Source organism: Cricetulus griseus (assembly GCF_003668045.3).
Source record: "Cricetulus griseus strain 17A/GY chromosome 1 unlocalized genomic scaffold, alternate assembly CriGri-PICRH-1.0 chr1_1, whole genome shotgun sequence".
NCBI classification, from domain to species: Eukaryota; Metazoa; Chordata; class Mammalia; order Rodentia; family Cricetidae; genus Cricetulus; species Cricetulus griseus.
In genome coordinates, this window is record NW_023276807.1 from 27,160,652 (window position 1) to 27,232,740 (window position 72,089).

A 72,089-nucleotide genomic window follows, 5' to 3' on the forward strand; every position below is an offset into this window, starting at 1 on the left:
ATGTTTGCATTTTCATAAGCTATTGTATATATAATTGATTGTCTTGTTTCTGGATCTGTTACCTGTAATTCTACTGCCCCAGTTAACCTTTGTAAGAAATCCTGGAACTGTTCTGTAGGTCCCTGTTCTATTCTGGTATAAGCTTCTAGGCATTCTCCTGGCTCACGAACCTTATCCCAGGCATTTAATGCTGCTTTCCTGCATAGAGACAGTATATCATCATCATATTCAGCCTGAACCTGTGGGTCAGCATAAATACCCTGACCAAGAAGCTTATCTAGAGGGGCTTCAAAACCTTCCTTTATGCCCTGACGCTCAAGGAGCTTTGCCTCTTCCCTTACTAATGCCTTCCACTGGATTTGGCATGAATTCTCAAGGACCAATCGTTCCCAGTCTGTGGGTGTCACCCTGTTAAAGGTTGCCCATGAATGTAATAACTGCTTTACGTATGGGCTATGGAGACCATATGAGACAACTGATTCTTTAATATTCTTAAGATCCTTAAGCTGTGTAGGTTGCCATTCATAAGCCATCCATCCATGAGGGTGTTTCTTAGAAGCTGGCTTTTCTACAATGGTAGCTGGGTAGACTAATGGTGTATGAGTAACAACTTTAGAAGAATAGTCACGATACCTAGGTGGAGTAGGTGCCTGGGATTGGAGTGATTCTGCTTCTGAGGCATCCCACTGATCTTTAAGCCTAGCAATAATATCCTTTTGAAAAGTTTCAATCTCTTTAGTCATAAAAGATTCTAAGCACGTTAATGAATCTGTAAATTGCTCTAACTGCTCATCTACATGTTTTTCTAGGTCTTTAATACGATCATCCTTAGGTAGCATCTGGATGGCATGGAAACTGCCTTCTAGTTATTGGAGTCTAGATTAGAGGTCATGATTTGCTGATTTTGAGTCCTCAGCAATTGACCATATGGACCTATGTAATCTGTAAGCCCTGTACTGTAAATTATCTTCCAAACATTCAAATCTAGACTCAAATTTCTGATCTGCTACCTTGGATGCTTCAATAACTGATTGAATGGCATTGTCCAATTCTTCAACCCTATGCTGGGTATTTTGCACCGTTGCATCTAGTTGATGAGTAACATTGCCTATCTGAGTTTCTAGCTGGCTACAGATATTCTTTAGCTGGTCATGGTCTTCTGACAGCCTAGCCTCTAAGGCCTCAGACATGGAGGATCTCTCTGTGTTTATCTTATCATAAATACGCTGCATCTCATCAGGCAGCTCTGTCTTTAGTGTATTGGACACAGAGCCAAGCTTATCATCCAATTTCTGTTCCACTTGCTGCACAATTGTGGTCTCACCTAATCTGTTCTCCAAAACCTCACTGCGTAAAGCTGTTATTTCCTATAAATAGGTGGTGAGGTTATCCTTATCCCTATTCCTGAATCCTCTGGCTAGTAATACTATTTGTACCAGCAAGCTAACTGCCATTATGGCATATAGGCCAGTAATTGGCACATTAACATCCTTCTCAAACAGTGAATTCATGTAATAAGCAAAAATATTACCAATTTTAGCAAATGATAAATATTCTGCCATAATTTTACCTGATTTCTACTCCAGATGTAGTAAATATATTTGACCAGCAGGTAGCACAGGCGTTCAGTTATTCTGAGGCATTTGGCAGCAGTCAGTCAGCGGTGGAGAGAGGTCACAAAAGCGGCTGCGCTTATCTGAGAGAGCATACGGCCTTGCGGCCACAACCACTGAAACAGATGCGGCTTTCCCACAGCAGCAGCCAGGGGAAGCCTCTGCTGAAAGCCGAGGCCTACCTCGACTCTAGGCAGCTAGAAACTGTCTCCAAGCTGGGTGGATGATTCTGAGCAGCTCAGCTGCAGCAGGTCGGCTGCTAGCCGGGAACACCTGTGGAGAGAGGGCTCTTTCTGGGCCTAGGCCGCGGGCCGGATAGAACCCACAGCCTGTCCCAAATGTGGTGTAGGTTTCCAATATCCTGCTTAGGGAGGCGTGGGTTCGAATCCCACTTCTGACACCAGATATAGTGGGAAATTACCAATACGGAGTCAGGTAGAAATATAAGGGTATTTAATAGGGAAAAGCCTTACTTACAGAGCGACCTAGCCAGCCGGCGTGGCAGCAGTCTTTACACAAGCCCCAAAAGAGAAACCAAAATTGAAAATGCAGTCACCCTACGTCCCATGACCACGCCCTCGAAAGCTTGCAAGGGCGTGGTCAGGCACACCTGTAGCCAGCCCCTAAGTAGGCATGGCTGCAGCTTCCCCTACAAGTAACTAAGCAAGAATTCTAGTAATGGTAAATTTGGAGCCTGAACTATCCATTTTCTGTAAGCAGGCAAGACTTCCAGTGGTGAACCTGGAACATCAACTCAGCCACATAAATTTCAACATACAATTGCCCCTGCCTGTATTGTGTGCTGTGTTAATAGTGGCACAGAACTTTTGGTAGTGGCCAACCAATGACTGTTCCAACTTCATGCCCACACTAGGAGAGGGTGCCCATGCCTTTCAATGCCCGGATGGCCAGGAACCAGAATCTGGATTGCCCAGAGACCTAAGATGGAACCAAACACTAATTACACATAAAAAATCAAGAAAATGATTCCTAGTGACATTCTGCTATACTCATAGATCTGTGGCTAGCCCAGTTGTCATCAGAGAGGTTTCATTCAGCAACTGTTGGGGGCATATACAGACAGAGTAGGGGAATTCTAAGGAAGAGAAGCAAGAAGTATTGTAGGAGCCAGAGAGCTCAAGGATATATCAAGAACATAGCCCACAGAGTACTGAACAGTCGTCATAGGTGCTCAGTGAGACTGAAGCAACAATCCAGGATTGGGTTGTTGTTGACCACTAACCATCAGATTGGGGCTTATCTCTGACCCTTTTGCCTGTTCTTGGGACCCTTTTCCTACCACTGTGTTGCCTTGTCCAGCCTTGCTGTGCTGTGTTTGGTTGATTTCCCTGGGAGGCCTGCTCATTTCTGAAAGGAACTAGAGGAGGATTGGACCTGGGGAAGAGGAGGATGTTAGGGGGAGAGAATGAGAGGTGTGGAGGGAGGGAAACTACAGTTGAAACCTAATATATGAGAGAAGAATAAATAAAGAAAAGACTAAATTTTATACAGTTTATAAAAGACTCATTTTACTTTTGGTGATACACATGTATTAAAAACAAAAATTACGGTGAGATATTCTATATAGTCAGGGACATAGTTCATTGGGCAGAATATAAGAGCTCTAAGTGCTCTTAATTGTTAATCCATTGGTCCAGCACCCTAAAACAGTATTTTATCATTCATCTTAAGTGTATTCCCTATTTCCTTTCGATCTACTTTTAAAATGCTATCAATTTAAAAGTTTATTGTTTAATTAACAGATGCCTATGACCTTTTAAATTTTCTTCATTGTTGATTTCTAACACACTTGATTGATTAGAAATACATAATTTTAATTTCAAAATTTGTTTGTACCTATTTGTGTCCTAGTATATTGGCTGCTTGAGAGATGTTCCATCACCTGTGGAGAAGAATATATATTTTAGTGTGTGTGTGTGTGTGTGTGTGTGTGTGTGTGTGTGTGTGTGTGTGTGTGTGTTTTGCTTTTTGATGGTTTGAAAATTCTTCTGATGTGTCAATATTGTTTCTTTACCAATTCAACTTACAGAATTCAATATTAAAAGTGGAGCATTGCTGCTCCTAGTATCATTATATTCATTACCTCTTCATTTCTTCATTCAGTTTTGCCACATTCAGTTCTACATTCAATGTATTTTAAGGATTGTATGTTAGTGTATACATGTATGTAGACATGCTATTGATGGACTAATACTTTATCATTACATGATGTCATAATTCTCATAGTAATTTTTTTCTTACAACCAAGTTTATCATAACATCTTAACATCACTCTAGTTCTATTTGGTTGATGGCTGTATGTGATTTCTTTGTAACTCTTTAAAATATTAACAATGGCAAGGGGATGGGTAAATGTCCTCCTGTTAGGTTTTTATTCATCTGCATTTTATATTCAAGCTACACCAGTACACTACTTTCCAAAGTATAAATGTTTTCATGGTATCCTATGTGTCCAGTAATTAATGTAATTAGAAATAAACTAGTGAATTTTAAATGTCAATACTCCATAATATCCATATATTAAATGCTACATGGTAAAACAGCAATGAACTTGTTTTCCAGTGAAAAAATAATTACTTCTCCATGCTTTATTCTTTCTCAGGAAGAAACTATTCTTCCATAGAACCTGAACCCCTTCTTTGACTTTTGGCTTTATATTCTAGTTTCCAATATAATTTTATAGTGTGAAGCATTTGTTACAAGTATTATCATCAGATTTGTAAGTTCAACTATTTTTGTTTCCCTTGTCTCACTTGTGGTTGGATAAATATCTCAAACCAGCTCCATAATCTTTATGAATCTGTTCTATTCTTTCTATCATATATTTATTATTTGTGTGGAATAATTGGATTAGATCTACCAGTGTTATGTACATCCCATTTTCATAACAATAATATTTCCTAGTCTTATTAGAAAAGCAAATTCTGAACCTCTATTTGCAACTACCAAATCAGACATGGAGCAAGTGGCCTGGAGGCTCTGAAATCTTGATTGAACTAGTCATCTTGATTGAACAACAGCCCCAGTATTTTACTTGAACTGACACTGTGGTAGGAGAATCCCTTTTTCCATTTCTCACAATATCATCTTCTGTAAGCTGGGTCAATTGCCAGCAATTTCATTTTACCATATGTAAAATAAAGATGTTAAAAGCATGTAGATTGAATCTGACATCACTTTCAGGTCCATAAAATGAATGATGAAAAGTATTAGATTTTGAAGGTTGAAATTGAATGGGTAGTGGTTAAAAAATTCATAAGCTATCATTAAAATGTGTGGAAGTCTTCCCCCAAATCAACAGTGAATACAGAATTCCTCTTCATCTTATATACAAATGATTGCATCTTATAATTCAAACAATCACTGGGTCTCAGGGCCTATAGTTGTTTTAAATAGTAAAACACAAGAATTCAATCATAATATCCAGTTCTAATGTCCTGAAACAACACTGAATGACTTAATAATAGGTACCTTTGAGTAGTTAGCAAACAAATACCATATAAGTAAGGGCCTTGTAGCTGTAATTTTCAACATTAGCATTTTCGCAATCATTTTAAACAAATATTCTTTATTAAAACAGTTCACAAAAAGTTGATTATTAGGAAGTTCCATTAAGACTAATCCAAGCTGGTTTTGCTCTCCTGAGGAAATTTACTAGTAATAATTTTATGAATATAATCTTTGAAAATGGCACAATTCTCCCAGGCATACAAATAGTTTTAGGTTTTACATGCTTCAGTAGTTAAACATCCTTTCCAGGAAGATCTATAAATAAAAGTGCTTATTGCTTCCTGATTGCAAAACAAACTGACTTTCAAAGGAAGATCAGTTTCAAAGATCAGTTGTCACTTCTTGCCTAAGAAACGGTACCATGAAGATTCATCTCTTTTTCTTTATTCTGCTCTTGTGGGTGACAATTTTAACAGGTAATATGCAAGCATTTTTCAGGGGCATTTTAGAAATGGGTTTATGAAGATATCAGTTGCTGTTTGTTAAAAATATTTTTTTTTATTTTTTATTTATTATTTATTATTTTTTGGTTTTTTGAGAAAGGGTTTCTCTGCATTGCTTTGGAGCCTATCCTGGAACTCACTCTGTAGACCAAGCTGACCTTGAACTCACAGAGATCTGCCTGCCTCTGCCTCCCGAGTGCTGGAATTAAAGGTGTGAGCCACCAACGCCCAGCCTAAAAATATTTTTTAAAGTAAGAAAGAGAATATTGTTTTTCCAGATTTACTATGGAATTTTTGAATTGCAACAGAAAATGGTTACTAGTGGAAAACCCAGTGAGATATGAAGAAAATGTAGTTTAGCCAATAATATTTTATTAACATTAATTTCTTTCTGTTTATGGATATTATCATTCATTTTCAAGATATGACACATGGTGGCATTGGACTGTACCATGTTTAGACTCCAATATGTTAAAATCTAAAATGATCACACAAAGTTTAAAATTAAAACAACCATATTCATCCTATTATGTTTATCTAGAAATATATATCAACTATTCATTCTTGATAGATTTATACCTCTTTGGGAAACTAGTATTGAGCATTATCAACTGTAAAGTATAAATAGCTCAGTGTTAGAATATTTAACTTATTTTTTGTACTCTACAATAATAGAGTATTAGTAAAGTGTTTTTTGGTATTCTTTTCTCAGAATTACAAGCCAATTACACCCCTTGATGGTTTTCTTTTAAGTATTTCTCATCATTACCACCTACTGTATTTTGGTGGAAAATTTCTCTGAAGGACTACCTTTTCCCAGCAGGTATACAGTAAAATATTGGTCTTCTTATGAAGTTATATGTATGTATTAACTGTAGCAAAGCAAACTAAGAATGCTGACTTCAATTTATTTATTTATTTTATATTAATAAATTAACTCATTTATTCATTTTAAACAGTCTAGCCTAGTAGCCATTACATAACACAGGCTTCATATGGACTCTAATACATAATAGGTCATTTGCCTATCTTTTCTGCAATAATTAATACAAGTAAATAATTATATAAATGTATTTCAAGCCTATATACAACATACCTCTTCAGGTGTCCTTACTAGTAACCCAAGTTACTTATCCATTCCTTGAACAAAATGAAAAATTTGCATGCAATACAAGCTAAGAAATTATAAGTCACTTAAATGATAGAGTAGCATAAATTATATTGTGGGTCAATAATCTTATGTAGTTTTCTTTTACTTTCAAAGAGTATGATTGTTTTCAAATTATACATGAACTAATCCTATAGAGAACTCTTATTATTACTAACAAAAATACTATGAAATACACAATTGTCACTGTCTGAATATTATTTTCTTTTCACTATCAGGAGACACATACTATAATTTTTTAAGAAAGGCAATTAATAGGCTTTCTTTTACTTTGTAGTTCACCAAATTATGGTAGGAGAAAGAAACTGAATAAAAAAACATATATCACTGGTGCTTACGAATGCTTCTCATTCATACAGAGGACCTGAGTTCAGTTCCTCGGTTCCAAGCACCCACATTGGGCAGCTCAAGACTACCTACAACCCCAAATCTAAGAGATCTATCTGGCCTCTATATTCACCTGATTCATATATGCGGTGCACATAAACTACTATTGCAGGGGCACACATACAAACACATAAGGAAAATATAACCCACTGAGTGAAATTTGTGATTTCTATGTACTCGGGTGTGGAGACTTCTACCAGAGTATAACCAACCAACCAGACACTCACTCTTAAAAAAACACTCCTCTCAGAAGCTGTGAACTGCCAATAGCTCCTCAGCCAATAGTTGGGCTCCATGCAGGGCCATTTGGCTTGAAATTGCCCAGGTTTGGGCAGATAATCACAAGTGTCCAGAGTGTTTTGATTTGATCCTCCCCAACCTCTGAGTCTTTAAACTTAAATATTATTTACATGAAAATTCTTATTCAAAGCTGAAATATCATTATACTACCATTTATTAATGTCCTTAAAACTTCTATGCAACACAAATTCCATTTGTGAAACTTTTTGTCTGCTTTTTTAGACACAATAAATGCATATAAACTCTAGAGATGTGATACTTTTTATTGTTCCACTATTTTCATTTTTCTGAAAAATTGGAAATTTTTTATTATCAATGCACATTTTTATTTAAAATTTGACATATGTTCTGAATACAGGACAGCATATTTTGTATCAAAGAGATCACATTGCCTTTTTTCCCTGATACCCCCAAACATTCATGGTAATCTGAAGAATAAAATAAACAAATAAAAATGAAAAGAAGTTGTAGGTGAAGAATTATTTGGAAAATAATTCTGTATAGATTTATCTTATAAATTAATTGAGATTCATGTACTTAAAGACATGCTCTATCATCTGAGGCTGTTAGAACAGTACAAATGATTCTCTCATGATAAAGAAATGCAAAGGGATTCTTCTGAAAGACATAAGCAGATGCTTCAGAGTGAGGACAATATGTGATTCATGCATTGAAGACAAAGGACTATTTATTTGTCTTTTCACAGTATTATTAAAACACTGATTGTCCATTAGCAGTGACATTGCACCAGAGAAGACATTAAGAAATGCTTGGAGAACATTTGTCATAGTCTGTACTACTGGCAACTGTTGGATAAAGTTCAGAAAGCCTGCTAAATCACCCACACTGCACAGAATAAGCCCCTCGAGACAAAGATTTGCTCAACCACAAATTCAACTTTACTTAGGATGAGAAGCCTACCCTAGGGCCTGCCAAAACTCCCAAGAGTTATTTCTATTTTATACAAACTAACCACCTCTTAGAGTAGCAAAATTGTATAAACTCAACACTGGGGAGGCAGCATCAAGGGGATCGGGAGTTCAAGTCCATCCCAGGCTATGTAGTAATTTTGAAGTCAGCCTGATTTTCATGAAATCCTGTCTGAAAAAAAAAAGAACTCTAATTTCAGTTTTGCAATTCTAGACAAAGACATGACAAAGTTCACCATGGCAGAATATCAACACTGGTAGAATCTGATCATAACTCCAGCTACAAATTTTTCAAACATTTCTTTTTTTACTGATTCAAAAGGAATTGAAAGCAAAACAGGAGTTAGTAAACATCTTTTTCCCTAGAATAAAGTAAGTAAATACTTCAGGTTTCATGCAGCCTATAAGCTCAACTCTCATTGAAATATGAAAGCATTTATAGAAAGTGTATAAGGAATTATGTGCCAATGGAACTGTACACCATAAAAGAGTGGCAGGGTGGATTTGGTGCCTAAGCACATTTCATTCCTTACCAAGTTTAACACAACAGACAGAAATCTGAAGAATGTCTTTTAAACAACTATTCTTTCAGAAGTGTTGTAATAATTTTAGAAATCATATAAGGGTGAAAATGAATGCATATTCTCTCTCTCTCTCTCTCTCTCTCTCTCTCTCTGTGTGTGTGTGTGTGTGTGTGTGTATGTATGTTGCTTTCTCCCCCTCCCCTCTTCCCTTTCCCTATTCTCCCCTTTTCTCTTTGACCAATGCTTTTGTTACATACAGATATAATTTAGTTCATATATTTGGGAAAGAAATTCACAAAGTGTCTGGAAAAGTTGTGAACATTTGAAAAAATGTATACCATTGCCTAATTCTAAATATTTTTGAAAGTTAAAATTAAGTTGCAATGAAGTTTGGTAATAGTTTTCAGTAAGGCCTTATAAGGTATAAGACTAGGGTTGATTAATTATGAGAGTAGAAAAGGGCATGGACAGCTGCAGAGAGAAAGCCAGACAGAACGTAAATCAGGACCCCATTCATCGTTGTCTTCAGGAACTTTACTTGAGCCATCACCCAGTCATTTGTGGACACCTACTTAGTTCCATGATACTTTCTGAAGTCTAGGATATCCTTCATATAAGGCAACAGTGAATTCACTTAAACATTCCCCAGCAGCTGAGAACAGTCACGCTATAATCTTTTGTTTCTAGAACTTTCTCCTTATGGGTATGTCATATATCATTTCCTAATTCCAGCCATTCTTTCCTTGTTACAGCCAAAAGGTGGCTTCCTGAGTATGGTAGCTTGGATTTGAGGACTGCGTGCAGACTGGGTAAAGGTCACTGTAAAACCCAGTGCACTGCAAATGAACATAGAATTGCTTTCTGCATAAGACCTGGAAGTCACTGCTGCATCTAGAATTAAAGATGGTGGATGAAAAGATACACATAACCCAAGAAGAAGAACAAGTCTAATCAATTCTTCCCAGGAAAACTCTCAAGATATGTGTGCCTTGATAAAGCAAAAAGAATGAAATAAAATTTAATCCTGAATCATTCATAGGTGGTTCTAGATTACATAGTAATTGGTATATTCAGAAAGAAGCTGAGTCAATATTGTGCACATTCTTCCAATCGTACTCAGAATTTTGTGTCTTGTGATAGTTAATATAGTAAGATGATGGCAAAGCCTAAGTCAAAGAAAGGACATTATCTCCAATAGATATGCACTGTTAATTTATTACCCCCACTGAAAATGTATGAACTAGTAGGCTTGGAGACTAGACACTGAGAACACAGATCATTCTCACAAGATACAAATGACTTAAGTAAGAGAATAACTAGGGCATAGAAACAAGGCAACAGAGAACATTCACATTTCCACTGGTGTCTGCTCATGTTTATTATTTAGTGGAGAGAAATGTGAATAAAAAGGATGAGGGGCATTTCAGATAGGCATATTATGTAGGCATAGTTATTTTGTATATATAAACTCTTCCCAATAGTTTAATTTGATCTTTATTCCAAAGAACTGATATTACATAAGGAAGAAACACTCATCTTCATTTTTCACCACTATTCAGTCTTAGTTTCTCTACTCCCTCTGAGTGCAACAAAATTCTGATGTGTAAATCTACACAAAAATCCATATAGCATCCACTCCAAATTCCTATTTTTTGTTATTGACATAGCAATACAATTTAGCAATTTGCATCAAATCAAAATTCTTGTGAAACATTCCCTCACCCAATAAAATAGAAAAGATTTTGGTAAATTAATTAAGGGAAAGGGACATTATTGAAGACATACATGTGGGTGAAAATTTGAATCAGAAAGAGATAGGAAATAATAATTTATTTTATTGTTACCTCTCTGTGAGTTCATTCCTGTATCCAAATACAGCAAATACAGATGACATATGTGAACAAATCCATGCTAAACAGTACTTACAACAGTGTCAAACACATGGTGGGAGTTAGGTGCCACTTCAGAGGTTAAACTGCAATATAAGGGTGTGTGTGTGTGTGTGTGTGTGTGTGTGTGTGTGTGTGTGAGAGAGAGAGAGAGAGAGAGAGAGAGAGAGAGAGAGATCAATTTTAAATATTTTAATTCACCAAATACATGTGTTTCATAATGAAGCAATTGTTTTCTAAGTACACATTGGAGCTTTTGTATATTTTCCTTTTTCAGATTTTAATATCTTTCAACTGCCAGATTATTACATGTGCTTTCTTGCAACATATACTCTGAAAAGATTTTAAATCTTGTGGTAGTCATTTGCTGCAGTCTCTCTCTGCCTTGACACTCTTGATATTGTGGTCTGGACACTTCTCTTTACAAAAGCTACTTGTTATATTGCATGTCAACTAGCAGGACATGTCACAGTATCTTGGCCTTCTACCCAATAGATGTCAACAGCACTTGTTCTTTTAAAGGCAAAAAAATCAATATGCCCACATACATTGATGAATATCTCCTTTGAGAAGTGAAACACATGTAGACACAAAGCACCCAATCTCACAGAAATCAAAATTTTAAATGGAAACAATTAACGACTAACATTGTCATGTGGTCAGAAATAACATTTTTTTGTGTGTAGTAAGAATAATTATCCATTCACAACTTTATTATATTTGCATATATTAGCTTGGGACATTTTGATAATTCTGGAAAATTTGAACTACATTTTCTGCAATGAATAGATGAATCACATTAAGTAAGAGATTAGAAAATTATGATTGTAAAATGAATAGTTGTGATTTTACCCAACTCATTACTACCACAAGCCTTCTGCTAGAGATGTAATATGCTATCAATATGGGGAACATCACAATTCAGCTTATTAGAGACTACCAAGAAGTTGAAGATGATTGGAAGTTGTCCAAACAACAAAGGAGCTATCTCTACATTTAAAGCAGACTGCATGCCCTACCCACCCTTTAGTGCTCCATTGGGAGAAATAAAATCCCTCTCAAATTCTGAACCATACTGTTTCATGTGTACATGGAAGCCACTGCCCAAGGTCTTTAGCTCAAGATGAGCAGGCTAGAAACTTGAAGGGGACATTGAGGAAATATTTTATGTATTTTCCATTTATATCAGAATTAAAAACTGAGCATGGCTATCTGTGCTTGTAAACGTAGGATTGTGAGGAGAGTGAGGCAGAGTCTGAGAGATTGCTGGCCTGCCGATTTGGAGAAAGGTGAGGTGCAGGTTCAGGTGAAGACTTTTCCTCAGGGAATAAGGAAACTACAGAGGAAGGCATCTCATGTTCTTCTTTAGCTCTGCCCATGTGCACACACCCACACATTCATGCAGGTACACATCATACGCACATGTGTACATGCACACACACACACACACACACACACACACACACACACACACACACACACACACACACACACATGCTAGATACGTTAGGTGGAAGTAGCTGGAGTTTATCAGAGATTGACAAAGTGGGGCACAAGGAATACCCCAAGATTTCTTGTCTGGGCACTCACAAAGTAAATTTTGTCATTTATTGAAAGGATAACAAATTTGAGTTGGATTACTCACATAGTTCTGTGTACCTGAACTTGGAAAGATAGAAGAGATTTTAGAAGTGGAGAAGACAGAAAACTTCTGGCTGTGTTAAATATGGTTACATTTTGAATTGGTGCAATAGGAGAGCAACTAGTTTCAGTCAATGTGTTCATGATTTCACAGAGCATGGGGACTGTGCCATTGTTAATTGGGAGTGGTAGAATGCACAGATATAGATGTTGGCAGCCAAGTTCATACAGTGCAAAAAGCCTTAGGATGTCTCTTGATTTATTTATCTATCTATTTATTTATTTTTGTTTTTTGTTTTTTGGAGACAGGATTTCTCTCTGTACCTTTGGAGCCTATCCTGGCAATCGCTCTGCAGACCAGGTTGACCTCAAATTCACAGAGATCCTCTTTGTGCCTCTGCCTCCTGAGTGCTGGGATCAAAGTTATGTGCCACCAATGCCCGGCAGGAAGTCTCTTTAAAATGTTCAATTGTGTTACTAAAACAAAAAAAAAGTGAGAATAGCTAGGACTGGAGATTTTATTTTAAAGGATCTGGAATTATAAACTAGATTAGATGCTGTGATGGAATTTTTAAAAGCACAGAAGTCAGTTAGATGTGATGTTATTCACAAAGTCCCTCTTTCACTTCCATTGTTCTTAATTCTCCTATTGATTCATGTAGCTTTTTACTGTGCATGACTCAAAATTAACTTGAAAATTCAGTCACATTATGTGATTTTTCTTGATTAGTCCAATTGTTCTTGACTCTCTTATCTAAAAAAGAATTAGACTGTCTCATCCTAATTTTTCATGGTATTCTCTAAAATGTGTAAATTCTATTCTTTACCAAACTCCTTGGTAACTTATTTAGACCTAGTCTCCATTTAACAACTTTTACGCACAGTTGCCCACCTGCATTCACCAACATTTGTTTTCTGTCCCCATCTAGTACAAGACCCAGCATAACCTAGTTACTAAAAAAAGGCATGTGAGTTTTTGTTTTTTTTTAAAGATGCTTTATATAAAACTACAAATGTAAATTTAAAAGATGAGTTTAACATGTCACAAACCTTACTTCTATAGTAAGAAAAATGAAAAACTTATTTGTGAAATATAAACTAGAATATATACATGGATATTATCATTTCATGTGATTGTACAAACTGTTGTGAAGCTGGAAATTATTATAAACTATACTGTGTAGTCCAGAAAAAAACCATAAAGAATACTTTATTTATATACACAGCAAATAACAAACAGTGAGCTGAAGATAGACTGTGAGTAGTTTCATTAAGTATAAAAATTCTGTCCTTTGTCTATTGTTTTCATACCTACTCACTTTTCCAGATGAACCTATATTGAATATACGTGTTTAAGCAATTTACTTGATGAGCACAGAGATAAAGACCATGCTGGGGAAACCCACAAAAACAACTGACCCAAGCATGTGGGAGCTCAAGGCACCTCTGTCTGACAGCTGGGGAATGAACATAGGACAGAATCAGGACCCCTGAATGTGGGTGTCAGTTGGGAGGCCTGGGCAGTCAATGGGGCCTCTGGCAGTGGAACCAGGATGTATCCCTAGTGAACAAATGGGCTTTGGGAGTCCATTCATTATGAATGGAAACTCTCTCAGCCAAGAACATGGGGGAGGGCCTAGGTCCTGCGCCAAATGATGTGACAGACATTGATGATCCCCCCTGGGAGGCCTAACCCTCCCTGGGGAGTGGATGGAGGGTGGGATGGGGGTTACTGGAGGGCATGAGAGAACAGGAGGGAGAGGGAACTGGAATTGGTATGTAAAATAAGATTCTTTTTAATTTAAATAAAATTTCTTTTAAAAAAATTTAAAAAAGAAATTGCCAAAAATTAAATAAAATAAATCCAGGATGGAGGGACATATTGTCAATACAGTTACCAAGGCATCATAATTAGAAGTTTGTGCTTATACTGTAGAGAAGACAGCACAGTTTAAAACTGCATCTGCACCTCCATTGCAAGGCTTAGACACTGACTAACAATGTTTCATTTAAAGTCAAAATTTACTGTGAATCCAAAAGTGAAATAAACACAAATGTATTTGAAGTACTCTAATTTTGATTTCTTAATAATTTTTATATTACACAAGTTGCTCACATGCTTTGTTACATAATACCTTTTAAAATTTCACAAAATGTGTCTAGTTTATTACAATAAATAGACTATATAGAGGTTTACCCCACAGTTATTTTATTTTGAAGGAGCATGTTATCCAAAGTCTACCTTCTCAATAAACTTTCTTCTGTCTTAAGTGTTAACACACACCTTACATAAGTACATTGTTTCTCAAACCTACCTCTACAAATTTTCAGTTCTGCCTCTGTTTTTTGAGGGAATCACAGACTAAGGGAAAAGTCATTAACAGGAAAGTAACTTGCTATCAAGTAGAAAGATATATTCATACGATATATGCACAAATTTTAAATTTATAATATATATATATGTGAGAGAGAGCAAGGCAGAGAGAGAGAAGAGAGAGAGAGAGAGAGAGAGGGGGGGGGGAAGAAAGGTGGCATTCCTCCTGAGAGAACAAAGAACCCAATCCCTGAGGAACACTAGAAACTAGTATTGAATCAGATATACTGGGTTTTTAATTCCTAATTGTCTACAAGGTGTTCCTGTGAAGGTTCAGACAGGACTCTCACTGACAAATGAAGGTTACTATAACCTTCGATCATATTTATGATAAAGACTTCTACAAAGCTTCTAAATATATCTTTCTGACAAAGATACCAAATCAGAATTTGAGGTTTCTCTCTTTTCATCAAAGTTAGTTATCATCAGCCCTCTTTCTCTAGTACTTTACAAGAAGTACTTCAGAATGAATGAGTGAAGGAATCCTATATGTACTTTTACCTGCCACCTCTTTTGATTTGATTTGATTTTTTAGACAATTTTCCTACAATTTTTTATTTAAATTAGAAACAAAATTGTTTTACATGTCAATCACCAGTTCCCTCTCCTCCGCCCCTGCCCCACCCCCAACTAACACCCTACCTATCCCATACTCTTTCTGCTCCCCAGGGAGGCTGAGGCCTTCCATAGGGGGTCTTCAGAGTCTGTCATATCCTTTGGGATAGGGCCTAGGCCCGCCTCCATGTGTCTAGGTTCAGGAAGTATCACTCTATGTGGAATATTATCCCAAAGTCCATTCCTACGCTAAGGACAAGTTCTAAGCTACTACAAGAGGCCCCATAGATGTCTGAGGTCTCCTCACGGACACCCACTTTCATGGGGTCTGGATCAGTCCCATGCTAGTTTCCCAGCTATCAGTCTGGGAAACAAGAGCTCCCCGTTGTTCAGCTCAGCTGTTTCTGTACGTTTCACATCCCTGTTCTTGACCCCTTTGCTGATCTCTCCTTCTTCTCTGCAACTGATTCCAGTTGAGTTCAGTATTTAGCTGTGGGTGTCTGCTTCTATGTCCACCAGCTGCTGGATGAAGGCAATAGGATGGCATATAACTTAGACATCAATATCATTATCAGGGGAGGCCATTTAAGGTAGCCTCTACTCTGCTGCTTAGATTGTTAGTTGCTGTCATCCTTGTAGATCTCCAGACATTTCCCTAGTACCTAAATTCTCTTTAAACCTATAATGGCTCCCTGTATTATGGCATTCTCTTATCTTTTTCTCCTCTATTCTTCCTCAACTCAACATTCCTGCTCCCTCATGTGTCCTCACCCCTCTTCTTTTCCACTTCTCATTCTCCTAGCCCCTTCTCTTCTCCCCCCATGATCCCAATTTGCTCAGGAGATCTTGTACCTTTCCCCTTCTCTGTGGGACCATGTATGTCTCTCTTAGAGTCCTCCTTGTTTCCTAGCTTCTCTGGCAGTGTGGATTGGAGACTGCTTCCTGAACATAACATGAGTAGCACCAACATTGTAATAAATGTGACCTCCTGAAACTGAGAAGCTTCTGTAAGGCAAAGGACACTGTCAGCAAGACAAATGCCAGCCCACAGAATGGAAAAAGGTATTCACCAACCCCACATCCAACAGAGAGCTGATCTCCAAAATTTACAAAGAACTCAAGAAGTTGGTTTTGAAAACACCAAATAACCCAATTAAAAAGTGGGGTACAGAGAATTCTCAATAGAGGAATCTAAAATGGCTGAAAGACACATAAGAAAGTTCTCAACATCCTTAACCATCAGGGAGATGCAAATCAAAAAGAAAAAAAAAAAACTCTGAGATACCATCTTACTCCTGTCAGAATGGCCAAAATCAAAAACACCAATGACAGTTTATGCTGGAGAGGATATGGAGACAGAGGAACACTCCTCCACCGCTGGTGGGAATGAAAACTCACACAGCCACTTTGGAAATCAGTATGGAGATTCCTCAAGAAAATGGGAATCAATCTACCACAAGATCCAGCAATTCCACTCTTAGGCATCTACCAAAATGATGCACACTCATACCACAAGGACATCTATCCGTTCAACAATGCTCATAGCAGCATTATTTGTAATAGCCTGAACCTAGAAGCAACCTAGATGTCCCTCAAATGAAGAATGGATAGAGAAAATGTGGTACATTTACACAATGTTAACTCAGCGGGGAAAAAAACAAAACAAAACAATGGAATCTTTAAATTCGAAGGCAAATAGATGGAACTAGAAGAAAGCATCCTGAGTGAGGTAACCCAGTCACAAAAAGACAAACATGGTGTGTACTCACTCATAAATAGATTTTAGACATAGAGCAAAGGATTACGAGCCTACAATCCACACCACCTGATTTTATTTTTTAATTTATTTGTATTTAAATTAGAAACAAGTCTGTTTCATATGTCAATCACAACTAACTCTCCCTCCCCTCCTCTCCTGCCCCTACCAACCCCCAACCCCAACCCTGCTCTCCTCTCCAGGGGGGGTAAGGCCCTCCATGGGGTATCCCCAAATTCTGTCATATCCAGGGCAAGGCGTAGGCCCTCCCCCATGTGTCCGGGCTGAGAGAGCATCCCTCCACGTGGAATGGGCTCCAAAAGTCCATTGGTATAATAGGGATAAATACTGATCTACTACCAGAGGCTCCAAAAATTGCTGAGGCCTCCTCACTGACACCCGCATTCAGGGGGTTCTGGATCAGTCCCCTGATGGAGTCCCAACCATCAGTCTAGGGTCCATGAGCTCCCCCTTGTCCAGGTCAGCTGTTTCCATGGTTTTAACCTGCCTGGTCTTAACCCCTTTGCTCATCACTCCTCCCTCTCTGCAACTGCATTGCAAGGATTAGCAATGTTTAGCTGTGGGTATCTGCTTCTGCTAACATCAACCGCTGGATGAAGGCTCTAGAATGGCATATAAGTTATTCATATAAGTTAATCTCATTATCAGGGGAAGGCATTTAAAGTAGCCTTTCCACTATTACTTAGATAGCCACTTGGTGTCATCCTTGTAGCTCTCTGTAAATCTCCCTAGTGCCAGATCTCTCCTCAAACCTATAATGGCTCCCGCTATTATGGTATCTCTCATCCCGCTCTCCTCTATTTTTGCCCCAAGTCAACCTTCTTGCTCCCCCAGAAAGATACAACATACCCAAACTTGTGGCATACTTTGAAAGCTGTTCTAAAAGGAAAATTCATAGCACTTGGTGCCCACATGAACAAACTGGAGAATAGTCACACTAGAGAATTAACAGCACAACTGAAAGCTCTAGAACAAAAAGAAGGAAACACCCTGGAGGAGTTGATGCCAGGAAATAATCAAATTGAGGGCTGAAATCAATGACGTAGAAACAAAGAAAACAATACAAAGAATCAATGAAACAAAGAGTTGGTTCTTGGAGAAAATCAATAAGATACATAAACCTTTATCCAAACTAACCAAAAGGCAGAGAGAGAGAGAGCGCATGCTAATTAAGAAAATCAGAATTGAAGAGGGGAACATAACAACGGACACCGAGGAAATCCAGAGAATCATCAGGTCATACTTTGAAAACCTGTACTCCACAATCCACTTTTTTGATTTTAATATTATAGGTGTCATTAATTCCAGTCACCTCACAGGAACATTCTTGTGTTCATGGATCCTGTTTATATAGCGTTATACATTTTTGCATGTATGTTAACTAATAAATATTCATAAGACTACTAAAGGCTCTCAATCTTTTCCCAAATGCATGTATGGTAAATTTGTAACTCTTCTGTGCTACATAATATGCAACTCAGAATTTAATTTTCAAAATGTGTCTTGGGGACGACTCAGTGATTAAATTGTTAAATCTTTTTGTTCAAATATAAGGACCAGAGTTTGATCCTCAACACCATATAAAGACTAGAGATGTGTGGCAGCATACCTATATTCCCAGAGCTTAGGCTAGATTAGCAGGGGATCCCTACCTTCATCTAGTTAGCTATAATAACCAGTGGTGTGCTCTGGATTCAGTGAGACTCTGCCTCAATAATGAAAGGTGGAAAAACACATGAATTTAGCCTCAGGCTTCCACACACATGCTCATACATGTATATATGCAGCTGCATATAAATGCACACAGGCACACACAGAGAGAAATAACAAAACTCATTTTTAACACACAGCATTTGTTTCCAGATCATATGACTTTATAGAATTTGATTGTTACTCTTTTTCTTTCAAATAATGATAAAACAAAATATCAATGAATTTATGTAATGATTAAGATAAGTCACTCTTTTGTGAGTTTATGGCATCTGAAAAAATTCTTTGCAGATTGGTGGCTGACAAGATAAAATGGCTCAGGAATGTTAGTTAATTTGTTAATTTATTAAAGTCCCAGCAATAGTTTTAAAGATAGTCTGAAATACAGTCATCAAGCATACTTTTCATTACCTTAAGTCTTACTAACCATAGTTCTGAAAAGTTTCAATTTCATTGAAATAAGCCAGTGGCCAGAACCTACCTTTAACACCTGTCTCTCTTGCCTGTCTTTTCTTTCATTTAACTTCCTGTTTTCCACCAAAACCATGCAGTGTGGTAAGGCTAGTTTAGTAGGGTTCCTTACACTTGGGCCTTTTCTCACCCAGAGCATATATGGAAGTCACAAAACCCCTGTCTTACCCAGTGGGAGCCAGATGAATTTCATTTAGATTCTGAACTGGCAGGGCCTTCTCTGAAGTTGCATAATTTAAGCCTATATATGGTTATGTTTATTTCCAAACACTGAGTGAATTGTTTTACATTGTCTTTTCTATTATGGGTATTAATTAATATATAGATCTTATTAGTATCATTTAAATGTCTTTCATAAGTGGAATGGTGGCCTCCAAATAAGTACACTGATAAAACTGGGAAAATACAAGTCTGACTATAAGGTAATTTTGTTTTAAAGGAAAAAGTTGCATTGTAGATTACTTTCTTAACAATAGAATCCTGAAATAACAGACCTTGCATACCTTTATCATAGTTTTCTGTATAAAAGCATTATATATATATATACATATATATATATATATATATATATATATATATATATAGTTTAACATACATAATAGTGATTTTGGTGTCTCAGAATGTCATTTTATTGCTTTAGACAGTCCATTAAAACCACACAATGTGAGTTTTCATCTGTAAATAAATGCACAACCAAGGAGCCTCATTAGCAATGTAGGTAGCACATCAATCTCATAAATGCACAGCTACATTTACATTTATTTATACATGGGAAGCACTTTAGTCTCCCCAGTAACTGACTTTGTCAGTAAGTCTTGCATGACCACTAGGCTGCTATTACTTGACTACATCAGTAAGGAGTCAAGATCATAACAAAGCAAATTATCATATAAGGGTTTTGGTTTAGGCTGGATGAATATAGGTTATATAGCACACATATTTTAAATATATATACAACTAAGTAGTAGGCCATAAATTTGAAAGAGAGCAAGGAAGGGTATGTAAAAGGGTTTAGAGTAAAGAAAGGGGAGGGAGAAAAAATGTAATTATTTTATAATCTCAAAAAAATAAAAAGTAATTTGTAAAATGGCAAGCAAAGGACATTCATGGGTCTGCACCAGGCCCTCTGTGTATATGTTATAGCTATTAACTTTGGAGTTCTTATGAGACTCCAAAAAGTAGGAATGGGTGTATCACTGACTCTTTTGCCTGCTCTTGAGACCCTTACCTCCTGTTGTGTTGCCTCATCCAGCCTCCACATGAGGGATTTTGTCTTGTAGTATTGTGCCTTGTTTTGTACTGTTTGGCTGTCCTCTCTTAGAGGTCTGCTCGTATCTGAAGAGGAAATGGGGAAGGGGTGGATCTGGGAGAAAAGGAAATGTGGGGAGCTCAGAGTTGTGGAGGGAGGGGAAATTATGGTTGTGAAGTATTATGTGAGAGAAGAATCTATTTTAAATAAAAATTCAATCTTAACATTAATAACAATGAACAACAAAGCCTTTTGGCACAGATATGAAAAGCAATGACATTTTCTTTAAAGTGGTAAAATGCAGTATTTACAAGCTTGTAAAAGTATAAATATTGGTTTAATAAGTGAGTGGACAAGTAGCTTGGTTTAGTAAATGGAGGATTTAAAAAAGTAGATCCAGGAGTTCCAGGATGGTGAGGGTCACACAAGATGCTTGTAGCTTTGTCCATTCCTCAAACAACCACTGAATTGTGAAAACAATGAACAGTTGCTCCTCTTCTCAGACCCTGTTATTTCATTATTATAATGTATCTTTTAACCCAAGTAAAAGAATATATCTATAATTTCATATGTATGTATGTTTTTTTTTAGAAATAGACATCAAAGAAATGTGGATTATCCATGGCAGTGGGCTTAATTGTGACCATATTCATCTCCAGCTTCCTCTTTAGTCTCCTCCCATTGATCTCCTTTCTCTTTCCAGAGAGTTTCCTTCCACTTTCATATCTTTTTCTTGGTTGCAGCCAGAAGTAACACGCCACCAAAGTACAGACTAGAGAGGTGTGAAAAGGTGAGAGGAATGTGTAAGACCTACCGTGACGGGGATGAGTATAACTATGGCTACTGCATCAGATGGAGGAACCAGTGCTGCAAACAAACTGCCTCACACAAGTGATAGTTAATGTGTAATCTGGAAAAGAGGTTCAGTCAAGCCTGACTCAAATGTTCATCCATGCTGCCGCTGGTATCCAGATGCCATTATGTTTGAGAACTAAGAAGTAAACCATTCTATGGCCACACTGGAGTATAAACTTTTGTGCATCCCTTGAAGAATAGCTAGATTATTTCTGCATATATTCTATTGCAATAAAAGTTCTGTGAACATTTCTATTAGGACTTTGTGTAGATGTGTGTTTGCTTTTATGGTTCTTAAGTAACTACTTGGAAAATAGCTGAGGCAGTGGTGATATGCAAGTAACTTTTCAAATAAACCACCTAACTGTTCTCTACAATTATATCACCTCTGTCTCTGACTCTCTGTGTCTCTGTCTCTCTCTATCTCTCTGTGTCTCTGTCTCTGTCTCTCTCTGTCTCTCTCTGTTTCTCTCTCTCTCTCTCTCTCTCTGTGTGTGTGTCTTTGTGTGTGTGTGTGTGTGTGTGTGTGTGTGTGTGTGTGTGTGTGTGTGTGCATGATGCACAAGTGGAGGTCCCAAGGATCATGGTTGGTGGCAAGAGCCTTTACAATCTGAGCCTTCTTGCCAGTCCTGTTTGCAAAGTTTAAATTTTTAAACCTAATAAGTATAAAGTTGTGTTTCCTCCATTATCTTGTGAAGGAAGTCCAGTCATTCCTCTCTTTTACACACTCTAGTAAGTATGATGCTGATATTCAACTTGACGACAAATAAATGATTACATTGAGCATTGTAAAGTGCTTCCTTGATAACATATATCTTTTAGAAAATATCAGGTAAATCTTTATACATCATAAATTCAGTGTTAGTTTTAAATTCCATTGGAATGTCTTTGCATTGTCTGTCAGGAAAACTCTGTTCTTTGCTCATCATTACAAGACACATAACATAAGGCTGACCTCAGCCTTTCATCTTTGTTTTTACTCAGTTGCTCTATTCTCTTGAAAATGCATATTCTGAAAATTCTCTGGGGCTAGATTCCAGTGTTCCATATTGTTTGGATGATTTCAGAATTTCTAAAACTGGTCTGTGTTTCATATATAATACCTACATAATCTATTAATTGTTGTTTTGGTACTTGAACATTGCTATTACTAATTTTAACTTGATATTATTTCTCTTGATAGTTGTAGTAGCTTTTTGTTCATATAGTTTGAATGCCTGTAAGTAGATGGATAAATGTTCAGAATTTTCACCTTCTCTTGATTTTAATGTTATTAATTCAAATAGAATGACATCACTTTGTCACTCATTTTCCTCCTTCAAGCTCCTCCCAGCTACCCTCCCTTGTGCTTTACCTCTGCCCCCCCCCCCCACCGCATTCAAGTTAACTGGCTTTTTTTCTTTTATTACATTTGTTACATACACACACATATGCATGTGTGTGTGTGAATATATATAAATACACATTGCTGGGTGTGTTTTGTCATTTGTGTGTATGTGCGGCATTCAATGCTGACTACTTGACTACTTTGCCTTTACTTTCTCTTAATAAGTAAGAGAATAATAATTTATTATTATTAATAAATTAATAATAATTTTATCATTTTGAAATGTCTTAAAGTTGTTAAAGTATTCTCTGCTTGTAATATTCTATGTTATACCTTAAAATGGGCCCTCTAAGCTTCTTTGAACTAATGATAGCACATGATATCATTTTACATCCCCTTAACAAAGATTTACTTTTCTTTTACTAGTTGTTGTGTGTTTTTCACGTCTAGTTGAGTGTTCATATCACTGGTTTAATTAAGCTTATTTAATAAGTACTCCACATAATTTTGCTTATATGTATGTCATCTGAGTTTTTATGACTATGTTTTAATTAATGGTATACTTTTAATAAATTTATTTTGTTTCTTTGATTGACTTATGAAATACATGCAACACATTTTGTTACCTTAGAGAATGTTCTGGTGTTTGATGATGTCATCTTTATCTTGTTTTCCTTTTTCCATTTCTCATTTCCTGACAGTTGAACTTTCGTTGGGGACAGGAGCAGCAGAATAGAAAAGAGAGGCAGAGAGAGGTGGGGAGAGACAGGCGGAGAAGCAGAGAGAGGGGGGTGATATGGGAGGAAGACACTGTCCTTTTAAAAGGTAATATTGACTGTTCACAGCTGGTGCTCTTAGTGGCTGTGGCTGAGGGCACAGCCTGTCAGAACCCCAAGGGCAGGCCAGTACAATATCTGAATACTAACACTCTGCTTTTCAAGTTGTGAAGATGACAAAGTCAAATTATCAAATATATCAGAACTCAATAATTAAAATATACCCTATTGTATTGGTTTTTTGATGTTATAGGTGATCTGAATATTTAAACAGTCTTCCTTTTCTTAAAAGACTAGGTCCGTCTTTGTAAACAAATTTCCTTTCCTTAATCTTGCTTGATGCTCATAGCCTTTTGAGTAATGAGACATTAAAGAAAATTACAGAAATTTCTCCTTATTCTATCCTGACAAGGAAGTAAGAGATGTCCTTTCACACTATGAACATAGATATTTAAAATAGAAAAAGCATTTATTTATTGGGTTGTGAACACTTGAATTGGGCAACACTACTTGCTAAATAAAAGATGAAACCAAAAGCAACAGTGAAGTGAGTGAAGAATAAATTGATTAAATATATGGTGGAAGTGAGGTGGGGAAAGTAAAATCAATCCACTCTAGGTTTTATATTCACAGTTCCTCACAAGAAATACCACTGGAAAACTCACTGTTTAAGTCTGGATATAAGTAGGTGGTAGAGTGCTTGCATAACATGTGTCAGACTCTAGGCTTAATGCCCAACACAACCAGAAAACAACAAACAAACAACGAAAAATACAACAACAGAAAGAAAGAACAAAATCTTAGTTTAAGATTCTGGCAAGTAAAATAAGACTACACAGACATACATTTTTTAAGTTAGAGAAATGAGACATTAAATCCATCAAGGAAAGGGCTGAGCTATCCCTCAAGGATGGGAACAGTGCCCCAGGTTTCCTGAGGTGCTGGGAAGTAACAGAAAAGTCAACAGCAGAGTTCTTACACAGTGGAGACTGCCTTTGCACTTCAAAGGAGTATACTCTGGGCATCAAAGACAAGAAAGAAGACATAACAAGATTCAAATGGGGACAGGGAGATCTGTGGGCTGGGTGCTCCAAATGGATTGTCCATGGCTCAGAAACAGATTGTCTGAAACCTTCACCCACAACATTTTATTTTAGTCCCACAGTTTACATGGTAACAGGAGCAATGCTTTAAAAACAAGATTAATGAACCATTTCAAGGGAACACTGGGGATTTAGACTTCTGGAAAATTCGCTATGTAACTACTCTTTTTTATTTAAAAAGTCAACTGCACATCCTTTAAGCTACAGAAACTTAAGTAATAGCCTATAAACATATTAATTCTTAAAGACATGTGGAAGTATTTGACTAACAATTTCTCTCAGTAAGTCACAGCCTCAGTGACCCTCATTGATTCATTGACATTAGAGATTTAGCTGAGTTGTAAGTCACTTGCTCAGCATGCATGAGATTCAGAGTGCAGTCCCCATCATGAGAAGAGAAAAGGCAAGGAGCTAGGAAATATAACTCTTCCAAAGTCAGGCAATCTTCCTCTATGCTTTTTTTCTTCACAAATCCTCATCAAAAGTAGAAATGGATAGTTTTCTAATATTAGTTTAGATAAGCATGCAATAGTTGTGATAGTTGTCATCTTGAAATCCTTAAGCAATGATCTTTCCAGGCACATTCCCATCAGTGGCCCACTTACTCCAATGAGGCACACCTCTTAGATCTATTTGGCCATGAGCTTATAAATGAATTAGCCCACCAGAAAATTTAGCATGCTAATGATTCACTCACCTTCCAATAATGTCATCACCTGCACCCCAGTGAGCCATTATACCTAAACTGAAAGTTCCCAAATAAATACCCTTGCTAGCCAATTTCTCTTATATAATATATTAGAAAAACATCCTGTGTCTTCTTGTATTAATTTTTGCCCTCTGAAATGACATTCTTATCACTAATTAGAAAAATAGATTCACTGCACAATTTCAGTCACCTAATCATCATCTAACAAACATGTATATTTTCATGTCTGATATTTATTTCAAATTTGAACACTGTGAAAATGTATACTGAAGACTGAAGGTTGCTTTAAAAATCACTTTCTTTATGCTAGTACACTCCTGGTGTATTTCTCATCACATCTTGGGTGATACTAATGAGGACCAGAAATGAGAGTGTAATAGAATAAGGATTTGCATAATGTGATGTGACCAAAGTCTGGATACTCAAAACATGATTCACATCCCTGGGCATTTAAAACACACAGAATTTGTACAAAATAGAAAACCTCAGTTTTAACCTCAAAGTGTATTGATATACTATTTATGATTTATTAAACCTTACCTGAGATTCAGAAAGCAAAGTCAGCCATAAGTCATAGAAGCCAGACACACACCTTAATCACAGCAGCCAGAAGCTAGGAGGTGGCAGTATACACCTTTAATTCTAGGACTCAGGATTAAGAGGTAAACAAATCTCTTTGAGTTCAAGGCCACCCAGGGATACACAAGATTGAATCAGTCTAAAAGAGTAACAAATCACATTCCTTTAATCCCAGAACTAGATGGGTGTAAAAGATAGAAGCAGTGTCTTCAGTATTCAATAGGAGACATTGATTCACCAACCACACTGAAGATGAGGCATTCATTCTCCAGCCAAATTGAAGATAAGCAATGATTCTCCAGTTCCACTGAAGATAGCAAGGCTCAGGATCAAGAAGGATAAGAAGATATTGAGTTCTCAGGATTCTCCAGCCATGCTGAGGAGAGGCAGCAGTTTGAGCCGTGGTGAAGTGCTCTTGTGTGTTTCAGCCCTTTCAGCCTGAGATTGAGGTGAGAGCTAGTGGCAGGTCTTTTAATTTATCATGTTACATCAAACAACTGAACTAGAATCTGCATTTTAATAACCTTGGCTATTCATGTACACACCAGCACCAAAGAAGCACTGCTTCACTAACTCAGGGATCCATCCAAACTCCTGTAATTCTCCCTCTTTTTTTCTATCTTCACATTCTATTGTTTTTCTTACTCCTCTTTTTCCCCTGTATCTTTTTTTCTCACTCTCTGTCTTTTCTCTAACACTTTTGCCACCAGCTTCTCATTTTGAATTTATTTATCTTTTAATTAACCTGAAGTACCCACCCTGGGAGTTCTATTTTTCTGTTTAAGTAGCCACATAGTTGGGGAATGTGAATGTTCTCTAAATTAAATGAGCATCCAGAGACACAAGGAAATTATACTGCTTTAACTTTCCATGTGTCAGTATTCTTCCAGAAACCAGAAAGAATCTAACATTAGCCTAGATAGAAAGTTGATTATAACAAATCATTATCAATATCTGTCATTGGGCAAGGAATCATAGTACCAGAGACAGGCTCTCCTCCACTCTGATCTGATTTGGGCAGTAAGAGAAACTTCAAAAAACCAGCTGAAGCCATAGGAAAAGGAAAGAGCAAAGAAGAATATGTTGTGTTAGTAAAGAATCACTTCTCTGTTGAGCCACCATCTTTTCAGTCACCGAATTCTGAGAGAAACTATGTAGTCGTCATCCTTTTTATTTCCATGCCACTCCAAAGAGTCTTCTGTCAACAAGCTAAAGGGGTCTTCAAATCCTCTGCTGCCATATACACCATTTGTCCAAGTTTCAGTTTTGGTTTTTTTTTTTGTTTGTTTGTTTGTTTTGCTATGACAAACACTGTGACCAAAAGTAACTTGGAGAAGAAAAGTGTCTTGTGTCTTATATTTCCAGGTCAAGTCCATCATTGAGGGAATTCAATGCTGGAACTGGAGCAGTAACTTGAAGCAGACTCAGGGAGGATCACTGTTGCTTGCCTTCCTCACAGTCTCAATCTTAACTAATTTTTCCATTTAGTTTTTCTTCTTTCATGACCTTTTAAGAAGAATTGGTTCACTCTATAGGTTTGGCTAGCCTGAGCTTTCCATATAGACCAGACCTCAAATTTAAAGATCCCCTGCCTCTGTCTCTCAAGATCTTGTATTAAAGAGTGTGTCATCACATGGAAAAATTCGCTAGCTTTCTTTTATAGGTCAGGATCACCTGCCTATGGGGTGGTGGTGCCAGCTGTGGGCTGAGATCTCCTATATCAATGAGTATGAAGACAGTTCCCCACAGACATGACCATAGGTCAATCTGTTCAAGCAGTTCTTCAGTTAAGGCTTTCCTTCCAGTTGTTTTGATAATCAAAACTAAATAGGACAACACTTATTACAAGAGCCAGTGTTTTCTTCTAAGTATCTGTCCAATTGCTCAATATGAATCATCTCACTCTGAAGAATGTTTAACATGGTCCATCCTCCAAGGAACATGATTTGGTTATCACTTGATGTTAGGGATGATAGACATCCTTTATCCTTTAACATCACTCTCTTCTCTAATAACTCGTATTTTTGGAAGAACATATAATTTCTAAAATAATTTATTTGAGTGATTACTGTAGACTATGACTATCTTACTGTTCTACCACGGAGCTTATAATAGAGTTGTATCAAGGTATACTCAGATATCAGCAATTCTTTAAATTATTAGCAAATACCCTGAGAGTTATGTGTAATTTCATAAAGTATGAAAACTATCTAATAAATCATATTATAATCATTAAATTTTAAAGAAGAAAATTTAGTATCAAAAAGTTCCATAGCCAATGGAAGGAAGCCTTAGATACAAACACAGAACATTTTATAGTAACAACAACAATAAAAACAAGTTCTACATTCTTCACAGTCTAACAAAGGTATTGCAATGTAATAGTGCACATAAGTAGGCAATTATATTAAAATACAGTTTAAAAATATTTTATGAATTAATTTTATATGGTATTGACTACTACCAAATGTTGTGAACACACAGTGGATAGTTCTCAAAATCCTATACTTGAATATTAGCTCTTACAACTAACTACTCTGCATTAATAATTAACCATGTGTACATGAATTAAAATTCACATTAGACTTTACAAATATGCAAATATATATGGAAATTCCAATATTTTAAAGAAATTGTCAAGTTTGTCATATCAGATGTTCTATGAGCTGTAGTGTGGTTTTATGTGTTTGTGTGTTTACCAATTAAGGTCTTTGGCATTGTAATGTGTACTTAATGATTGATGGGAAAGTGAAGTAAATTTAGGCTTTTCTAGTGATGTTATTCAAGGACATTTTCATAGGTGATGTCAAAATTGTTGACAGTTATTTCCAGATATTATTATTTGGTTTTACAGTCATTTTAATTTTTTTATATTCCTTTTGTTATCAGTCTGTAAGTACAATATGTTGAATATACATATATACATAAATAAGTGTAGGTTTTCTTCATCTGTAGTTCCCTGATTCCTGAAATATAAGAAAATATCAAAGAGTAGAGTTTCTGACAGAACACTGACTCAAGATTTCTGGTATTGCTGATGTGGTCAAATGCAAATTCAGAATTCTCAGGGAAACAGTTTAAGAGGATTAACTATTTTCTGATGTAATTTAAACTATAAAAAGATGGCAGTTACTTTTATTCTTAATAATCCAAATGAACCAATGATCAGACAGAAAATGTTCCTTTCAGAAATTGTGCAGCACCACAAACCCATAACAGAGAATTTCTACACATGCCAAACTGTTTATATTTACACTGCCCCCAACATTGGGGTGCATTCAACCTCTGAAGGGGTTTGGTGGGGAGTTAAGAAAACATCTTTCTGAGTTCTATACGTCATTTAACACTATTTAAAAGAAGTGAGGAGACTTCAGTGGAAGATATTATACAACTGAGCTCATTCCTGACAGAAACAGACAGTTGGCTATGTATGAGTAATTGGTTAACTATGATGAGGATTAGAAGTGTAGAATTTGTTCTATGATGGATGCTTGGACTGACTGTCAGGAATTTAGACTAAATGGGGATAGTGTAGACTGTACATTTTCTTTACAAGATCATCCTAATTGATTCTAAATGTTATCAGGTTCAGAGCACACAAATTTAGGTAATCTTCTGACATTTATAGTGATTAACATACCTTTAAAGAATTTTATTGATTGAAATATGTTTTCTTTTTGGGAGGGATTATTGAATTCGTAGATATTCCTTTATAGTGAAAGAACAAACAAAAATAGAAAGAACACCATGGTTTTGAAATGTCAAGAGACCTGGATACTTGTCTTTGGTTGTTATTCCTGGATGAGAACCTAAGATTCAGAGACTGACCATCAAACCAAGAGTTTACTAGAAGCGTAGGCATATCAAAGCTAAACTGTTAAGAGAACAGCATTTCAGTTAGTATCGGTTCTGCCCATCTCTCTTCTCATCTCTCTGCCCATCTCTGTTCTTGTGTTTTCAACACCCAAGCTTTGGTCTGAAGAATTTCCTGTGTGGGTGTTTTCTTAGTAGCTCGATCCTGAAAATCACTCACTATTTCTTCTAAAAACTTCCTTCTCCAACAGTTTTTTTTGTTTTGTTTTGTTTTTGTTTGTTGTTGTTGTTGTTGTTGTTGTTGTTGTTTTGGATAGGAAGGAAGTTGAAACGTTCAACTTTTGACCACAGGTCTCACTGTGTAACACAGGCTGACCTTGATCTCACCATTCGTAAGTCTCCCTGCTGCTGGGATTATGGCCCACTTGCTCTGAGGCCCAGGACAAGTGCCAGAATTCTGATTAAAATGTAGAAAGCATGATGCTTCACCCATCTTACCTTTGGGTCCATGTACGTCAGGAGACTATTCTGTACTATTTTAAAATCTCTGTATATTTAGATATTTTTGTAAATCAAAACCCCTTCCCATTCTCAATCCACATTTTTCACTTTCTTTAAAACAAGCTACAAAATGAGGCTTTAGTGGATAGAAGAATAAAATGTGAATTTCTTCTATCCTTCTCCAAAGGATTCTGAACAGGGGCAATAAGACATTATTTTTTTTCTTATTTGGTCTTACGCATATCTTCTGTATAATCAAAGACCTTATGTATATTTGTGTTATGCTAGTTACCATTTTTCAAATACAGTAAAGTCTCAGACGTTTACATGGTCCAACTGATACACTATGTTGATCATTATGGCTTATTGTAAGCAATAAAATGGGTTGTCTCCACTGCTGGAAAATGGAGACTTTTGTGCTAAGTCATATTTTATTTATTTAAATACTAAAGTGGTGCTGACTTTTACCTTTTTATTTGTATTGTATTTGTTCTTTTTTTTTTACTCAACAACAGATGGAGCTAGAACATAAATTGGCCATTTGTGGGATGCATTATTTTGGAGTTCAGTATCAAGCTAAGCATAACTGGAACTGTTAATATTCATGTGTCAATTAATTATGTCAGATTTCACAAGTGGTATGTGTTTGGTACTTCCTACTACAATTCTAAGTATAAATGACTGTCCTTACCAATCCATTCTTCAATGGATTCTAATAGCCTGGTGATCATTTCTTTTAAATGTATGGCTCATGTTTTCATACACTAAAGTGTCAAATTATGAGATATTCTTTCCCCAACCTCAGTGTTCTTCTGACTCTTAACATGCTGTGTGCTACTATAAATTATATTATTACATGATGGAATAGTTATAGGTCATGAAAAGCACAACACTGACTATTTTATAAGTAAATTTTAGTGTAACAGTGTTAAGTTATTTTGTAGATATATATTTCTTATTCATATAAAATTAAACTCCAGAAACCATATCTGGATCAGGCCATGTAGACAGAGGCAGAAATGTTCTCCTAAAATCTGATGAAGCCAGAGGTGGGGAGGTTGAGAGAATATGACTCCTCTTAGCACAGTAGCTGAGAGTTCATCTTAACTCTGCCAGTGATGACAAAGTAATTAGGAGGTAATGACATGCCACAGCCTCCTCATTTAGAAAGAAGTTTCTATTGACTAGGTTTGCCAGGAGATTAATCTGCTTAATATATACAAAATGCTTGGAATAAGGGCTGGGACATGACTCACATGTAAAACTGGGTAAAGCCTAGCATCAATAAGTCTGGACTAATCCATAGCACCACACACACACAAAACAAGAAACCGTTTCTATATGCTTAGTTCAGTGTCTATCACATTAAAACATGCTTAAGAAAGCATATGACTAAAGATGGAATGTATACTTTATGTTCTTTATTTCCTTTTTAACTAAGTTTTTAGTGCACAAAATAATGATTTTCACTGTGACATTGTCAAATACTTGTCTCCTTATACTTTGTTCACATTCATTATGCTCTCATCCAACGCTACCCCTTCCAGTCTTCCCTTGTCTTTCTTTAAATGCATATGCTTCTGCTCTCGTGCCATTCATATATAAGCATGTATTATGTATGTATGTATGTATGTATGTATGTATGTATGTATGTATGTATGCATTATATATGTATGTGTGCATGTATTATGTATGTATGTATAATTTATATTTCACACATGAAGGAATTATGATCTTTTATTCTGAGACTAGTTTATTTAGTGTAGCATGTGGGTTCACCTAATTACCAAGGGCACTTAAAATCCCTTTTTTCTCTTGTCCCATAGAAAATTAATTCATGTCTGGTTCATCAAGGTCATCAGAGCAAAAGTTCTTATAGGTATTTGCTATTTTACAGTATTTTCATTAATATTTGCTCAGCTCAGAAAGGCATAATTAATCGGAATTATAATCACTCTGGGAAGGCTATAAAAACAAAGTCCCCCCTTTTCCAAAACAAAAGCTGGTTGAGCTCTATGCTAACTCCATTTGAGGAATGCAAAATACACTAAAGATATTTTGCATTTTCCTGATTGTTATCTTCACTGTGTCTTGTGGTCTTTAGGGTTATGTTTGGAATATGGAAAGAATATGAAGGGAAATGTTGCTTTATAAATGCCTTGTGTGGAAAATATTGTTCCTAGCCTCTTCTTGAGCTGCTCCCTAGGCAACATTTTATTGTTTGAAGAATCAAGTAGAACAAATAGTTAAGAAATAGTGAGAATGTTTTTCCGAAGATGCATCATTAGACTTGGTGATTGTGTTAATTTGTGTGATGAGACTATCCCTTATCAGAAGTTATCCTGTTTTTTTTCTTTTGAATATAATTTCATTAATTGACAAATTAAGTTTTATTGCCTCTAGATCAAAAATAAGAGGGGAGAAGAGAGGTGGTAGTTATTTCCACTAAAGATCAATAATTTTTTTTCTTTTTCTCATTGCCTTTTCTCTTTTGAGAGGTTATATGCAAATTGAATATTTGAAACATATTTGTAAAGGGGAATGCTAAAAGCAAAGAAAAATATTGTTGGACAAATAAACTTGAAAGATAAAACCTTCTATTACCATCCTGTTATGATTTCAGAGAGAGAGAGAGATGAAATTCTATGCAGCAAATAAGTGTACACATTCATCAGTTTGTCTGCCTGTCTGGAATAAACTTTGATTAATAATGTTGGATGTTTTCTTCTAGCTCCTCAGATGAAAACAAAAGAAGATGCAGAAAAAACACAGAACACTATTTGGTCCAAGGTTCATGAAAGTCTGGCTGTAACTCTTGGGAGTGTGTCTATAATTATTGTGACATTAAGTGCTGCTGTGTGGTGTGTGAATATGAACAGCCAAGAGTGGGAGCCTTGACTGCTCCCAAGGCTACAACTTAAGTTATGAATTGCAAATCTAATACATGATGGACATTATACTAATTACCAATAAAAATGGATTTTTGCTTTATGTAATGTGAGAAGCTTCCCCGCTTTTTAGATTGCACTATGATGACTAGTGGTTTCAATGTTGGGACAAGGAAATATGAAAGGAACATAATAATGAGAAAGGTTCATGTAGAACTTGGAAGATTTCCCATTGTCTTTTATTTTCTTACTTGTTTTATTCAGAAGACTCCCCTCATGCATTTGGAGGTACCAATAATCACTCACCCACTCTACCCTGGCTCATGCTACCATTTAATCATTGTATGAATTAGACATCAGACTGCACATTGTCAATCAAATAGTAAGGCACTGTGGACAAGATAATTGTAAGAAGAAGAAACTGAACAATACAGAGGATACAGTGGAGAATGGCAAAGTCTTACCTATACCAGGATATAAGAAAATGGCACAGGGAAACATCCTTGAGAGATGGTGGCTCAAACAGAAATGTTGGAAATTTTATTTTGATGAGTTGAATAAAATCAAATTTATTAAATTGTGACTTTGAAGGTCATAATTTTAAAATATTAAAACATTTTATACATTCTGGTTGTTAGAAAGTAACCAAATTATCAAATGTTTTTCAAGTTACAGAAGGCAAATTACAATGGAATATTATGCAGCTCTGGAAGAGCCAAATCCAGGTGGAGAAAAAAATATACCATTAATATTAATGATATATTTTTGTTTTAAAAAGTGATTCTTAATTTTATGTACCTATCATGAAAAATTTAATGTATTCATATTTTTATATTTTCTTGAGTTGATAACATCAACTCATAGCCTTTTCTGTAAAATACAGAATGATATATGCTTGACTAAGTGATTAATAATTTTAGATACACTATTTTTACTGTAGCCACATAAACTTGGTGAGTTCTGATAGGCTTGGAACGCAAAGGACGATGCAGGAGACACTGCCTTGATGATGGACAGCAGGTTGATACCTGCCTCTCAGTGTGTGTGGTTTTCTGCTTTGAGGCTGTGGGTTGAGATTATTTTAAGAAGCTTCTGAACAAGCCAGTGGATTGTACTAGTGGAGCATGATTCGTGCCTCTGCAATAACTACTCAGACAAGACTAAATCCCTGTCCTTTGCACATGTTACTTACGTATGTAATAGAATGAGTGGGAAATTTTGACAGAAGTGTGTCTGTAACTAATTTCCTAATACAGGCTTATCAGGATTCCTTCGATTAGATTTCTGGAGCACCTAAACTTATATAGCTTAAGCTTTTCCCAACTTCACCAGGCTCACATCAGAATTTCAGTTCTTAAAAGTCAAAGTTTGGTGGTTTGCTAATTGTTATAACCTAACAAATTTACGAGAATCAAGAAACAAAGCAGGGCAGTGGTGGCACATGCCTTTAATCCTAGCACTTGAGAGACAGAAGCAGGTGGATATCTGTGGGTTCAAGGCTAACCTGGTCTAAAGAAACAGTACCAGGAAAGGCTCCAAGTCTACAAAGGGAAATCTTGTGTAGAAAAATCAAGCTTTCTACTCCCTCTTTGTTGATGTTCTCTGAGTCTTAATTGTAGAGATGATTGCAACAGTATTAACTTGGGACAGAAGCCTCACAGTTGATCTCTGCATTTTGGCCAGTTGGGCTCTCTTAATGATCTCTACCTACTGCAAAAAAGAAGTTTATTGGATGAGAGGGAGGAGATACAATTTTCTATTGCTACAGATATAAATATTTGGAACACAGTTAGAAATTATACCAGTTTGACAAATGGCAGTATTAAGTTCTCCTCCGGGTTCCATGGTCTTGATAGTCATGTGTTCTCTGTTTCCCTAGATGCTACAGAACTTTCATCATGTGCTGAAAAATCACAAATTCCTCAATTATTCATTTCCAGAATTACCTCTGTTTCTGTTTTCTTTATTCCTCTATTTCTATTTTCAGCTCTTGCAGTTTTTTTTGTTTTGTTTTGTTTTGTTTTTTATTTTTCGAGACAGGGTTTCTCTGTGGAGCATTGGAGCCTATCCTGGCACTTGTTCTGGAGACCAGGCTGGCCTCGAACTCACAGAGATCCACCTGCCTCTGCCTCCCAAGTGCTGGGATTAAAGGCGTGCATCACCAACGCCCGGCACTCTTGCACAGTTTTATTCTATTTCTTCAACTGTTTGTGTTTTCTTTAAGGAATTAATGCATTTCCTCAAGTTGTGTTTTCCTGAGTTTCTCAAGAGATTTACTCATTTCTTCTTTAAGGTCCTGTATTTGTTCATATAGCTGGCTTTAAGGTCTTTATCTTCTGCTTCTTCAGTGTTTCAATAGTGGAGACATGTTCTCCCCACCTTTTATTGGTTGTGTTTTTATGTTGGCATGTAGGCACCTGGGTTTGGGATAATTATAAGTCTAAGGGCTGATTTCTTGACTTGTCTTTGTTGGGTGGCTATTTTGTTCCTTGGTTTCTGTTTCCTCTCTGGAGTTGTAGAGAGTGTGATGGCTGTGTGTTGCCTGTTTTCCTGGCCTGCTCTGCTGGTGTGTTCTAGTGAATGCCTGCTGGTGGTCGGGGCTGCAATACTGGGATGAGGTGGGGGAAGGAAGGCTTAGGGAAAAGAACTTTGGGGTCCAGTAGGGATGGGGTCAGAGAAGAAAGGGAGACCACAGAAGGTTTCCTGCCTCAGAGCTAGAGTGAGACTTGGAGGACTGGATCTCAGGAGCAGTAGGAGAGGTGTGGTCTGCCTTCAGCCTACTTGGTGCCCTGGGAGCAGCAATTAAAAACATTTTTTAAATTTTATACATTTTCATTTAAATTAAAAACAATTTGTTTTACATGTCAATCCCAGTTCTCTCTTCCTCCTCTCCTCCCCTGGCTCTCACCAACCCCTATCTCATCCTCTTTTGGCTCCCAGAGAGGGTAAGGCCTTCAATGGGGGAATCTTCAAAGTCTGTCACATCATTTGGAGAGAGGACCAGGACCTCTGTGACAGTGTCTGTTCTTGGGGAGAAAACAAGACATGGAATGTGAGAGAAGAGACGGGTCATGGAAAAGGTGGGGAATTGGAATGGAGGGTAAATGTTATCCGGATGCATTATGTGAAATTCTCAAGATTTGAAAATATTTTGTAAACAGCCTATTATAATTTATAATTCACAAAGCACTATTTTAGCAGAATATCCTCCTGTTAAAATTTCTACATTCATGCTAGGTCTCATAAAAATCTTGCCATGTGAGAATTCGAACATTTGGCATATAAGAAACAAGCATTTTGATAAACAAACCAATTTTGTATACGTTCACATAAAAACATCTTGCCTTTTGCCTTCATTTTATAGGGTATTTTAACATTGGTGATATATTTTAGCTAGAATTAGCTTTCTGTGTCAGAAAATGCAAGCTTACATTTTTCTTGTCTTTAAATAATGGCATTTGGTTATTTTGGTTTTTTTTTGTTTTTGAGTACTAAAAATTTCCCCTTTGGTCTCTCTTATTCTATACAATATTTAACCATCATGGTACAATTCCCAATCTTTATTACATTTTATTTGTCTGGGGAGTGTGTGTTGCATATGGGTTGTTTGTATGTATGTGGTGTTTGTGTGTATGTGTGTATGTGTTATGTGAGTATGGTGTACACTGTGTGTAGTATGTATGTGAGTGTGATGTATGTTATGTATGTAGTATGTATAGTGTGAGCTTATAAGAAGGCAGTGAGTGTGGGTCTGTATGTCTGTTTGTTTCTGTGTGTACACCATGTGCATATCACAAGACAATTTGTAGGAAGTGGTTCTCTCCTTCCATCCTGCATGTTCGGTTGTTGAACTTGGCAACAAGTACCCTCTGAGCAGTCTCCCTCTCCCTGAGAGAGTGCTATTATTTTGCCCAGGTGTGCTTAGAATTGACTCTAACCCAGGCAGGCCTTTAGTTGCCTCACCTTCATGAGAAGCTGGGTTTGTAAGCCTGCACCTATAGGCATGGCCTACTGCTACTTTCCTAACCCCAACACTGTTTAGAGACAGAAACATGTTATATTTTACATTTATAAAATATAAACACATAAAGATATATGTAAGTCTGTTCATCAAATTAATATTTTATTTAAATGTCTTACTTTTGTTACTATTGTTGCATTGTCTATTAAGATTAATGATATATATCTGGAGGGATATATATCTGGGCTGGAGGGATAGCTCAGCCATTAAAGGATAGGCTCACATCCAAAAATTTAAGATATACAGGTTGACTTTCCAGAGCTCTCAAAGGAGAATCCTGTTTTGAAGATTAAAGATACCTTTTCAGCAGCACTGGTGTTTTTTTTTAAGGCGAAACAGTTACCTTTAGCCAAAAGTTACGACAGCCAGATGGAAACTGCCTATGAGGGAAGAAATGAGATTGTACTGTCCCTTAAGCGTTAATCCAGTTGGGATGTCAGTCACATGGCCAGTCAGTCACCCTCAATAAGGCAGATCTATGTCATGATAAATTAAAGAAGTAGGAGAAAGAATTAACCCTTACATGAGACAATGACCCTTTGCTTTGCAGCATTCTTGCCTTCCAGTGTATGCAGGCCCCACCAGGAGCCACAAGGTTCTGTTGAGATGGCCCTGCTTTCTGATTCATGACTCAGAGGTCAAAACTTTTATTTTTTCTTCCCTTCTGTCCTTTTCTTTCAGATGTTGACCAGAACCTAAGTATGGCTTCTCTGGTATTTTGGCCTTTCATTCATTTCTATAATTACCCCCACACACACATTTTTACCACATGGCTGCATGTTCATTACAAGGCTGACTTCCATGCTGGCTAAATTCAAATGACATGGCTTTTCTCAATCTTCTTCCTCTTGTCAGCTACTGAGATTTACAGCTTGCCTCCCTCCTGGCTCTGTTTTTTGGGGTTATTATTATTATTCCAATAAATTTGACTTAGAACTTCTATGTGAATTTGCTCTTAAAATCTTTTTAAACTGGCCTAAAAACTCCAAGAAGGGACTGCAATTTCCCATCAGGTGACTTTGCTATTGAACTTTTTCTTGAGTACTTTGAACTGAATAGTAGTTAATTGTTTATGATAAATGACAACCAGGTTTTTGAATCCCAGCTTAAGGGATGGGAATCAAGATCATTTAGTTCTTTCAACATGCTCAACCAATTCATTCTTTAATTTTTGTATTGTTTTGAACACTTGACAGCTGAATATGTATTTAGGTGATTTTATACTGATGGCATTCATGGAAAGCAGGCTATCAGTGTGTAGATGCTACAGCCCTTTATCTGAACTCATTATCACACAGTGCACAAGAGTTAGGAAAGGAGATGATTCTAGTATCAGACTCATCATGACCTCTTGCCGGCTATGTCATATAGAGCAAATTACTTGGTGTCTTCACAGTTGGGTTTCAAGGTCCATAAACAAGAAGTGATTACAGCACCTTCTCATCAGATGCTCTAAGGAATAAATAAAGCATACAATTGTTCACAGCAATGTCCAATGAATAACAGGTTACTTAAATGCTAACTTTTTAAACAGTTAACCCCTGTCCTTTAGTAATAACAGTGAACCATAGATAAATGAATTAATTGATCAAGATGGTTTCTTGCTAAATTAGTGCCAGACAACAGAATTTGAGTACTGTCGCAAAGTACTTGAGACTAGTTCTGAGCAAATTGTCCAAAGCATGTATCCAGGTCAAAGGGGGCTTTTAACATCTCTGTGCAGATTTTGTCTTCTACTTGTTTCTGAAATGCCTGCAGAGGTGTGGGAGGCCTTGTTAATAAATGACTATTGCCTGAATAAACACCAAACTTTGAACAGTGACCACTTTTAATCAGAATATACTCACCTTGACTTTGAGTAATTATCAAGGTTTTGAGCCCACTTTAAGGTACATCACAGAATAAGATAGTTCAGAATAGCTCACCCCACCCCATCTCACAGTTTTTACAAGCCCTTTGAAGAAACTGGCTCTAGAAATTTGTTGCCAATAAAACAACATTGAATGATCTTTCAATGTTTGAGGTTGCAGGGTTTAGAAATTAAACATAATTAGGCTCATAGCATTTTAATTTTTTAGAACTTTTATTATTCTCACAGAGTGCAGAAATTGGTGCCTATGAATTAGTCATTCAATTAATTTTATCTTCTTTTTTAAGACTATGAGATTCATTCCTAACATTACTAATATTTCCAGATCTTTCAAAAAATTGTAGCCAAAACAAAGCAAAGGAAAAGGGAAGTTTGATCTGTTGCCAACACTCCTTTCACATACAAAAATTAATATCATATTACAGAAACACTTGTGTAATTAATTTTCTTATTAATGTGACATACAACTTACTGTCAGTATTAGTACTTGACATCTTATTACATACATTTTTATTAGCTCTGTAGGCAGAGAGAAGTTCTCTCTCATTGCATATTTCTTTAAATTTCCCTGCTTCTGAAATCTACCTTGTGTTTGGTACAAATAGACAACAAAGAATCATTTGTTTTACCCATCATAATGAGGGGTTTCAGTAACAAGGGTTTCACATGTAACAAGGACTGGGTACAGTCTAGCATTGAGTAAAATTAGGAAACACAAATTTAAAGATACTTTGGCTTTGTAAACTTTGCAGTTGTTAATACTGTACACCACTGTTGAAAAGGCAGGAAAAAAGCAAAGATTAAGCTGTGTCTATATGCCCCCCCCCCCCGACATCCTGTGGGATATCCCCAATGACATTAGCCTTTCTTGGAAAAAATACTTACTTAAAAACAAAATCATCAGCTGACAGTAGCAATACTTTTATGTTCTCAAGATGAAAGGGAAGGAATGTCTAGCCCTCTTGCCCCAGGCACCGATAAACAGAGGGCTAACTTTATAAACATGAGTGACTGAATTCATATCTCTGCAGAGAGAGACAGAGAAGGTGAAATTGCCCCTCTTCTCTTACTTAAAAACACCAGAATCTCTGCTGTAACTGACTCTTCACCATGAAGCTGTCCGCTCTTCTCTTTATTGTGTTTTGCTTTCTGCACCTGTTGTGTACAGGTAAAGTGGAACAACTAATTGAGAAGACAAATATTTCAGGAGAGAAAAATCTTGTTAGATGTCTACTGGGAAAAAGGAGGTGATTTGGTAGTGAAGGTAGTATTTAGTTGAAGTCCCCAGATTGTATTAGAAATACATGACGTGTGGCCTAACTCCCAGTGAGTCATATCACTGTGGAAAACTGAAAACATAAAGGTTTTGTGTAGGGGATGCTAAACAGGCGTGGCCACAACATCCCCTACAGTTTTGATTAAATGTGCCTGAGCAAAACAATTAGCATTAACAAAAGGAGCATAATCTTGGAAGTTACTCATATCTATATTGAGATCTTATTTCTGTCTTACATTGATTATATGTCTATTATTATAATTCATTTATAAATTAAGCATATTGATTGTATCTATATAATATTATTTTTCTAAAGATTAATGGCATATAAGTATATAATACTTCTCAAGTAGTAAGTGAGGATAAATAGTGCGGAATTTAAAATTCATATTATAATTACATTCAAATTATATGGAAAAAATCCCTGAAAGCAGATAACATTTCATATCATAGAAAGGACATCTACTTTGATGTCTATTACCTGAGAAATAGAAAAGATATTTACCATCTTGAGTTCCATTGGCTGGTGTACTTTTCTTCTTATCCCATTGAATTCCTTATTCTGACTTTGGATTAGTAGCCCAAGGGAAGCATTTTGATGGAGGGCAGGGAAAAGACTCTCTTGACACATTCCGAACAACTTAAGACAGGACCGCTATTTTTCTTGTTTATTTAAAATTCTGCAATTACTTCCAATCAGCTTTAAAAAAAAAAAAATAAGGAAGTTACCTTAGCAAGCACACAAGGAATCTTTGAACTGTTTGATTTTGACCTTCAAGTCCATTCCACAGCAGCTCGAAGGAAAATAAGAATTCTATCAGTAAGTCCAGTTTGGGTGGATTAAAAATCTCCACATAGTTATTATTCACAAAAGGGTAATGGGGTCTGAAGTCAGATGGAGTGGGATGTACCTACAGTTCTAACTACTAAAGCAGTATGAAACAGAAAGGTGACTTGAGCCCAGGAAGTCAACATAAGCATAGGCATGATGGCCAAACAACATCTCAAAATAACAACAGCAAAAAGCAACAAAAAGGGCTCATAGAATTTGAATATTTTATAACACAAATTAAACATAATAAATGATAATTATGAAAATTATTAATATATTACATTACCTGAAATTTAAGGTAACCTTTCAAAATCTTTTAAATGTATTTTCAAATTTTAGATTACAGAATTTTATCCTTTCCTTTTTCTTCCTCCAATATCTCCCATGTTCCCTTCCATGTTTCCTCTGGAAATCATGGCCAAACAGTTCCAGAAAGCAGAAATCATTCTGGCATTTAGCACAGCTGTTTTCGTATAATAAAATATTAACTTCAATTTTACTATCATAATTTACATCTGTCTCTTATGTCACTACTTTGGAAAAAATATGTAAAGTTCCTCGTGACATTTTCAGTACTTTTAAAATCCTGAGAGACATAGTGTAAGTGTGTGGATAGTTTCATCTAGAAGTTGAGGAATTTGCAATTCCTTCTTGTATATGAAACTGAATTTTAATATGGAACAATAGCTGTTATCTAGAGAGAGAAGCTATTTGTTATTTTTGTTACCAGTGGAAGAATGCTAATTTGTAATTCCCACTTAAATAATGCTATTCTTTTTTTCTTACTGATGCTTGACAGCTGTCATCTTGTCATTTGTAAATTCCAACTAAGTCAAAATGCATGCTTCACACCTCATATAGGGCAGTGTAATTTGAAGATTCATTTTTTTTAACTAGACAAATAGTGTCTTTTCCTTCTGGCATCAAAGGCAATAAATAGCATCTCTCTAGATAATATAAATAAGGCACAATCATTAATTTATGCAGTAGAGCAGTGGTATCACATGGCTCAGTATATATGGTATAAATTTCTTATTGGACTGGTTTTGTAGTTCAGTAGTAAACTGTTTTTAATATGCACACCATTTGCATTTTGCTTTGATGCTGTGAATTATCCCAAAGGAAAGGGGATGAAAATTGTTAACATACCTTTTTGGTTGATGTCTGTTAATTTTCCTTTATTTTTCTTGATTTTACTTTGAGATTTTACCACACTGTAGGACTGTCTTAAAAATAGAAACAAAACCTAAACAGGTGAAATAGTAGCCTTGTTCTCATAATATAGATGAGTTTTATCAGCTGGTATAAGTTGTGATCCTGAAGGTTTGAGTACTTTATAAAAGACTGAAGGTAGAGAAGAAAGAAGTACTGATTCACTTCTTTTTTTTTTTCATGATGTCCCTAAGGGTAGTCTTGCATGACAATGCTTGTACTCCTTGCACCCCATCGTCCTCAGTCATTACTTAGATCTTTGTACATGTTCAAAGAACCCCTCTTACCTCAAAGTCTGCTGGCTATTCTCATTTTCCATAACAGTAAATTTAATGATATTCAGGTTGTACAGTAAGATATTAACTAATTTTCCTACTTTGTATCTGAAAGACAAAGATATTTAAATGTTTGGGTTTATTTGAAATTAGAAGGAAAATATTTGAAGACAATGAGTGTGTGTGTGTGTATGTTTGGGTATTGGTACCATTATTCATCTAATGTATATATGATATGGGCATATATTTGTGTATCAACATACTTCAAAAAGCTGAATTAACAAAGCAAATAATTAGAAAGAATGACAGAGAAATTTTTGCTGTACATCTCAGAGCCCCTCTAGATCTTGCAATGTGTAATTGAACATTTTAATGTAATTCGATTATGAGCACCTTGTAGGTTCAACCTATCAGTAATAATTGGAGAGAAATTGACAGTGAAACCACCCCCCACCAAAAAAAAAACTATTATCCTCAGTAAATAGGAAAAAATGGACTCTGAATCCCCTACCACAATAGATAGACAGATATTATTTTTATTTCACATCAACAATTGATTTATCTCAAATTTAGGCCTATAGGGTATGTAAAGTGATGCAATGATTCCTTTGCTGTTTTTTTTCTCTTCATAGTAAAAGCTGATATGAAAGATACCTACTTTTGCTTTCTCAAGAAAGGCAAATGTAGACACACGTGCAGTAGTGTTGAAAAGACAGTTGGTTTCTGCACAAAACTCAATGCTAATTGTTGCATACTTCTGCCTGAAGATCGAAGCAGAGTGAGTATAAATATTAGTAATAAAAAAACTGGGTGACCAGCCCCTCCCACACAGTCCATGTTGTTTCTTTCATTAAATGGTGGTGTTGGAGAATATACTCATTCTAAAGGGCCTGACAACAGTGAGAGACTTCCAAAGTACAGGGCAGATCCTTGGAAACATTTGGTCATTTTAGATATCATGTTTTTCCTAAATAGTAATGATGAGTGATGTCAGAGGAAATCATGGTTTTTCAGGATTCTTTAATTCAAAAATTGTTAAAATGACTGGGAACACATCTCTATGTGAGGAAGTTGCTAAAACAGACTGAAGAAAAGAGGCAAATACACATTTCAGCACTTTGTGTTTAAGTAACAGATTAATTATAAACAGGAAGTGCTCAGTATAGCACTTCTTTTGCATATACCCAATTCTTGAGCAGTGAACTTTCAAAAGAAAGCATTTTTGAATGTTAGGCACAGGTGTATACTGATAGAAACAGCTAACAAATGGTACCATTTTCAATGGTAATGTAGCAGAGACCAGAAAGACAAGAACAAAAGTTCTATTGTGATCAATGTAAAATCACTAAAATACTAGATGCTTTAGTAACAATCTTACCATGTTCTTAGTCTGTATTAAAAAGAGTGTTAACACTTTGTAATCCAGATATACTTTTGATGCACTCAAAATTGTATGAGTTAATGTAACAAAATAACTAAAACAGAACCAAGCACATAGACACTAAATAAAAATAACTCGGTGGGTAAAATTTTGAAAGCAAACAACATCTAAATACATATCAAATTAACCAAACTTGATAAGTAATGTTTATGGAGAATAGGGGTCCTTAAATTAAGTAAACATGTAGACTGAACTATGATTTATGCTCCCTGCTCCAGCGAACCTGAGTTTGAATACTTCTATTCTTTGGAACTTACCCACAGAGCAGGAGAAAGAAGAATCGTAAAAACTGAGTTGGACAAAGAAAGATCACAGGAGGAACTAAAGAACGGACGAGGAGAGTCAGAAGAGTCAGCTGGGGATGTTTGATAATAAGCACAGCTTTTTGTGTACTTGCACTTACCAACTAGTTCTAATTGATTATAACTTTCTTAACATTGGCATTGATGATCTCGTAAATCCTGAATGAGCTCACCACATTGTCTCTTTTATACCTCAGTAACTAGGGAGGTTGGGGAGTAAAATAATACCTTGTATATTATGCATTTTAATGTATGTAATATTCACCAAGTTCTACTAAAAGTCTTACTCAATTAGTTAACCAAATTCATTGCAGTCTAACTTCAAATTCAGAAATAAGGTACAGTATTGTAAGACAAGGGCAGAAAACAAATAAAACAACAACAAAACCCAGTGAACCTAAGACAGGCTATCAAGGCAAGAAGGAATTACCCATCTTTCTTTAGAGATTGAAATGTATTGATATGGTGGTTATTATTAATATCTGATTAAAAGTCATCTACTTAGTCTTTCAGAAGCTGTTAAAGAACACTATGTTGTGGCAAAATTAACAGAGTACAACCACACCCCTTTCGTCATGTGATATCCTTAATTGAAATTTTGTTACTTGGCTGACTGATTTTGCTTCTGGCAGAAACTTCAAGATTCTATAAATCTGACTCATAGACAAGAAGGTAATGATACTTATTCCAGTTTCAGACTTTTTCAGTGATTCTTTTGGGTATGCATTCAATGCCAATTATCCCTTAAAAATGAACAGCAAAATAAAAAACAAATTCTATATTTCACTCAACCACAGATAACAAGTTACAAACTTAATGGAAAATAGAACAAGATTTATTGACCTTGCCATGTGCCCAATATTCAAAATTATTAAATTATTATAAAACTGCAGTGACAAACTAGAAAACAAATACCTTTAGCTAAATTATTTGCTCAGACACACACATATCATATGTTGATCATACCCTCCCTCACCCTGTACCTTGCCTTCTCTTGCCCCCTCACCTACCATCAGTTCCATGACCTCTAGACAGTTTCACTCTACATATACAATTTTATAGATATGTCTAAAAGAACAGGAAAAACTAAACAAGAAAACAAATAACCCACTCAATAAATGGACTAATGAAATGAACAACTGATCCTGAAAGATGAAATCCAAATGGTCAATAAACATGGGCAGATGTTGAAGAGAAATGCAAACCAAAACTATTCTGAGATATCATCCTATCCCAGTTGGAATCTCAGCCCTGAGATTCCTGAGAAAACAACAAGCCCTGGTAAGAATAATAGACCACTCACTGTGGAATTCAGGAAGAAGATTTTAAAAATCACTAATAATAGGTCCTTTGTGTGACTTCACTCTACCATTATTGGATATTTACTGAGAGGACCTTAAACTGCATATTATAGAAATACTCTACTTCAATATTTATTGCAACACTATGCAAGAAAGAGTAAGTAAGAAAATAATAATTTGACACTCAACAAAGTAAGAATAGACAAAGAAAAATAATATATATATATATATTATGAATTTGATTTTTTTTACTTTGCTTTGGGGGATTATGGTATCAAAAATGTCTTAGTAAGTAAAGTCCATAAAATCTATGGCAGGGTACATAGCTCAGTCATTAAAGTTTTGGATTTGCAAGCAGAGGGACCTGAGTTCCATTTCCAGAAGCCATATAAAATAAACAGACATGGTAACATGGGCTTGTAAACTAAGTGTTGAGAAACAAAGACAGGTAACTAGGGATTGATTCCAAGTTGGTCTATCTTTCTTGGCCAGTTCCAAGCCACTGAGAATTCATCTTTAAAAAAGGGAAAAAAGATGATTAGTTCCTCAGTAATCCCAGTTACAGAGGTACAGTTCATATATAAGAAAGCAGTTGACCAGATGTGAAGCGTGGTAGCAACTGTCTTATACAACAGCGACTCTCCAACTGCTGAGCTGCCCATATTATGGTGCAATGCCAAGAGATACTGATGTGTTATGTGATTGGGTTATGTTTTCATTTTCAGTGTTAGCTAGGACGTATACACAAGCAAGTACATATTCTCCTTAGAGTGTGGTAAGTGAACACCCTCTTGTTCTGTTTCTGTATAATAACTTTCAGATTGTTATGACACACAGCCACAGGTGACTCAAGTTTTCTATTTATTCTGCTAATTGCAGTCTCACCTGAACAGTAGTGAAGCTCTAAAGCATTGCTTGAAAACATGTCTCAGTTGCAGACAGAATGATGAGCATTCTGTAATCAGGAAAATATGGCTACACCTTCCCTTAAATTCTACCCTTGAAATTTGCTCAGTTTTCTTCACAGATACGTATTCTGAATTGCTACAGTCCCTTCGTGAACACAATCCCTTCCCTGAACAACAAGCTCCTGTCTTCATCTGAGTTATATTTCAGCTCATCTTAGAAACCACCGCTGAGGAGACCACTTAATGGACTCTTGCTTTGCTGTGCTGGTTAGTCTTCTTGACTTCCATTTGGACATATCTGAGAAGAGGGAATATCAATTGACAAAATGACCCCATCATATTAGCCTGTAGGCAAGTCTGTGGGTATATTTTCTTGATTAACGATTGGTGTGAGAGGGCCCAGCTTGCTGTGGGAGCTGCTCCCCTGCGCAGGTGGTCCTGGAATGTAGAAGAAAGCAGCATGAACAAGCAAGGAGAAGAAAATCAGAAAGCAGCATTCCTCCATTGCCCCTGTATCAGCTTCTGTTTCAGGTTCTTACCCTCTTTGAGTTCTTTCCCTGACTTCCTTTTATAATAGATATCAATGTAGAAGTGCAATTGTGGAATAAACCCTTTAGTCTCTAAGTTGTTATTTTCCATGGTGGTTTATCACAGCAATAGAAATCCTAACTAAAATGCCTTCTTTGTAAGTAATGCATCCATCTGTTGAGAAATGTGTCCGTTTAGAGGTCTGCTGTCTATGCTTCTACTTTACAAGTTTAACACAGATGAAGATGAGTTCTTACTACATACTGTGTCATTGTTTAGAGTACAAAAATGTTTCTTCCACAAATACTTCTCAGTGAAAAAATTCATGCGACAAATCAATGAATGAAGAGAATATTGTGAAAACAGTAAGTTTATGTAGATACAAATCAAAACCCTATATTCCACATAAACATCCATGACAGTTGCTGACAACTCACCAAGACTTTCTTTTTACAGTGGTGGGAAGTACTGATTATACCTATGAAGCTACAGTATTCTGAGAGATTAGAGGCTTCTTTAGGGATTGGGTAAACAGAGAGGTAGAGAAGATTCATAATAATAATAAACTATACTTAAGTCAGATTTTATACTAGTAGTATTAAATCATATAAACCAAAACAATAAGAAATATATGAGCATCAAGTATATAATATTAGTACTGAAATAACAATGAAAATCATCATTATAGTCATTATATTGGGTCAACATTGCACAATTAAAATGTTCTAGCCCTAACCCTGCAACAATACCATGTTTGTATACAGATATCAGATTGTTCACTGTGGAAAGAAAAAAAAAAGATTATCAAATGTGGATAAAACTAAAAAAGACTCAAAGAGAATTCCTGAAGCAAGGAGGAAGCCCTAGGATGATTAAACTTTCACTTCAAAGAGCCTGGTCTTCCTGAGTAAGGAGAAGAGGTAGAATACACTCATGCTGTAGAGCAAACCCAGAATTTTTAAGAAACTTGTCATGGAAATAAAACACTTGCATACTTTAGAAGACTGGAGTACCTTAGACAGAAAGCTCAGAGCCAAACAATGTTACCTACCAAGTACTGGATCCTCCCTAAACTTTAATCAAGTCATCTCTGGGAGAAGAAGGGAAAACAAGTCAAAAGAACATTTTATTGTAGATGTTATGTTTATATCTGCACAGCTCTCAATTCAAAATGCCCAAGAAAGCTAAACCCTTAGAAAAAGATAGTAATATCTATGAAAATGATTTAAAATTTTAAAACAAATGAATAATTTTCCTTTATCAGTTTTATTCTAAATATAGTTGATTCTGTAGGCCTGATATTCATGGTCTCTAAGCATATTTTTACACCTCACATTTTAGAAATAATTTCATGAGAAATTTCATCTACATAATATCAAGTGAGAAAATTCAAATTCATAATTCTATTTTGAATTTGAATATTCTTTTTAGATTTGCCATACAACAAGGGAAAAATATAACAGCCTAGGAGAAAACCAAAAATAAAAAGAACTGCTTCTACAAATCTTTGTGTACTAGAAGTATCTATATTATTATAATATATCATACAATGCATTTCCTAACACACACAATCATAAGGAAAATTCAAGTAATAGGTAAATTTGTTTATAACTAAGTACTGTAATGCCAGTTGCTACACCGGTTACTTAGAGTTCCAGTATAGTCAGAGTTTCTGTCCAGCCTGGTCCCACCACCTTTCAACCCCAAATAAACACACGTATATTAATTATAAACTATTTGGCTGATGGTTCAGGCTTCTGAATGGCTAGATGTCTTTTAATTATTAACCCATAACTATTATTCCATGTATTTATGGCCTTATCCTACCAGAGAACATCTGGCACGTCTCCCTCATGACCTCTCTCTCTGCATCCTTCCCCCCAAATTCTCCTCATCTCGAAGCCCTGCTTAGAGTTCCTGCCTGGATACTGGCCAATCAGTGTTTTGTTCATCAACCAATAAAAGAAACATATATACAGAAGGATATCCCCCATCATTCTAGGATTCCTAGGATTCTTAGTTCACAATGTTTGGGCATAATGCATGTTTTATATTCTTTGCAATCTAGTGTATGAACTAACCAGAAACAAAAGCATTTGAGTCTGTTCATCCATAACTTCTATGGTCAAGTGGTAATGTATTTTTCATTATAGATTTGTGACCTCATGTAATTCTGGGACTCTTTCTAGTATACTCCCACAATATACTTACCATATCTGTTTTTAAATAACTTCAAAATAATTACAGCAAAATTATTTTTTTCCTTTTTTTATTTATTTATTAGTTCTAGTTAGGGAACAAGCTTGTTTCACATGTAAGTCCCTTCTCCCTCTCCCTTCCCTTACCCCCACCCCTCCTCCCCACCCCCAGCCTACCCCCCACCCCATCCACCCACCACTCCCCAGGCAGGGTAGGGCCCTCAACGGGGGCTCTGCAAAGTCCACCAAATCTTCCTTTGCTGGTCCTGGGCCCTTCCCCATGTGTCCAGGGCCAGAGTGTAACCCTTCATGTGGGATGGGCTCTCAAAGTCCCTTCTTGCAGAAAAAAGCAATGGAATCTTGAAAATCGCAGGCAAATGGATGGAACTAGAAGAAACCATCCTGAGTGAGGTAACCCAGTCACAAAAAGACAAACATGGTATGTACTCACTGATATATGAATTTTAGACATAGAGCAAAGGATTACCAGTATATAATGCTCTTCACCAAAGAAACTAGGAAACATGAAGGACTCTAAGGGATAAATGGTCCCCAGGAATGAAAGTGGCAAAAACTCCTAAACTAATTGGGGGCATGAGGGTGGGGGGAAGGAGCTGCTACAATAAGAGCAAGAGAAGAGGAGAAGAGGAGTGGAAATGGAGGGGCAGAAACATTGAGTTGGGGGAAGAATAGAGGAAAGAGAGTAGGATGAGAGATTCGATATCAGAGGGAGCCACTATAGGCCCGAGAAGGGATCTGGAATCAGGGAGATCTCCAGAGACCTACAAGGATGACACAATCTGACAATCCAGGCAATAACCTAAAAGCCCTCCCCCTAAAATGAGATTGATGACTTCTCTTTATGCCATCCTAGAGCCCTCATCCAGTGGCTGATGGAAACAGAGACAGACATCCACAGACATACACTGAGCTGAAATCGGGAATTTAGTTGAAGAGAGGGAGGAATGAAGAGCGAAGGTATCTGGACCAGGTTGGAGAAACCCACAGGAACAATTGGCCTGAACAAGGGAGAGCACATGGACCCCAGATGCTGTAGGGGAACCCAGTACAAGGTTGATCCAGACCCCTGAACATGGATGTCAATAAGGAGGCCTCTGCACTCCAGGGAGCCTCTGGTGGTGGATTAGTATTTTTCCCTGGTGCAAGAATTACAGCAAATTTAAAACTTCCCAGTTTTTAAAGCCAGTTTCACGGTATCTTACCTCATGACCAGTTACAATTATCTTCACTATAGCTTTCATATCATGACTGGTTTTTTTTGTAATCATATTTAACTAATAAATTTAACATCACTAACATGTAAGGATATTGTCATTTCTTGTGCATTTTTCCCTGAAAATTCTCATGTATTTTCTGACATGTTGTCACTTGACTTTTCATTCACTCATATTATTTGGCCACTACTCTGAAGAATATTCTATGATATTCACAATATGTCTTCTTTGTAGAACCAAATGCAAGATTCCACAAGACTTTGAACTAATTGAAGAACAACTCTGTTGTTTGTGATTACATTCATTAACTGATGTAATTTGACTGACTTATTACAATACAAAGCACATTTCCTAAACTGTACCTAATGTGCCTCCTTCTACTCTCATTGCTACAAAGTACTCCAGCTAATAACTTTACTTCACCAAGACAGCAAAACTAACATTTAACAGTTTGTCCATTATTTTGCTTTCAAGTCTAATTTTTATTTGCAAAGCAGAGCTCTGGTAGAAAGTATAACTTCTTGAATCCAAATGTTTGCAAACGCAGCTACTTTCATGAGTGATTTCTTTAAAACACATTTAAAATACATTTCACTGATGTATACATTTTAGAATTAAAGAGTGCCGTATTAGATTCTATGAATGTTTTCCAAAGTTCAGTTAAAGGTCATTTAATCTTCAATGCCTAACAATACTTGTCAATTAGAATGCTCTTAACAATACTTGTACTATATGGAGATGTGGATCTTCTACAATTAATGACTACTTTCACCAAGGTCATATCCATGTACCTTTCTTCTACCCAACTTGAGTTTCTTTTCTCTGCAGTTCACACTTTCTCCCTTCCTTCCTGGCTTGTTAGAATTCTTGATAGGTATCCACATTGTTCAAGACAGAATGAAGCTAAGGCTGCTATGGAGCCGAGGGACTCTGTATTGGTAACTGATTTACTTTAGGGAAGGCTGGAAGGCAACTTACCTCTCTAGGGTTTGACTTGGTAAAGAGGTAGAAGGAGTGTCTTTGGGGAAGTCATGCCCAATCTGAATCAAAGGTTCAAAAGTACTTACATATCAGATTGCACATACTAGTCACTGGATGACAAACTTTTCAGTAACTTTGAAATAGTCTTGACATATTTTTAAATTTCTACACCTACATAATGTAGGTATCAACCTCTAGGGAGGTTATCTTTTCTCTTTCTCCCTATATTGTTTCCCATGCTTATCTGAATAATATTGTCTACCTTTCTGAATAAGCCAGGCATGAGTTTGAAGGTCAAACTGGGATTTTGCTTAGCTGAAGTATAATTTCAGAAAAACAAAAAGCAAAAACAACAACAAAAATATAGTATCTTGAGCAAGAAAAATTTTAAAATAATAGAAAAGTTAAATAAGAGAATGATCTTGTACATTTGTAAAAAAAAAAAAAAAAATGTTACCAAAGAGTTCTGTTAAGTAATCCCTGTGTTTGTCAGTTCTCCATTGGTGGGAAATGAAACTGACCAGAAAGTGATGGTGGATGCTTTGATAGAGTCAGAACACAGGCATTATGGTATTCTCTTTCAAACCACAGGCAAGAGAAGACTTGAGTTTCTTCTTTTATCTTAGTATTGTTTTAATGCAGGTTTAATTAAGATAAAATTGTATCATTTCCCCCTCATCTTTTTACCCTCATACTCCTTTCAAATGTCTTCTTTCTAATCCCCCTATGACCATTCTACTCTAAAATTAATGACTTCCTTTTCTTTATTATTGTTTTACAGGCAACACACACACAAACACCACAAATATGTAAATACAAACTGCTGAATCCAATTTTGTTGTTAGTGTATAATGGTTTCAGGACAGATCACTTTGTATTGGGTAAACAATATGGATCTTTATCCTGGGAAAGGCTAATTCTCCCTCTCTCAGCAGTTCTTGGTTGTCTATAATTCTATGTCAACAAGAAGGAAGTCATACCTGACACTAGAAACATAGCCAATTTCCCTAAGCTGGTAAAATAATGGACTTTAGAAAAAAATCTACTACCACTACCACCACATTGTTATAGCAACATAATTCTTTACTACATTCTATATCGAAACTGTGTTCCCATAAATAAAAGTACCTACAGCTTTTTATGAATACAGTAGGACATTTATAGGGACAGAGTATATGGTAAGTTTTCTGTAAAGAAAAATACAAAAACCAACAGTTGGGAGTGATCTAACTAGAATAAATTGTTCTAGCATAATTTATTATTATCAGTCTGTGCATATAAAATATGTAAATATTAGCTAAGGGCTAAAATTCAGTTTGCTTTTGTTGATGTTGTTATATGAGGTGACTTAAGTGGAAAACTGATGATTCTTCTACACTTCACAAAATTGGGTGAAATTATATGATAGGTAAGAAAACAGAAGTCATGTTTTCTACCTAATGACTTCAGTGGTAGAGACATATGCAAGTCTTTAGGTAGAAAAGTACAGAGAAAAGGATTGGAGGACTTCTAGTTCTGTCCTTCTGTGTCATAGGACATGCTGTACTTCCAGACACTTATAGATATAACTTTATTGCATCTTTGCCAAGAGCTCTCCTTGAAACCCCTATACATTCTCAGGAAAAGCCTACACTTAAAATAAATGGCCTGTGAGATCCTGTTTGATATATTCACTCCCCTCTCCCCTTTCTATCCATGTCCCCCTATGTTGAATCCTTGCTGGTCCTAAAGATCTATGGCACAATTTGTGTTAATAGTTTATTTTTTCCAGAATTTTCTTACTGTTGTAAATATTATCCCTCAGATGAATGTGCAGCTTCCATGATCATTTCATAAGTCTTTGCTTAAATTTATATTCCTTATTTAGGTCTACATTGGTCAGCCAATTTAATGTTGATAGCTACATTCTAAAGCATCATTAGAGCTTTTCAGTATTCAAGATGTCTATCATCCAAAAATTTATGGATGAAGTTGAAGTTGGAAGTCATTCATAAATAATTAATAAATATCAGGAGGAGGTTAAAGTGATAAACTCAACATGTATGCCCAGGGCAGTGTCAAGGAGACGCCCCAGAGAGGTAGAAAGAAAAAAGCAAGTCAGCAAAAATGAAATTGGCTAAGGAGAGTTGCCATGGAAACCAATATACCTAATTTGCAATGAGGTAAGGTATATACGATGAACAGCTCTACAATGGAGACTCAAGAAGGGTTAAATGCAACATCAATTTTTTTTAAAGTACTGTGAATATGTTAACTGAAATGAGAACTTGCAGGTATCAGAAAGATAGCAATTGTTTTTGTAGAAAGAATTGAAGCATTGCATTGCATGTTGAAGACATATACCAATTTTTTATATAAAGTATTGGAATCTAACAAATTAAATATTTCCCAATCATGCATTTAGTAGAAAAATTGAAATGAGAAATCAGAATGGAAACAACCAAGGATTCATTAGGCTTTGATTTTATTTTCTGAACAACAGAACAATCACGTCATATTTTACACTGTATTAGTTTTAGTATTTATATGGAAAGCAAACCTCATTTCCTAATTTACAATATCTTAAAGGCAAGACAGAAATTGTCTTTGAAAATAAAATACATAGCCACAAATCAGAAAAGAATACTTTGTATATCTTTTATGTTCATGAAAAAAAATCATTCTATTGTCTTAAAATCTCTTAAGGAGGGCACTGGAGGGATGAGTAAGCTTTTGGGAGTACTGGCTGTTTTTCCAAAGGATCTAGGTCCAATTATCAGCACCTACCCATGGCTCGCAACTGTCTGTAACTCCAGCTCTCGGAGATTGGACACCCACACCTGGCCTGTGACACCAAACACACACTTGGTGCACAGACATGAATGCAACCAAACACTCATACATATATAATAATGTTTTAGATAAAAGATAAACTTTTTTACTAAACAGAAACCCTCTTTTATAAAAATAAACACCATATAATTGTTATTTATATCTTAAAATCTGATGAGTTGCAGCCTCACATTTTCTGCCATTTATAAGTTATTTGCATTATAAGCAGAGAAATTCTTTTGTAATTCTTTTAAAGGTTTTTGAAAATTATTCAAAAGGATTACTAGGAAATGTTTATAATCTGCATTTTTAAAATTACATAAAAACATTTTTAGAATTATTTATTTTATTTTATGTGTGCATATGCTTTGCCTGCATGTATGTTTGGGTAATATGTGCATACACGATGACCACGGAGGAGAAAAGAGGCAAAAGATCCCTTCCCTGAAGCTATGGAGAGTTGTGAGTCATAACAAGAGTGTTGGGAAATGAATTCCAGTCTGCTTCAAGAGTAACAAGTGCTCTTAACCACTGAGCCATCTCTCCAGCCCCCATAAAAATATTTTAACTAAAAATGTAATAAATCTCTATGCATGCCAAAATAATTCATATTTTAATACAGAGGCAATGCTACCACATGCTTAACATGATTGTTTTTCTTTTTGCTTTTTGAGATTACAGTATAATTATATCATTTTCCTTTTTTTATCTACCTCCAAACTCTCCCAGGTGTCTTCTCCTTACTCTCAAATTCACATGGCCTTTCTCTTTAATTGTGTCACATAGATACATATAGTCTATATTAGGAATATAATATATATATAATATATATGTATATAATATATATATATATATATATAGAGAGAGAGAGAAGGTTGTATTTTGTATAATCCTAAATAAGAAGTACAACCTGCTCAATTCATTTAAAGTAATTTAATTTCTACATTCAGGAGGTGGGGGCAAGAGGTATACAAGTTCTAGGCCAAGTCCAGGCTATAAATAGTGAGAGACCTGATCTCAAAACAAATAAGACTTTTAAACTGAATGTGAGGCTTTTGTGCTTTAAATGGGACATAAAACAAAGCAAAATAACCTTAGTAAATCTAATGGAGTATGTGTCAACTTGCTGAACCTCGGATTTTCTTCAAAATATTTGCTGCCTGTGTTAAGAATTATATACACAGCTACAGAGCTTACTTAGACAAGATGCCTTCAGATCAATATAATAACGCTTGTTTGTTGCTTTAGAAACAAAACAACGACCAAAAAGAAAAAGCCATACAAGGAAAAACAGGTATGACTTTTCTCTCTGTACCTCCAATGATACTGTGGCTGATAGCTAATCTTGACGATGAGAACATATTTCTTTCTTCAGTGCCTTTTCTTTCTTTATGTTTCCAATGGAGCTGCCACATGATTGTATTACAATTTAGTCAGGAAGGGGCTATCTGTGTTGACTTCATTATACATTCACACATTCAATCACACCAGCACCACTTTTCAAATACCATCTCTTCTAAATGTATGCTGTTAACTTTCTCAACAGGAAAGGCAAGCATGTGATTTCCACCCATCAGTGGAGACTTAATAAATCACCCCGCATATTACATTTTCACGCCAAGTTAGCACCTTCATCAAGGAATGAAATTAGCAGAGCAAATCCTGGCTAATTGTGAAAGATGCTAATTACTCACTCGCCCTGTAAAATAAGGCATGAGTGATGTGTGGCAAGCCCTGCATAAAGTCATGAACACTTGGAAATGAGACACTTAAATAAAGCCTAAAACTGCTTATGCAGGGAGAAGTGAAGAGCAGACAGTGAGCAAATTATACAGCCTGTTAAGAAAAAAAAATATTTTGCAGAGATTTAAAAAGAAATCTCATTGTAGGACCACTGCAAGACTTGTAGAGACTTGGATGACTCAAAGGAGCCATTTATGCTCTCTCTTTTCCAGGTCTGAGAAGCCAAATCCTGCCAGATTATTGCTGAGAAGGAGTCCTTAACTGGGTAATGGCTGCTCACAGCAGGACAGAGAATTGTTATAAAGGAAGTGTTCTCCACTCAACTAACCTTGGGGGAAGGGAGGTCCAAGTTACAGACTAACAGTAATTAGCTCCCCTGCTGGTGGTCTCTGCAGGGAGGCAGAAGCCAAACAGGTCACAGAATATGAACCCTGAGCAGGCATCAGAGGCTGCCAGCTCCTTGTGATCTTGGCTGAGATGAGCTGGTGGAGGTGTGATAGGAGGATTTATCCCTGTCACCATCAATCTGGTATCCAGTCTCTGGATGCTGGACTCTTTTCCCCCAGAAGTTGCCAATTTGTCACCTTTCAGCAGTATGGGGTGCTCATTAAGAATGGAAGCATGTTCTTTCTTAATGCTGTGTTAAGTGTGTGATTTAAAAAAGTGGGAGGAAGGCAGGGAAGAGATTCGACAGCATGTACTGTCCTCCAGTCTATCTCCCCAGAATGTTTGAGCAATCACTTAAGGTTTCAATAATACCTAAATCCAGCTAAATAACCAAAACTAACACCCTTTCAGTTTGTCTCTTAGGTTTCACACACCTAATTTGCTAGTGAAAGGCAATTATCACCTTACAATTCAATTAAAATGTCTCTGATTAATGGCTTGTACAAGCCTCTAAAGCAATTACATCATTTAAAATTGCAAAGGTAACCCAGGGAGAGAGTTTGTGTTGGTGTTAATTTGTGTAATGATGTAAAGGTGATAAATCATTAAGTCCCTAGAGAGGCAATGTGGAGATGAGATTTGGGACACAATTACATAATTGCAACATCTGGAGGAAGGATATGCAAATCTAATACAACTTCCACATCGAGTCTTTTAGGAAGAAAGCATGACTGTGCAATGGACATGTGTTTACAGCATTGGAATTCTATGTCCCATCAGATTCTCTGAGAAGAAAAATGAAGTAGACATCTTCTGATTTCTGTTTTTTTTTTCACTTTCTCACCATGAATAGCAAATTCTTAACATGTTATGATATCTCTTCTTTCATAAAATGACCACAGTTTTCAAAGAGATCTGCTTGTTTTAAGCTGTTGCTTCTGAGTCAATTGTTTCAAAACAAATTTCAAGCCTTAATATCTTCTCTCCAGCAGGGTAGAAGCATCATGCCGAAACTGCAACAACGATATCGTGCCTGGGGAGAGCCTGACTGTTACTTTATTTCTGATCCACAGAATGTAATAACCTACACACTTCTCTGCCTCTGTACCTCCACAGGCACCTGGCTTCTCTATAAGTAAATGTTTAAAATGCTGACCCATTTAAAGTTAAGGAAAGTGATTTTTTTAACTTAATGTCTAGGATATGTTCAATATGAGTGGCATATCACAGGTAAACTGAGCATTTTTCATGAAGTAACCAGTGATTGTAAACTCTGTTACTCTGTTAGTATTTCACTGACTTAACATCATACTTTCCCACAAATTTCCATTTGTTGAAATTCTTCTACTAGGTCATTTTCACTCCAAGAAATGTGTTGGCTTGACTGTTTTTTCCAAGGGCTCTTGGTAAAGACTTCCAGAATCTTTGTGAACTTTAGACAAACCTACACACTCATGTTATAATCGTTTTCTCACTCATTAGTGATCTATTCTTGTATTGACTCTTAACTTGTGAGATTAAGCCCTGTTAATACCACAAAACTCCACAGAGAGTGAGTACTGACTATTGTTGAGTAAACATTTCTCCTCCCTGTGAATTTGTTAAGTTTGCTTTATATTTGCCAGGCAGTGGTAGAGCATGTCTTTATGTACTCTGAAGGCAGTGTCAGGCAGATCTCTGTGAGTTCAAGATCAGCCTGGTCTACAGAGTGAGATCCAGGAGAGCCAATGTTGTACAGAGAAAACCTGTCTCAGGAGGGAAATAAACAGAAAGAAAAAAGAATGCTGTATATTCAAAGAAATATTCAGTTGTTTATATAAGAACCATAAAATACCTGTTGATTTTAAAAATATGCCCACTTGGAACAAGAGAAGGGATAGAGAAGAGATCATGAAATTATGAACATGTATGTCCAATGATAGATTTTCAAAACAGCAGCTTATAATGGGTGGATAAGTTTCAGAAAAAGTTGAACTCAATCAAGAGGAAAGAAAGAAATGAAGGAAGAAAGGAAGGAAGGAAGGAAAGAAAGAAAGAAAGAAAGAAAGAAAGAAAGAAAGAAACTAGAGAGAGAAAGATAAATAGTGGCAACATGGATTGAACCTCAGAGTGTGTGTTTAAAATTAATTGAGAATTCATTTTGCTTATATGAGATTTTTAAATGTGTCTGATTTCTAAAAATAGCAAATCCTGGAAAGAAAATAGTTTAAAAGTCAAGATCAGCTGGGTGTTGGTGGCACATGCCTTTAATCCCAGCACTCGGGAGGCAGAGGCAGGTGGATTTCTGTGAGTTTGAGACGAGCCTGGTCTACAAGAGCTAGTTCTAGGACAGCCTCCAAGGACACAGAGAAACCATGTCTCCAAAAACAAAACAAAAACAAACAAACAAAAAATTCAAGATCATGGTCCAGGTATGGTGATGTTCTTGGTGCCAGAAACAGGTAGATCTCTTTGAGTTCCAGGCCAGCTAGATCTACATAATGTCCAGGACAGTCAGAGCTACAAAGGGAGACTCTGAGGGGGAGAAAAGAAAAAGAAAAACTAGCAAATAAAAAAGTTTCAAGATTATGGAATTTTGATTTTCAGTACTAATAGTAAGGTTGCACATCCAAGAGTGTATGTCTGCACAGATTTTTCTCAATGGGCTTTTAAATAAAAATGATGGTGAAAAGTCACGTTGAGTATGGAACAGGGCATGAATCTGGGCTGACCTTGGAGGATGGATAATATCAAATTAGTTTGCAAAAATTAATAAAATTTATTTTAAAAAATAGTCTATACACAAGTTCACTTATACATGCTTATGTATGCACACAGAAACACTGGCAGCATATACCATTTAAAATTTCCAGATTTAACATGAGTGACAGGTTTCTATCTTAATATAGTGGCAGTTGTTCCCAGCTTCTAAATATAAATTTTCATTTTAAAAATTTTTCTATTTCAATATCCTTGTTTTGATCATTTTCTTTCCCCTCCCACAATGCCTCCCAGATCCTCCCTAACACTACCTACCCAAGTTCATGTTCAGTCTCACTCTTTCAAAGAAAGAAAATAAATCAAGAAAAACAAACAGTAAAAATAACACCAAGTTTTAAGCAAGCCATTTTTTTTCAATCACTATTTTGCTAGGTCAGTTACTTTTATTTATTAATCAAATTCCTCCTAGATTGAGATGTTCTTTCCCTCTTCTGAGCCTAGTTGAACTACCTGAGAACCAAGTACCAATGGGTCAAATATTTTAGCTATGAAGTATAAATATAAATAGCTAAATATAAACTGTTAATTACTTTATTGAGCCATTTCTTTCCATTTTATGGATTTCCATATTTATTTTATGATTTAGTCTGTGAATTTTAGCCATCTAAGCACTAAACTGTTGAGGAAGAACTTAAAGCATAATGTATCTAAGAATTAGTTTCACCATACATAATAAAAGCTGATAACTTTTTGATTCTTGATACTTGAGGCCGTATCGCACCTGGAAATTAGAAGGATAACAAAATCTATGTGTCTCTTTTGCCTTTTTCCTTTACTATTACATGATGACAGAAGACAAACAAAACAAAAAACCAAACCAAAAAAAAAAAAAAAACCCAGAGATTACTTATAACTTCACTTTTTCCTAAGGGAAGAAAAATAATCTCTGAACAACCCAGTGGGTTTTGTTGTGCAGCTCTTTCTTCCAGCATTTCCACCTGAGGGAGAGAGGAAACTTCTACAACTCAGGAAGTAACTAAATACTACAAGGCTCAGAAGCCTTCTGAAAGGTTAAAGGTTCCAAAAGTCTCTCAGAGTTTATAAGCAGTAATAATAGGGACTAAGGGGATACTCTGTAGCCCTCTGAGCTGAAAGGGAGTTGCTCAGGAAGAACCAGGAATGGAGCTTTCACAAATAGCCACCATATTAGGATGGGCCTTTTGATGTTGCAGATACATTTGAATCCCACCTGCTCCTGCACGAAACCTCTAAGTCATGTCATTGTAATCAATACCAATAAACTCACCAGTTCACTAAGATAGATACAGTTAAAATAATTTCTTGGATCTGTCATTGGTTCCCTGTGTAGGGTGAATAGACATTTGTTAATATCTCCGCAGAAAAGCAACAAAGTAGATGAGACCTCTCACCAGGCTACTTACTGTAAGCCAGCTCCAATTAAATGTTTTCCTTTGCAAGAGTTGCCATGATCATCATGTCTCTTCACAGCAATTGAAACCATAACACAGCATCTACTAGAAAAGTGAAATATATATAATCTTATATTTCAGAATAGCAAGAGGCAGTAGGTTATATATCAATCAATGCATTATTATGTAAATTAATATATTTAAAATAATTATGTTTGCCGGGCAGTGGTGGCACACGCCTTTAATCCCAGCACTCGGGAGGCAGAGGCAGGCGGAGAGACCAACCTGTTCTACAAGAGCTAGTTCCAGGACAGCCTCCAAAGCCGCAGAGAAACCCTGTCTTGAAAAGACAAAAAAAAATTGTTTAATAAAACTGTAACATTAAATTTAAATATATGTCAGTTAATATTTGTTTGAAAATTTTAGTGATAGTCCACAAAGTATGTGAAATAGCAGGTATTTAGGAGCATTATTTGTATCATAGAGTGTCCTAAATTTTATGTGTGAATTTTTTTATGAACTTCTCAGTGACCTCTGAGATAGGTTATATATTCCATCATCCATAAAGTAACTGAAGCAGAAACAAGCTAAGGGTATGAATACTATCCAGCCAGCTAGTATTGTGGATAAAGTCAGTATTAGAAGCATAACAACCTGATTTTTTTAACCAGTTCAATTGTGTTCTATTCTCATGGATGAATTCTGTCATGAAATACAGATACTTGCACTTCCAGAGTAGGTTAGGATCTGTTTAATTAAGAACCAGCCATTAGGTAGGTGGTGGTGGCACATACCTTTGGGAGGCAGAGGCATTTAGATCTCTCTGAATTGGAGAACAGCCTGTTCTATAAAGAGATTTCCAGCACAGCCATAGCTGTTACACAAAGAAACCCTGTCTCAAAACAAACAAACAAACAAACAAACACCCAAAACAGAAAAAAAGAAACAGACAAAAACCAACTGTTATATCATGTAATTCAAGCATAAAGATATTGTGAAATTAAGTTTTATTTTGTTTGTTTGTATGTTTAGGAAAGTGGTTCAAACTTGAGCTACTTAAGAGGTAAATAGAAGATACTAGTCCCACAAGACAATTTTTCCATATGTGGGAAGTTCGAATAACAATAATAATAAGGCAACAACAATAAAACCAGACATATGACACTAAACAGAACTATCCTAGGAATAGAAGCTGAAGGGTAATGTGGGCAGGCCAGGAAAGATAATTAACAGAGGAGGTAAATATGCTTAAAAATGCATTAATATTGTCATTGAAATGCCATAGTTTGCATCATGCATATAATGTTTTTAAAAATGAAAAATCTTCCCTGAGACTAAAACATTAATACAACAGAAAATACAAAATTTTAAGAATTAATGGGGCATTGGGAATAGAAAGTTTTCTCAGTGGTTAAGGACAATGTCTGCTCTTCCAAGGAATCCAGGTTTAAACCCCAGTGCCCATATGGCCACTCACAACTGACTGTGGCTACAATTCCAGGAGATCCAAAACCCTCTTCTGGCCTTTTCATCTATCAGGCACATATGTGGTACACACATATATTTAAGCAAAACACACATACAAAAAAAATAATTAAAATACAGTTTATTTAAAAGACTTCATGGGGTGTAGTGAAAGAAAACATAAATAATTCAAGAAGAAGTATTGTGTCAAAAATGTTATTTGAAAATAGTGATGAGACATAAAGTTTTCTATGTATAGTTTTCCTTAAATAATTTATCAGATATGAATTGAGTTGAATTTTAGGTCACCAGTGACTAAGAAAATATATGTTGGAAGTGAAGTGTATAGGAGTTGACAAATTTAGCCATTACAACAATGAAATAATGTTATCATTAACAAATATCATGTTTACATTAACAGTCTCTTGACTACAGGTTTGGAGAGATTGGTTAATAGTTAAGAGTGTGCTCATAATCACTTGGGAGTCTAGTTCAAGGGCAACCTGACATCTCTCACCTCACTTCCATGGCACCTCCATACAGGTAAGCATACTCACCCACCACCCACATAATTAAAAATAAAATACATCTTTAGAGCCATCTGTTGATCAAGCTGGGATGTAAAACCTTTTATAACAAAGAAGCTTGCATTGTATTCCTCAAATTCCCACACAACATATCCAGTTTTCCACTTTTTATATGTGATTAAAGTCATGAGAATGGAGAGAACTACAAATTTTGCTTTCAAAGTAGTCCTTGTATTAGTCATTATTTTACCAACTCTTAAATGTTTCAAGGCCTATTTCCATGGTGGAAGCTATACTGCACTGTGGGTGTCACTCATCACCTAGCACACTCCTTGGGAGCCTAGAGAATAGTGGAAACACGTGCCTATTTTTTCTTAGCATGGGGGATGCTGTGCCACACAGATCCTGTGTGTCAGTTCTGCCATGTTTGGTGCCTCCCTGGTATTAAAGCAGCACATAAATGGCATTGATGTTACAACTCTTTTTATGCTTTATTTAATATTATGATTTTTTGCTATCTAAAAGGTTTTGTTAACATGAATAGAAAATAAATGCAATTCCACTGGAAAGTTACCCATTAAGTAACAGGTAAAAGACTCAGGATTAAAATTAAGCATTACAAAGTGATAATTTTTTAATTGCTTACTAAGAAATTGCTTATCATGTTCTTGTTTCTCACATACCTACTTTTACAGAATGTTATTAATTCTCACATGAGTGTCAGATTTGGCTGTATTTTTGTTATCCTTTACTTGTATGTCTGTAATTTTCTTTTCTATTCAAACAGAAGGTTTTTAATAAATACCATAGCAACTTGACCTTATAGTTGCTCTGTCTGGTTACAGGAATAACTAAGGGGTATAGTTATGATAGTTATAGTTATAGGGATAACTAAAAACACAATTCGGTGGGGGATTATCAAGAGTTTTAAATCTCTTCTCAACTTGCAGCTATTACATTTGTCTTGAGATGGGACTATTACTCTTTAAGACAAAGCATGGCATGTACCATTCAAAGCGCAGATGTCAGCCTGCCTCTGATGTCCCTCTCCCTAACACAAAACAGTAATGTGTTGTATTTGGTTCCTAGAAGTTACTGAAATGGCTATTTGTAGAACTGCTTGTGATTTCTTGTTCCGACAAGGACCAGAACAGCAGCAGTGTGTCCTTACCATCAGCATCACTGTCGGGGAGAAAGGAGTGCCAGCAGGGAGCAGTCTGCTCGGGCCTCTCTTGGCACCAGCTATTGTGCTGCTGACAGCTTCTTGGCTCACTGATGATGTTTAGCACTCCATACAGTCCAGACCCTGAGGGCCTAAATGGGCTGCATCTACATTTTGATCTGTTTTAGCATTAAGTAAAGTCATGAATGCTCAACATGATTTTAAAAAGGTTCTATAACTCTTGGTCTGCAAAATAATATATTCTTTAATGTAAAAATTGTATCTCGGTGGTAATTGAATGGTTGCCACGCCTGTTAGATGTGCTTCCTGAAAGGAGGAGCAATGGTGTGGAAGATGCTACAGGTGATTAAATATGTCAGCAGAACCTGTCTCAGATAGATCCATGCCCACTTCTAATACATGATAGCAGGTACTTTAAAAATGAGAGCCTTCAGTAGATGGCAAACTTATCTGACTTTGAATAAATATTGGAGACATGCATGTCCATTTTCCCCCAAGCTTTGCTCTTCCTTAGGCAGCTTCTAAGAAAATGGGTTCTGCAAAGCACTGGCAGGTCAAGGGATGCTAACCTTGAGTCAAAAAGGAATCACTTTGATGGGGTAAAATTGGATGCCTATTCTTTGCACTTGTTTCTTCCCTGCCAGGAGTCTTGTGCTTTGTTGATGGAGAGTCAAATGTGAGCTTGTTTGTTGGACAATATTTCAAGCTCCTAGACAACAGAATTAGCTTCAGCTCTTCAATCTTGAAAGATCTAAGACTCCTCAAAGTGAGGGGTATACACTTGGGTAACTTCTTGTTTGTTTGTTTCTGAGATTAATATTGTGCTTTTTGTCTACATGCAACAGTCCTTGATACATATCCAACTGATTTCATTTCATAGCCTTATGTTTACTTTTGGAATGTTGCTTTATTTTTTTAAGATTATTCAAGCTTAATTTGAATTTTCATTTAGATGACTCTCTTATTTCTCTTCTCTCAAATGATCTCTTATTGGTATCCTTCCATGAAATCAGTATTTCTTATGGCACCATAATTTGGAAAGGAAATTTCTTGGCTGGCTGACTATTTTCTCTTCACACTTGTTTCTCTGTGTTGGATCTGTACTTGCTTTTCTTAGCACCTCCCATGTCTCAGGTGAGAACTAGTTCCTATACTTCAGGTTCTCTACTGACTTAAAGATACACATGTAAGGGATGCGCTTTCAGAGAGAGTGTGAATTGGCCCAGTGTCTGGTTAACATGCCTAGAGAAAAAGCTAGGTACAGAAACAGCACATCTTAAACATCTATTTCAAAGTCAGAATAGCTTACCATATATTCAGGTCTCTGATTTCAAATGCTCTGCTGTCATTAATTAGAAATAGCTATAAATCATAGACCAAGGCTATAGAAACACAGCTACAATGAGATGTAGCATCTTCTCCATAGCCCACCCCCAATTACTAACTATTAGAACCACTTTCTACCTGGAAGCTCCAGGGGCCACGCCTAGCATGCTCCAAGAAGAATTTCCTACCAGGCAACACCCTCCTAAAACAAGAAAGAGCAACAGAAATCAACAATAAAACAGTCACCAACAAAGACAAGCTCAGCTTTCAGAACCTAGATATACAAAATCAGATGAATAGAGTGCTCATAAAAACAGTCAATAACCACCAGAGCAATATGTAGACCCTTTGAAATGCAGCATACCTGAAGCACATGACAGGGACTTTAAAATGACATTTATGAATAGGATAGAAGGCCTTAGAGAATAAATGAATAAATCCTTTAAAGATTTATCCTATAAAAACACAAATAAACGGTGGAAGGGAATTAATAAAGCAGTTCAGGAACTAAAAGTAGGAATAGAGTCAATAAAGAAAACACAAACTCATAGGAATCTGATATGAAAATTTTAGGAACTCAAACAAGAAGCTAAGAGGCAAACCTCACCAACAGAGTGCAAGAGATGGAGGAGAGAATCTCAGACACTGAATACACCAGGGATGAACAGGTTACCTTAACTGAAAATGTTAAATCTAAAAGAATCCTGGCACAAATATCCAAGAAATCTGGGTCACTATGAAAAGACAAAAGTCTAAGGAATACAAGAATTAGAGAAAGGAGAAGAAACCCAGGTCAAAGTCACAGAAAATACTTTCAGCAAAGTCATAGAAGGAAGTTTCCTTAATCTAAAGAAGGAGATGCCTATCAAAGTACAAGAAGCAAAAGAACACCAAATAGACGGGACCAGAAAAGAAACTTCTCTCATCTTATAATAACCAAAATGTTAAACACACAGAATAAAGAAAGAATACTAAAAGGTGCAAAGGAAAAGTCCAAATATAAAGACAGACCTATTAGAATTACTTCTGACTTGTCCATAGAGATTCTAAAAACCAGAATTGTCTGGACAGATGTTCTATAGACTCTAAAAGATCACAGATGCTGTTGCAGAGTACTAGACCGAGCAAAACTTTCAATCACAATACAAGGAGAAATAAGGCACTTAGGGATAAAACTAAATTTAAGCAATATCTATCTATAAACACAGCTATACAGAAGGTGCTAGAAGGAAAAATCCAACCTGAAGACATTATTTAAATGTAAAAAAAAATCACAAAAATAATCATAGACAAGTAAACCAAATCAGAACACACACACACACACACACACACACACACACACACACACACACACACACACACACACGCACACGCACACGCACACGCACACGCACACGCACACAGTACAAAAACAAAATAAAAGGAATCAGCAATCACTGTTCATTGATATCTCTCAACAACAACTATGTTCTTCATTGCCCAATTTTAAAAAAAAAACACAGATTAACAATATGGATTCAAGAACAGAGTGTTCTGCTGCAACCAAGAAACATACTTTAACATCAAGTATAGACACCATATGATTGTAAAAGGATGAAAAAATATATCCAATGCAAATGGGACTAAGAATAAAGCCAATGTATACAGTGTAATATCTAACAAACTAGAATTTAATTAAAGTTAATCACAAGAGATAGGGAAGAAAACTCCATCTTCATCCAAGGAATAAATCCACTAAGAGGATATTGCAATTCTTAACATTTATGCAGCAAACGGAAGGGCACCAAAGTTCATAAAAGAAATACTATCAAAGCTTAAATCACATATTGACCCTTGTACACTAATAATGTGAGACTTCAAGCTCTCACCAACAGAAAAACCATCCAGACAAAAACTAAACAGAGAAATAATGCAGCTAACTGATATCAAAAACCAAATGGATCTAAAGTTATACCAAAATATCAAATAATATACCTTCTTCTCAGCATCTGTAAGACCTGTTTTTAAAAAAATGGCTACTTATACACAGTGCAAGTCTCAACAAATACAAGAAATTGAAATTACATTCTTTGTCCTCTCTGATCACCATAGAGTAGAATGCATGTATTCACTTATATGTGGGTGTTAGCTGTTAAGTTAATGATATTCAAACTACAATCCATGCAACCTCAGAGATTAGGTGTAGGCAAGTGTTTGGGGCAGACACAGATCTCCCTAGGAAGTGGAAATAGAATAGGTAGTTATGAAAGCATGGGGAGGCATTGGAAAGGGAGGATCAAATGGGAAATGGGAGGGAAGAGTATGGTAAGTGGGGGAACACAGGGGAAGACAGGTAAAATTTGTGGGCATTTGAAGAGTATTATAAAACTTTGATACAGTAGAAACTTCCTAAAATAGATGCATATGTGAAGGTGATCTAAATGAAATTGCCAAATAACAGTGGAGAACAGAACCTCAACAGGGCACCTCTTGTCACCAAATGAAGCTTCCAGTACCAGGCTTGGGTTATATCCAATTGAGTTTTTGGCCAAATGGGTCCCATAGAATCCTCAAATCCAGGCTGTTGCCAATACTATATAAGTAGCTCTCCATAGACTGACAGCAAGCTCCCATTGTTGAAGATAATACCTACACACCTCATTGAACATGGAGAAGCTGACCTGATGCCTACATAAAGTTTTCATCCCTTCATGCTAATGTCCATGATACAGAAAGTTACTATGCATGGTACCACAAGAGAAATGTATATATAAATCCACCCATAAATCTTTTGGATCCATAATAGTATCATACATTCCAACACAGCTTGAGTAACTAAGTACCAGAGAATAAATACCAGAGAATAAAAAAAGCCATAGTAATAAAATGACTCCTAATGATTCTCTGCTATTCTCATAAATCAGTGCCTTGATCAATCATCAGAGAAGCTTCCTTCCACAGAAGATAGGAACAAATACATAGACCTACACCCAGACATTATGTAGAGAATGAGAGACCTTGAAACACTTGGCCCTAAATCAGATATCTCTCTATCAATCCCTTTCCTCAGATCTCAGGGAACCCTGAGATAGAGGGTAAGTACCAGAGGGAATGGAGAACACCAAGAAAATTAGGCCCTTTTGTCAAGAGGACTGACACACATATGAACTCACAGACTGAGGCAACCTGCATATGGCCTGCACAAATCTGAACCAAATGAAATCCTAGAGCTGAAAGGAGGAATGGACACATATATGCCCTTCCCTAACTCAGAAGCTATCTCCAACTAATGACCACTTGCAAATGAAAATTGAGTTTTCTTCAATGGAGTCTCACTGAGTAAACAAAAAAGTCTAAGGGTTAGACTGTATGCCTAGCAGTAGAAGGCCAACAGAAAATGAACTCAACAGCATGTTTAAGGATTCCTTGCATCATACTGTGTCTGTTTTTTATTATTCTTATTTTATTTTTTCTCATCTTTACCTTATAGGTCCTTTCTGTATATATTATGTTCCAGTTTAGTGTTCTGTGTCTGTTTCTTGTTCCTTTTCTTGGGCTCTTTCCCTTCTCTGTTTTCATTTTGTCTTTTTCTGATGTGTTGGTTTTGCTTTTTGTCTTATGTCATATTTTATTTTATTATTAAATAATAACATAAATGATATTATCAGCATTATAAATCATATTGATAGCTGCTTTATCCAGTTTAAAATTATATAATTGAACAAGGTGTGGTGTCACATGCCTTTAATCCCATAGTTTGATCAATTTGAGTTCAAGACTGGCCTGATATACATAGCATGTTCCAGGCTAGCCGAGGCTATATAGAGAGACTCTGTCTCAACAACACACAAACCAAACATTATAGAAGTGGGGTTTGATAGTATAGCATAGTGCTAGAATATTTGCAATGAGTATGCTAGGCCCTGAATTCAATGGTCTCCACCATTGCATCATCCATGCTTACATATTAACTGTATTAAGTATCAGTATATAAATTACAGTGCAGCTTATAAATAAAAATATGTTCAGATTAAAAGTAAATAAATAAATACATACAGGATTAAAAATAAAATAACATCACACAAGTAACAGATAGAACACAATGTAGAACTTTCTGTATCAACTTTTAATAAGAGATTTTTTTCTCCCAATAAAACCACTATTTCTGTATCTGTAAACCAGAAGACGAACTTTGCTTGGACTCTAGTAAATATTTATGGAATTCAAGTAACATCAGTATGTGATACTCAACTTTGGGGACTCCTAACATCCTACCTTGCTACCTGTTGGGAACTCTGCAAGTCTCATGGCATGTGGAGGCAATCCACATAACGTAAAAAATGAAACTTCAGTTAACACCACCTTTGCAGACACTGGGTCCAAATGTCCAGGGTTTGACCTTGTGGTTTGTTCTTCTTACACTTTGGAAAAAGTTTTCCATGTGACAATTATGACAACTAATCTTTAGGCGGAGATACATAGAGACTCCCTAGCAAAGTAGCAAAGCCCCTGTGATCTTACAATAAGATTGAGTTCTATTGGCAGATAAAAAGAACTCAGGAAAAGGGCCTAAGGAGGAAGGATTTGTAATAACCATAAGGTTACATACTATTGGTGGAGTCAAGTCCATGGGACCTCTTTCATGAGATGGATTATATTCACTAAGAGACTAAGGTCAGGATTAGAACCTACATGATGGCCAGGATTTGGAAGGACTCAGGAAGGCTGGCTCCATAGAACATCGAAATTATCACCAGAATGTCGGAAACATTCACTCCAGCCTTCAGGATGACCAGGTGTCAGTCTATTTCCTTTCTTTGAAGAAAATGTATACATGGGTTTAGCAAACCTGGTTCTTCCGATGCTTTCTTTAAGCTAGGCCTCCTACAAGTACCTCTGATCAAGGGGCTCTCACGTCTCCCACTCATGGGCAATGTCAAATATGCACCTGTTCTTTCACTTTGATTTATGTCTTTCATCATTATTGCAAGTGTTTCCAAGATTGCCTCTTAAGGAAACCATCTTGATTTCTGTCTTGTGCTATTGGAAACCTGTTCAAAACCTACTGACTATCATTTAGCATGGAAGAATGTTTTCTTGTTTTGTCCCTAAAGGTTTCAAATTGTATATTAAGTTCATTGACTCATTTATATTGATTTTTGTACAATATAAGAAATAATATCCATTTGTGAATTTTGTGCCATATAAGAAATAGTGTGTGTGAGTGTCTTGTGGTTTTCCCTTTGGTTTTGTTTGTTTGTTTGTTTAGACATTTGTTTGTTTCTAAAGGGAGAGAAAGAAAGGACCTGGAGTTGGATAAATGGAGAAGTGGGGACAATCTAGATCTTGGATGAGGAAAAAGCATATTGTAGGAAAAAATTTCAATGGAAAAGAAATAGGAATCTATTATAATTTTAATTGTGAATATTCAGTTTTCTTAACACCATTAGTTAAAATATGTGGTCCTTTCTCAATCACATGGTTTGATATCTTTGTTAAAAGTCATGTGATCATTGCAATGGGTTTTTCTGAAATGAGGTACTGTTATAAATTCAGTATTGCTATTTTTATGTAAGATGGCTTTGGTTGTCTAGTGTTATTTTAACTACTTCATAAATTAAGAAGGAATTTTTTCAATGGCAAAACCAAACTCTCTTCTCATTGCTAGAGCAATTTCATGTTTCAAAAATAAAATTTAGAATTATTTTCTTAATATAATTCATCTTTTTATAACTAGGTCTTTAAGCTGAAACAATTACTAACACATTGTAACTTATCTACTTATAGTCATTGCCTAGATATTGGTAGGTCTGGGGAACTCTTACCAAATCATAAGTTTAGTATCTTACTGTCTAAAATGAGATTCTTTTGACTAAAATCCACCAAAAGGCAGTTTACGTACAGCACATTTGTTCTAGCCTACACTTCTGCATATTTGCCATTAGAATCAACTCATTAGCATAAGTGGAGAAATGAAGACTTGCTTGCTTATGTGTTAATGAGGACTAGAGACTTTAGAGGGGTTTTCTAGCCTAAGTCAAGGTTAACAAGCCTTATTGCCAAGTCTAGTTGGGAATACGACCTGCCACTGTGTCACCACCTCACATCTGCTAGATGCTGACAATAACCCATTTTGGGGCTAAGCCTACTGACAAACAGCACTTTCTTGTGATTTATTTTTGGCATATCTTCAAATATTCATGAATTCTGCCAGAAAAATATCATTTGTTCCTACAGGAATTCTTGGAATAGAAGTTAATTATTTCCTTAGTTATGATTATTGTGTATCAATATAAAGTAATGGATAAAGAAGTTTTGCAAGAAAATACATCCTCATTAATTGAATTGTGTTACAAAATGTTAGTCACAATTTTTTAGTCCTCTGTTCAAATTATTAGACAATAAAATCTTGGAAAAATTCCATTGATGAGAGACAAGGTAACAAATTATTATGCATGACTTTGTGTTATAGACAAAATCATAGTTATTATAAAAAACAGTGATCACTTCATTGATCTTTATATAACCTTATATAATAACAAAAGAGATTCAAGCCCCATTTTCATAATTTATGACTAATGTAAACATTAAATGTGAATCTTCTTTCTAAGATGAACTTTTTGTTAATTCAAAGTTTCCTTGACAATTTCTCACATGTACATGATGCATGCTAACCACTCTCACTCCTAGTCCCCCATTTTCCACTCATCCTGTTTCCTTCCCCAACTTGTTACCAAACTAGAAGTATATGGAAATCTCTACAGGTGCCCTGTTGAGCCTAATCCACGCATATAATGGTAAGTCAGAAATGCATTGAATAATTCTAATCCACACAGGCTCCTCCCTCAGCTGCACAGTTCATGTGGTATATCAGCTGCTCATCCTCATGATAGCATGGCTGACTAGGAATCCTGTTCACTGCATCCTCACCATCCTCAAAGAGTATCATGGAGGAACATGTTAATAGCTCAGGAAAACATCAAAATTCAAAACTGGAAATGCAGCTTTTACTGGATGTATATCACCTTTATATCCTTCTAAAGTCGA

The 72,089-nt window shown here is 36.2% G+C and overlaps 3 protein-coding genes across 3 annotated transcripts; all 3 read left to right on the forward strand.

Annotated features, from left to right (window-relative positions):
• Nucleotides 1-5,505: 5,505 nt before the first annotated feature.
• LOC100756066 (beta-defensin 17) lies at nt 5,506-9,790 on the forward strand. Its single transcript, XM_027387389.1, has 2 exons — nt 5,506-5,560; nt 9,648-9,790. The coding sequence occupies exons 1-2, from the start codon at nt 5,506-5,508 to the stop codon at nt 9,788-9,790; spliced, it is 198 nt and encodes a 65-aa protein (XP_027243190.1).
• Nucleotides 9,791-11,988: 2,198 nt separating this feature from the next.
• On the forward strand, nt 11,989-21,456 carry LOC113832331 (beta-defensin 110-like). Its single transcript, XM_027387491.1, has 2 exons — nt 11,989-12,073; nt 21,305-21,456. Exons 1-2 carry the CDS (start codon nt 11,989-11,991, stop codon nt 21,454-21,456), a joined length of 237 nt encoding a protein of 78 aa, XP_027243292.1.
• Nucleotides 21,457-32,259: 10,803 nt separating this feature from the next.
• Nucleotides 32,260-33,145, forward strand: Defb113 (defensin beta 113). The gene is given in 3 exon segments (XM_027387490.1): nt 32,260-32,329; nt 32,956-33,000; nt 33,003-33,145. Coding segments are annotated over 3 exon segments (258 nt in total).
• The last annotated feature ends 38,944 nt before the right edge of the window (nt 33,146-72,089 follow it).

Coding starts and splice junctions, on each gene's coding strand:
- LOC100756066 (XM_027387389.1), top strand. CDS start 5,506: ATGAAGATTCATCTCTTTTTCTTTATTCTGCTCTTGTGGGTGACAATT. Junction 5,561..9,647: donor GTGGGTGACAATTTTAACAG/GTAATATGCAAG, acceptor TCCTTGTTACAG/CCAAAAGGTGGCTTCCTGAG.
- LOC113832331 (XM_027387491.1), top strand. CDS start 11,989: ATGGCTATCTGTGCTTGTAAACGTAGGATTGTGAGGAGAGTGAGGCAG. Junction 12,074..21,304: donor GCCTGCCGATTTGGAGAAAG/GTGAGGTGCAGG, acceptor TCTTGGTTGCAG/CCAGAAGTAACACGCCACCA.